The sequence below is a fragment of the Triticum urartu genome, chromosome 6 (assembly GCF_003073215.2).
Source record: "Triticum urartu cultivar G1812 chromosome 6, Tu2.1, whole genome shotgun sequence".
Classification (NCBI taxonomy): Eukaryota; Viridiplantae; Streptophyta; class Magnoliopsida; order Poales; family Poaceae; genus Triticum; species Triticum urartu.
The window spans coordinates 100,233,261-100,305,349 of record NC_053027.1 but is presented as its reverse complement, the minus strand read 5'-3'; the positions used below and the strand labels follow the sequence as shown (position 1 = coordinate 100,305,349).

At 45.4% G+C, this 72,089-nt stretch overlaps 2 protein-coding genes and 1 non-coding gene across 3 annotated transcripts; all 3 read left to right on the top strand.

Moving 5' to 3' along the window:
- The first annotated feature begins 24,649 nt into the window (after positions 1–24,649).
- On the top strand, positions 24,650–30,677 carry LOC125515884 (protein PECTIC ARABINOGALACTAN SYNTHESIS-RELATED-like). The gene is made up of 11 exons (XM_048681375.1): positions 24,650–25,053; positions 25,134–25,184; positions 25,276–25,366; positions 26,299–26,375; positions 26,798–26,886; positions 27,567–27,686; positions 28,695–28,811; positions 29,032–29,175; positions 29,272–29,395; positions 29,512–29,703; positions 29,992–30,677. The coding sequence occupies exons 1-11, from the start codon at positions 24,724–24,726 to the stop codon at positions 30,352–30,354; spliced, it is 1,698 nt and encodes a 565-aa protein (XP_048537332.1). The 5' UTR covers positions 24,650–24,723; the 3' UTR covers positions 30,355–30,677.
- Positions 30,678–31,048: 371 nt separating this feature from the next.
- On the top strand, positions 31,049–31,172 carry LOC125517798. Its single transcript, XR_007287806.1, has one exon. It is a non-coding gene; the product is annotated as a U6atac minor spliceosomal RNA (small nuclear RNA).
- Positions 31,173–34,282: 3,110 nt separating this feature from the next.
- On the top strand, positions 34,283–40,569 carry LOC125515883 (5'-nucleotidase SurE). Its single transcript, XM_048681374.1, has 10 exons — positions 34,283–34,532; positions 35,761–35,855; positions 37,041–37,108; positions 37,262–37,305; positions 37,542–37,619; positions 38,548–38,701; positions 39,000–39,170; positions 39,613–39,681; positions 39,752–39,862; positions 40,323–40,569. The coding sequence occupies exons 1-9, from the start codon at positions 34,381–34,383 to the stop codon at positions 39,833–39,835; spliced, it is 915 nt and encodes a 304-aa protein (XP_048537331.1). The 5' UTR covers positions 34,283–34,380; the 3' UTR covers positions 39,836–39,862; positions 40,323–40,569.
- Positions 40,570–72,089: the final 31,520 nt, after the last annotated feature.

The following is a 72,089-nucleotide window of genomic DNA, read 5'->3' as shown; positions in this document are numbered from 1 at the left end:
GTGTCATGCCGGTGATAAGATGATCATGGAGCCCCAAGATGGAGATCAAAGGAGCTATGTGATATTGGCCATATCATGTCACTATTATTATTTGATTGCATGTGATGTTTATCATGTTTTTGCATCTTGTTTACTTAGAATGACGGTAGTAAATAAGATGATCCCTCATAATAATTTCAAGAAAGTGTTCCCCCTAACTGTGCACCGTTGCGACAGTTCGTTGTTTTGAAGCACCGCGTGATGATCGGGTGTGATAGATTCCAACGTTCACATACAACGGGTGTAAGACAGATTTACACATGCAAACACTTAGGTTGACTTGACGAGCCTAGCATGTACAGACATGGCCTCGAAACACAGAAGACCGAAAGGTCGAGCATGAGTCGTATAGAAGATACGATCAACATGAAGATGTTCACCGATGTTGACTAGTCCGTCTCATGTGATGATCGGACACGGCCTAGTTAACTCGGATCATGTTATACTTAGGGGAGCCTATATAAAGGGGGGAGGGAGGGGTAGCCGCACCCTTGACTCTTGGCGCCTCCCTCTCCCCTGCTACACCTCTCCCTCTCGTAGTAGAACGGCGAAGCCCTGCTGCGGTGACTGTTGCATCCACCACCACGCCGTCGTGCTGCTGGATCTTCATCAACCTCTCCTCCCCCCTTGCTGGATCAAGAAGGAGGAGACGTCACGCTGACCGTACGTGTGTTGAACACGGAGGTGCCGTCCGTTCGGCGCTAGGATCTCCGGTGATTTGGATCACGTCGAGTACGACTTCCTCATCCCAGTTCTTTGAACGCTTCCGCGCGTGATCTACAAAGGTATGTAGATGCAATCCGATCACTCGTTGCTAGATGAACTCATAGATGGATCTTGGTGAAACCTAGGAAATTTTTTGTTTTCTGCAACGTTCCCCAACAAGCAGTCCTTCTCCTGGTGGCATATGGATCAGACTCTCTCCATAGCCTTAGACCTGAGTCCTTCCTTATCTTCATGTTCTCAGCTACTGGATGAGCATCATTGTGATCTGGAATTTTTGGCTTCAGCTTCCTCAATACATGTGACTCATCATCTTCTTCTTCCATTTCAGCTTCAGGCACTGGGGCCTTGTTCTTCTCCTCAGCAGGGATGTTCCTGGTGCTCCTCTTTGGTTTTGGCTTTAGAGCTGCAGCTGCAGCCTTTGGAGCAGTCTTAGGCTTAGATGGAACAGCCCCTGCCCTGATGGCATCACCCAAAGCTTCTGAGCTTTGGGTGCTAGTGCAGCATCTTCTTCCTCTTCCTCTTCAGAATCTCTCATAATTGAGGATCTCCCAAGCACTCTGGCAGTGGTCTTCTTGACCCTCTCTTTCCTCTTCTTCTCTGCCACAACCTGCTCTTTGGGTGCAGATCCCAAAGTCTCTTGAGTAGATGCTCTGGCCTTAGACATTGGAATTCTCTTGGCAGGAACCTTTTGCTTCATGCCTGGCTTGGTGGCAGCAGCTGTGCCATATTCCTTCTTTAGGACTTTTCTCTTTGAGGTGGTTTCTTCTTACTCAGCCACATAGTCCTCATCCTCTGACTCTGAAGTTCTTTTCTTGCTGGCCATGGTGGCAGCTTTGGGTAAGTTGCTTGGGGTGCTCCTGCTGCCATCATCTGAGCTACTAGAGGGACTAGTGCCCTCACTTAAGTGAACCTGCTCCTCTGACTTGTTCTGGCTGTCACTCTGATCAGACATATTGCAAACACTGACAGCAGACCCTGTGAATAGATATAGATGAGATAGAGTGGATAAGCATCACAAAATGCAGAGGTTTTTGCAAAAGAATGAGTCAAAAACTTAGTTTTAGTTTTCCATAGAAAGCATTTCGGATCAACCGATCTGTAAACTCGGTGATACCGAAGCAGCTGTTGGAACCTAAACTAGTGAACTCGGTCAGACCGAGTCACAGTTTGGTGGCACCGAGATTGCTAGGGTTTCACAAAGTCCTGAACTCGGTCACACCAATTTGCAATTCTCGGTCAGACCGAGAATCACATGTGCAATGGCCTGAGCCGAATCGGTGGTACCGAGTTCCACAACTCGGTGGGTCCGAGATGGTTTCGGCGGAAACCTAACCCTAAATTTTCAATTCACGACTAAACTACGGAGTGTTTTGACTGGATAAGAATGATCTCAATCGTGGCAAGATACATGGCGAACACAATGTGCTAGGAATCAGATAGGGATAGCACAGTGATCGAGTTCATACCCTAGTTCGGCGATGAACTCGCTACGGCGGCAACGGCGGGGATGATTCCCGTTGACGGCAGCGGAGACCAGCGACAGAAGGCGGCTGGCGACGAGGAGGACGATCCGGAGACCCTGGAGGCAGAGCGGGCTAAGCACGGATCAAGGAGGTTCAGAAAGTTTTCCAAAATTTGACCCATGGATATATATAGCCCGAGCCTGTCGGTGTGACCGAGTGGAACAACTCGGTGGCACCGAGATTCATAACTGCAAGCAGTTACTGAAACTCGGTGTGACCGAAAAGTTCGAATCGGTTGCACTAAGGTTGAAAACCTAGATCGACTTAGTGATCTCGGTATGACCGAAATGGGTGAATCGGTCAGACCGAAACGCACAAAGAAGTTTTGGAAGTTTAAGTCTATGACGAATCGGGGACTCCGAGTGCTCCTCACACAGAGTGGCTCGAATTTGACTTGATCAAATTTTGTGATGCGGCATGAATAGAGTTTGAGATGAGAAAAGCATAGATAGCTAGAGAAGGTTCTTAGGCATTCTTTTCCATCCACTTGGCCAAAAGAAAAGGAAACCAATCAATCAAAACAACAAGTGGATGTCCTCAAATGAGTAAATTATGCAACCAACATGCTCACACAATAAAATGGCAAATGAAATATGTGGCAAAGCATGCACAAACAATTCTAGCATCTATCAAGCAATTGGCGATGACAAGATCATCTATATATGAGTATATTGACTTAGGAGTCAAATGAGAACATTTGATCATAGGTCATACTCATTGTTTAAGCACAAGTGGGGTTACCACTTTTACATAAAGTGTTGTTGTGTTCACACCATCAGAGTTGCTTTAACTCAATTGTTAGAGTAAAGCTCCCCCTAGATGTGAGATCCCCCCTAAGAGGGATGAACTAACCTTGGGTTTTGTCGATGATGACTTCATGTAGGTGTTGAAGATGTGGATGCTCTATGTTGATGTAGATCATTTGGAGTTATCCTTTGGAGTGAGTTGCACTTTCAATACCTACACGGGTTAGTCCCACAAGGAACAAACAAGGGTATCCATAGACATAGAGTGATGCACACAAGATGATGTCTATGAAAGCTTTAGGTTACCTTGTCCCTTGTCTTACCAACAAGAGGGTTTGTGACTCCTTGAACTAGTGCAAGATGTGGAAGTTGATTGCACTTGTTCTTGCCAAAATGATAAGAGTGAAGTATATTGGCGGAGTCACCCTCAAGAACTCTCTAGTTCTTCTTCTTCGGGATCCACACCATCTTGATGGGAATCCTCAGAGTTGTAGTTGTACTTGATGAAGTGGAACTTGATGTAGTCTTGGGAACCCACTTGACCAAGGCCTTAGGAGCTTCTTCAAATGCATCAATTTCCTCTTGAAGCTTGTCCTTGCCTTTTTGCTTGTGGTCTTGTGGTGGAAGATCATCTTGAGCTTGTGTCCCTTTGGATGAAGTAGGATCATACTTCTCTTGTTGAGGAACAAACTTCGTCTTGGGGTATTGATCTTCTTCCCACTCAACTCCATTGGCATTGAACTTTCGTTCAAAACCAATACCTTGATTCTTCCGATGCCTTCCTTGCTTGCATACAATTTCCTCGAATTACTTACTCCCAGCAAGGCTCTTGTAAACACCTTTCTCTATAATTCCCTTCAATAAGCTATTTTATTGCTCAGGTGTAACTTGGCTAAGAGAATCATTAGTGGAATCAAGAGAACTACTAGAAGCAACAACATTGGATTTAGCATGATTATTGTTACTACTAGAGGAAGAATCTTTCTTGTTCTTGTTACTAGGCTTGACTTGAGGCATGTAAGTGGATAAGAGTAAACACTTGGCAATGTAAGAAGAACTTTTCTTGTGAAGATCATCATTGATTGCCTTTAAGAACTCATGCTCTTGCTCAAGGTTGAGCTTTTCAAAACGTAATTTCTCATGAGTCCTTAAAAGTTCTCGATGATCTCCTAAGATAGTTTCATGAGCTAACTTAAGAGTGTTTAGTTCTTTAGTTAGAGACTCAATCTTCTCCTTATCATTGTCATTCGTTTCATCATAGTATTCATCACTATAGTTGTCAACAAGTAACTCATCATCACCTAACAAGTCATCTTCATCACTATTGAAATCAACATACTCGGGGTGTGATACCTTTGGACCTTTGGCCATGAAGCATCTTCCAATTCCTTCATTTGGTGAATCAAATATGTCGTAGGAGTTGGTTGACACAAGTGCTAGTCCGGCAACACCTTCATCTTGAGTATATTCGGAGTCGGAGTGATAGCTTCTCTCGGAGTCATTGTCGGAGTCGGAGCCGGATACCCATTCACCAACATGAGCTTGATGTCTTCGTTTTGTGTAGCTCCTTGATGACTTGTCCTTCCTTTCTGAATCCTTGCTTCTCCGAGGGTGTCTTCGTTCATATCGATCATCCCTACTCCTTCTCTCCCTTGATGGTGATTCTTCTCTTCTACTTCTTCTTTTGGGAGAATCTTCTCTTCTCTTGTGGGGAGCCGTACACTCATTGGAGTAGTGTCCGGGTCTTCCACAATTGTAGTAGTTTCGCTCTCTACTAGAAGATCTTTTGTCATTGTAGGACCTTGACTTGGAACTTCTCTCCTTGCTTCTAATCTTGTAGAACTTGTTGAAGTTCTTCACCATTAGGCTCAATTCTTCATTGAAGGTTTGTTTCTCACTTGATGATGTGGGAGCTTCACATGAGGCTTTGTAAGCACCACTTGACTTGTTATGGAGCTCCTCCTTATCCTTGAGTGACATCTCATGAGCAACAATTCTTCCATTGACTTCCGTTGGCTTGAGATCTTTGTAATTTGGCATCATTTGGATCAATGTGCATACGGTATAGTATTTTCCATCCAAGGCTCTTAGGATCTTCTTGATGATGAATTTGTCGGTCATCTCTTCACTTCCTAAGCCGGCAATCTCATTTGTGATAAGAGCAAGACTAGAGTACATTTCAGCGACACCTTCACCATCCTTCATTTTGAACTTGTCAAGTTGACCTTGAAGCACATCCAACTTGGATTCCTTGACGGAGTCGGTACCTTCATGCATGTCAATCAAAGTATCCCAAATTTCCTTTGCATTCTCAAGACGGCTGATTTTGTTGAATTCTTTGGGGCACAATCCGTTGAAGAGGATATCACAAGCTTGAGCATTGTGCTGTAGCATCTTCAACTCATCTGCGGTAACTTCATGATTCGGTTCTCTCCCATCAAAGAATTCACCTTGCAATCCAACACACACAATAGCCCAAACAGCGGGGTTATGTCCAAGAATATGCATTTTCATCTTATGCTTCCAACTAGCAAAATTAGTACCATCAAAGTAAGCACCTCTACGGTGATAATTTCCCTCGCTAGACGTCATACTCTCCTAGGTTGTGAAACCAAGGCTATGACCACCAAAAGCTATGGAAATCAAAGCAAATGGAGACCAAAGCTCTGATACCACTTATAGGATCGAAAGTATGTCTAGAGGGGGGGTGATTAGACTACTTGACAGAATAAAAATCTATCCTTTTCCCAATTTTAGTCTTTGGCGGATTTTAGCTATCTTAGCACAAGTCAAGCAATCATAACACAATTCAAGCAAGCATGCAAAGAGTCTATGAGCAGTGGAAAATAAAGCATGCAACTTGCAAGAATGTCAAGGGAAGGGTTTGGAGAATTCAAACGCAATTGGAGACACGGATGTTTTTGTCGTGGTTCCGATAGGTGGTGCTATCGTACATCCATGTTGATGGAGACTTCAACCCACAAAGGGTAACGGTTGCGCGAGTCCACGGAGGGCTCCACCCACGAAGGGTCCACGAAGAAGCAACCTTGTCTATCCCATCATGGCCATCGCCCACGAAGGACTTGCCTCACTAGTGGTAGATCTTCACGAAGTAGGCGATCTCCTTGCCCTTACAAACTCCTTGGTTCAACTTCACAATCTTTGTCGGAGGCTCCCAAGTGACACCTAGCCAATCTAGGAGACACCACTCTCCAAGAAGTAACAAATGGTGTGTTGATGATGAACTCCTTGCTCTTGTGCTTCAAATGATAGTCTCCCCAATACTCAACTCTCTCTCACAGGATATGGATTTGGTGGAAAGAAGATTTGAGTGGAAAGCAACCTGGGGAAGGCTAGAGATCAAGATTCATATGGTGGGAATGGAATATCTTGGCCTCAACACATGAGTAGGTGGTTCTTTCTTAGAAAATGTGTATTGGAAGTGTAGGTATGTTCTGATGGCTCTCTTCACGAATGAAGAGTGGGTGGAGGGGTATATATAGCCTCCACACAAAAACTAACCGTTACACAAAATTTACCAATCTCGGTGAGACCGAATTAAGAAACTTGGTCAGACCAATTCAGCAAACCTAGTGACCGTTAGGATTTTCGGTGGGACTGAGATGCAACTCGGTAGGACCGATATGGTTAGGGTTAGGGCATAATGTAATCTCGATGTGACCAATAACACAAACTCGGTGGGACCGATTTTGGTAATAAGCTAACCAGAGAGTTGGTCAGGTAAACTCGGTGGGACCGATCACTCATTTCGGTGGGACCGAAATGTTACAAAAGAGAAACAGAGAGTTTACATTGCAATCTCGGTGGGACCGATCGCTCATCTCGGTAGGACCGAAACGTTACGAAGGGAAACAGAGAGATTACAACCCCATCTCGATGTGACCGAGATCCCTATCGGTGAGACGGATTTGCCTAGGGTTTGTGGTAGTGGCTATGACATTTGAAACTCGATGATGCCGGATAGAGAGAATCGGTGGGGCCGAGTTTGACTCTTGGTTTAGGTCATATGTGGATGTGGGAAGGTAGTTGAGGGTTTTGGAGCATATCACTAAGCACTATGAAGCAAGAACCTCATTAAACAACACCTCATCCCTCCTTGATAGTATTGGCTTTTCCTATAGACTCAATGTGATCTTGGATCACTAAAATATAAAATGTAGAGTCTTGAGCTTTGAGCTTGAGCCAATCTTTTTGTCCTTAATATTTTGAGGGGTCCACTTTCCTCATCCATGCCATGCCATTCATTGAGCTTTTCCTGAAATATTAATCTTGGAATAGCATTAGCTCAATGAGCTATATGTTGTTAGGAATTACCAAAACCACCTAGGGATAGTTGCACTTTCATTGTGTTATCCGGAAATCGTAATACATGTGTGAATACATAGACCACAACATGTCCCTAGTGAGCCTCTAGTTTACTAGCTCGTTGATCAATAGATGGTTACGGTTTCCTGACCATGGACATTGGATGTCATTGATAACGGGATCACATCATTAGGGGAATGATGTGATGGACAAGACCCAATCCTAAGCATAGCGCAAGATCGTGTAGTTCGTCTGCTAAAGCTTTTCTAAATGTCAAGTATCATTTCCTTAGACCATGAGATTGTGCAACTCCCGGATACCGTAGGAGTACTTTGGGTGTGCCAAACGTCACAACGTAACTGGGTGGCTATAAAGGTACACTACGGGTATCTCCGAAAGTGTCTGTTGGGTTGGCACGAATCGAGACTGGGATTTGTCACTCCGTATGACGGAGAGGTATCTCTGGGCCCACTCGGTAGGACATCATCATAATGTGCAGCAATGTGACCAAGGTTGATCACGGGATGATGTGTTACGGAACGAGTAAAGAGACTTGCCGGTAACGAGATTGAAAGGTATTGGGATACCGACGATCGAATCTCGGGCAAGTATAAGTACCGATTACAAAGGGAATTGTATACGGGATTGATTGAATCCTCGACATCGTGGTTCATCCGATGAGATCGTCGTGGAACATGTGGGAGCCAACATGGGTATCCAGATCCCGCTGTTGGTTATTGACCGGAGAGTTGTCGTCATGTCTGCATGGTTCCCGAACCCGTAGGGTCTACACACTTAAGGTTCGGTGACGCTAGGGTTATTAGGAAGACTTGTATGTGATTACCGAATGTTGTTCAGGAGTCCCGGATGAGATCCCGGACGTCACGAGGAGTTCCGGAATGGTCCGAGGTAAATTATATATGGGATATATCGGTCACCGGATTTATATATACTCCGGACCATTCCGGAACTCCTCGTGACGTCCGGGATCTCATCCGGGACTCCGAACAATATTCGGGTTACTGCATATACATATCTTCACAACCCTAGCGTCACCGAACCTTAAGTGTGTAGACCCTACGGGTTCGGGAGACAAGCAGACATGACCGAGACGACTCTCCGGTCAATAACCAACAGCGGGATCTGGATACCCATGTTGGCTCCCACATGCTCCACGATGATCTCATCGGATGAACCACGATGTCGAGGATTCAATCAACCCCGTATGCAATTCCCTTTGTCAATCGATATGTTACTTGCCCGAGACTTCGATCGTCGGTATCCCAATACCTCGTTCAATCTCGTTACCGGCAAGTCACTTTACTCGTACCGTAATGCATGATCCCGTGACCAGACACTTGGTCACTTTGAGCTCATTATGATGATGCATTACCGAGTGGGCCCAGTGATACCTCTCCGTCATACGGAGTGACAAATCCCAGTCTTGATCCATGTCAACCCAACAGACACTTTCTGAGATACCCGTAGTATACCTTTATAGTCACCCAGTTACGTTGTGACGTTTGGTACACCTAAAGCACTCCTACGGTATCCGGGAGTTACACGATCTCATGGTCTAAGGAAAAGATACTTGACATTGGAAAACTCTAGCAAACGAACTATACGATCTTGTGCTATGTTTAGGATTGGGTCTTGTCCATCACATCATTCTCCTAATGATGTGATCTCGTTATCAATGACATCCAATGTCCATAGTCAGGAAACCATGACTATCTGTTGATCAACGAGCTAGTCAACTAGAGGCTTACTAGGGACATGTTGGTGTCTATTATTCACACATGTATTACGATTTCCGGATAATACAATTATAGCATGAATAGAAGACAATTATCATGAACAAGGAAATATAATAATAATGCTTTTATTATTGCCTCTAGGGCATATTTCCAACAGTCTCCCACTTGCACTAGAGTCAATAATCTAGTTACATTGTGATGAATCGAACACCCATGGAATTCTGGTGTTGATCATGTTTTGCTCTAGGGAGAGGTTCAGTTAAAGGATCCGCTACATTCAGGTCCGTATGTACTTTACAAATCTCTATGTCTCCATCTTGAACATTTTCACGAATGGAGTTGAAGCGACGCTTGATGTGCCTTGTCTTCTTGTGAAACCTGGGCTCCTTGGCAAGAGCAATAGCTCCAGTGTTGTCACAGAATAGCTTGATCGGCCCCGACGCATTGGGTATGACTCCTAGGTCGGTGATGAACTCCTTCACCCATATTGCTTCATGTGTTGCCTCCGAGGCTGCCATGTACTCCGCTTCACATGTAGATCCCGCCACGACGCTTTGCTTGCAACTGCACCAGCTTACTGCCCCACCATTCAAAATATACACGTATCCGGTTTGTGATTTTGAGTCATCCAGATCTGTGTCGAAGCTAGCGTCGACGTAACCCTTTACGACGAGCTCTTCGTCACCTCCATAAGCGAGAAACATTTCCTTAGTCCTTTTCAGGTACTTAGGATATTCTTGACCGCTGTCCAGTGTTCCTTGCCGGGATTACTTTGGTACCTTCCTACCAAACTTACGGCAAGGTTTACATCAGGTCTGGTACACAGCATGGCATACATAATAGAACCTATGGCTGATGCATAGGGGAAATGCTACAGAGCTCCCACTCACTTTCTTGTAAACACAGGCTTCTCCATAAGTCTGCGTAAACCCAAACGCTTTGATCATCTCATCAAAGCGAATGTTCCAACTCCGAGATGCTTGCACCAGCCCATAAATCGAGCGTTGGAGCTTGCATACCTTGTCAGCATTCTTAGGATCGACAAAACCTTCCGGCTGTATCATATACAATTCTTCCTTAAGGAAACCATTAAGGAATGCCGTTTTGACGTCCATTTGCCATATCTCATAATCGTAGAATGCGGCAATTGCTAACATGATTCGGACGGACTTTAGCTTCGCTACCGGTGAGAAAGTCTCATCGTAGTCAACCCCTTGAACTTGTCGATAACCCTTAGCGATAAGTCGAGCTTTATAGATGGTCACATTACCATCCGCGTCTGTCTTCTTCTTAAAGATCCATTTATTTTCTATGGCTCGCCGCTCAACGGGCAAGTCAGTCAAAGTCCATACTTCGTTTTCATACATGGATCCTATCTCGGATTTCATGGCTTCTAGCCATTTGTCGAAATCCGGGCCCGCCATCGCTTCTTCATAGTTCGAAGGTTCACCGTTGTCTAACAACATGATTTCCAAGACAGGGTTGCCGTACCACTCTGGTGCGGAACGTGTCCTTGTGGACCTTCGAATTTCAGTAGGAGCTTGATCAGAAGTATCTTGATCATTATCATTAACTTCCTCTCTAGTCGGTGCAGGCACCTCAGGAACATTTTCTTGAGTTGTGCCAGTTTCCGGTTCAAGAGGTAATACTTCATCAAGCTCTACTTTCCTCCCACTTACTTCTTTCAAGAGAAACTCTTTCTCCAGAAAGAGTCCGTTCTTGGCAACAAAGATCTTGCCTTCGGATCTTAGGTAGAAGGTATACCCAATAGTTTCTTTAGGGTATCCTATGAAGACGCATTTTTCCGACTTGGGTTCGAGCTTCTCAGGTTGAAGTTTCTTGACATAAGCATCGCATCCCCAAACTTTTAGAAACGATAGCTTAGGTTTCTTCCCAAACCATAATTCATACGGTGTCGTCTCAACGGATTTCGACGGAGCCCTATTTAAAGTGAATGCAGCAGTCTCTAAAGCATAGCCCCAAAAGGATAGCGGTAAATCAGTAAGAGACATCATAGACCGCACCATATCCAATAGAGTGCGATTACGACGTTCGGACACACCGTTACGCTGAGGTGTTCCAGGCAGCGTGAGTTGTGAAACTATTCCACATTTTCTTAAGTGTGTGCCAAATTCGTGACTCAAGTATTCTCCTCCACGATCTGACCGTAGAAACTTGATTTTCCTGTCACGTTGATTCTCAACCTCACTCTGAAATTCCTTGAACTTTTCAAAGGTTTCAGACTTTTGTTTCATTAAGTAGACATACCCATATCTACTCAAGTCATCAGTGAGGGTGAGAACATAACGATAGCCACCGCGAGCCTCAACACTCATTGGACCGCACACATCAGTATGTATGATTTCCAATAAGTTGGTTGCTCGCTCCATTGTTCCTGAGAACGGAGTCTTGGTCATCTTACCCATGAGGCATGGTTCGCACGTGTCAAATGATTCATAATCAAGAGACTCTAAAAGTCCATCTGTATGGAGCTTCTTCATGCGTTTGACACCTATGTGACCAAGGCGGCAGTGCCACAAGTATGTGGGATTATCATTATCAACCTTACTTCTTTTGGTACTCACACTATGAATATGTGTAGCAATACGCTCGAGATTCATTAAGAATAAACCATTTACCATGGGAGCATGACCATAAAACATATCTCTCATATAAATGGAACAACCATTATTCTCAGATTTAAATGAGTAGCCATCTCGAATTAAACGAGATCTCGATACAATGTTCATGCTCAAAGCTGGCACTAAATAACAATTATTGAGGTTCAAAACTAATCCCGTAGGTAAATGTAGAGGCGGCGTGCCGACGGCGATCACATCGACCTTGGAACCATTCCCGACGCGCATCGTCACCTCGTCCTTCGCCAGTCTCCGTTTATTCCGCAGCTCCTGCTGTGAGTTACAAATATGAGCAACGGCACCGGTATCAAATACCCAGGAGTCACTACGAGTACTGGTAAGGTACACATCAATTACATGTATATCAAATATACCTTTTGTTTTGTCGGCCTTCTTATCTGCTAAGTATTTAGGGCAGTTCCGCTTCCAGTGACCGCTTCCCTTGCAATAAAAGCACTCAGTCTCGGGCTTGACCTAAACGAGATCCCTATCGGTGAGACGGATTTGCCTAGGGTTTGTGGCAGTGGCTATGACATTTGAAACTCGATGGTGTCGGATAGAGAGAATCGGTGGGGCCGAGTTTGACTCTTGGTTTAGGTCATATGTGGATGTGGGAAGGTAGTTGAGGGTTTTGGAGCATATCACTAAGCACTATGAAGCAAGAACCTCATTAAACAACACCTCATCCCTCCTTGATAGTATTGGCTTTTCCTATAGACTCAATGTGATCTTGGATCACTAAAATATAAAATGTAGAGTCTTGAGCTTTGAGCTTGAGCCAATCTTTTTGTCCTTAATATTTTGAGGGGTCCATTTTCCTCATCCATGCCATGCCATTCATTGAGCTTTTCCTGAAATATTAATCTTGGAATAGCATTAGCTCAATGAGCTATATGTTGTTAGGAATTACCAAAACCACCTAGGGATAGTTGCACTTTCATTGTGTTATCCGGAAATCGTAATACATGTGTGAATACATAGACCACAACATGTCCCTAGTGAGCCTCTAGTTTACTAGCTCGTTGATCAATAGATGGTTACGGTTTCCTGACCATGGACATTGGATGTCATTGATAACGGGATCACATCATTAGGGGAATGATGTGATGGACAAGACCCAATCCTAAGCATAGCGCAAGATCGTGTAGTTCGTCTGCTAAAGCTTTTCTAATGTCAAGTATCTTTTCCTTAGACCATGAGATTGTGCAACTCCCGGATACTGTTGGAATACTTTGGGTGTGCCAAACTTCACAACGTAACTGGGTGACTATAAAGGTGCACTACGGGTATCTCCGAAAGTGTCTGTTGGGTTGGCATGAATCGAGACTGGGATTTGTCACTCCGTATGACGGAGAGGTATCTCTGGGCCCACTCGGTAAGACATCATCGTAATGAGCTCAATGTGACTAAGGGTTGGTCATGGGATGATGTGTTACGGAACGAGTAAAGTGACTTGCCGGTAACGAGATTGAATGAGGTATTGGGATACCGACGATCGAATCTCGGGGAAGTAACGTACCGATTAACAAAGGGAATTGTATATGGGATTGCTTGAATCCTCGACATCGTGGTTCATCCGATGAGATCATCGTGGAACATGTGGGAGCCAACATGGGTATCCAGATCCCGCTGTTGGTTATTGGCCGGAGAGTTGTCTCGGTCATGTCTGCATGGTTCCCGAACCCGTAGGGTCTACACACTTAAGGTTCGGTGACGCTAGGGTTATTAGGAAGACTTGTATGTGATTACCGAATGTTGTTCAGAGTCCCAGATGAGATCCCGGACGTCACGAGGAGTTCTTGAATGGTCCGAAGGTGAAGATTTATATATATATCTCATCCGGGACTCCTCGTGACGTCCGGGATCTCATCTGGGACTCCGAACAATATTCGGGTTACTGCATATACATATCTTCACAACCCTAGCGTCACCGAACCTTAAGTGTGTAGACCCTACGGGTTCGGGAGACAAGCAGACATGACCGAGACGACTCTCCGGTCAATAACCAACAGCGGGATTTGGATACCCATGTAGGCTCCCACATGCTCCACGATGATCTCATCGGATGAACCATGATGTCGAGGATTCAATCAACCCCGTATGCAATTCCCTTTGTCAATCGATATGTTACTTGCCCGAGATTCGATCGTCGGTATCCCAATACCTCGTTCAATCTCGTTACCGGCAAGTCACTTTACTCGTACCGTAATGCATGATCCCGTGACCAGACACTTGGTCACTTTGAGCTCATTATGATGATGCATTACCGAGTGGGCCCAGTGATACCTCTCCTTGTCACTCCGTATGACGGAGAGGTATCTCTGGGCCCACTCGGTAAGACAATCATCGTAATGAGCTCAATGTGACTAAGGGTTGGTCACGGGATGATGTGTTACGGAACGAGTAAAGTGACTTGCCGGTAACGAGATTGAACGAGGTATTGGGATACCGACGATCGAATCTCGGGCAAGTAACGTACCGATTGACAAAGGGAATTGTATACGGGATTGCTTGAATCCTCGACATCGTGGTTCATCCGATGAGATCATCGTGGAACATGTGGGAGCCAACATGGGTATCCAGATCCCGCTGTTGGTTATTGGCCGGAGAGTTGTCTCAGTCATGTCTGCATGGTTCCCGAACCCGTAGGGTCTACACACTTAAGGTTCGATGACGCTAGGGTTATTAGGAAGACTTGTATGTGATTACCGAATGTTGTTCGGAGTCCCGGATGAGATCCGGATGTCACGAGGAGTTCCGGAATGGTCCGGAGGTGAAGATTTATATATAGAAGTTGTCATACGGTCACCGGAAAGGTTCGGGGGCATATCGGTATTGTACCGGGGCCACCGGAGGGGTTCCGGGGGTCCACCGGGAGGGGCCACCTCTCTCGGAGGGCCTCATGCGCCGTAGAGGAAAGGGAACCGGCCCCAAGTGGGCTGGGCGCATCCCCCCTTGGGCCCATGCGCCTAGGGTTGGGGGGGAAACCCTAGAGGGGGCGCCCCCCTTGCTTGGGGGGCAAGCCACCCCTTGGCCGCCGCCCCCTCTAGATCTCATCTAGAGGGGTCCGACCCCTTCCTCCTTCCCCTATAAATAGAGGGGCAAGGGGAGGGCTGCACACCACATCAAAGGCGCAGCCCCTCCCCTCCCCAACACCTCTCCTCCTCCGTTAAGAGCTTGGTGAAGCCCTGCCGGAGTACTGCCGCTCCACCACCACCACGCCGTCGTGCTACTGTTGGAGCTCTCTTCCTCAACCTCTCCCTCCTCCTTGCTGGATCAAGGCGCGTGAGACGGCTCCGCTCCGTATGTGTGTTGAACGCGGAGGTGCCATCCGTTCGGCGCTAGGATCATCGGTGATTTGGATCACGTCGAGTACGACTCCATCAACACCGTTCTCTTGAACGCTTCCGCTCGCGATCCAAAAGGGTATGTAGATGCACTCCTCTCCCTCTCGTTGCTAGATGACTCCATAGATTGATCTTGGTGATGCGTAGAAAATTTTAAATTTCTGTTACAATCCCCAACAAGCAAAACATGATCACTCTTTGGGTGTTAATCACATAGCGATGTGAACTAGATTATTGACTCTAGTAAACCCTTTGGGTGTTAGTCACATGGAGTGAACTAATCACATAAAGATGTGAACTATTGGTGTTAAATCACATGACGATGTGAACTAGATTATTGACTCTGGTGCAAGTGGGAGACTGAAGGAAATATGCCCTAGAGGCAATAATAAAGTTGTTATTTATATTTCCTTATATCATGATAAATGTTTATTATTCATGCTAGAATTGTATTAACTGAAAACTTAGTACATGTGTGAATACATAGACAAACAGAGTGTCCCTAGTATGCCTCTACTTAACTAGCTCATTAATCAAAGATGGTTAAGTTTCCTAGCCATGGACATGTGTTGTCATTTGATGAACGGGATCACATCATTAGAGAATGATGTGATGGACAAGACCCATCCGTTAGCTTAGCATAATGATCGTTCAGTTTTATTGCTACTGCTTTCTTCATAACTTATACATGTTGCTCTGACTATGAGATTATGCAACTCCCGAACACCGGAGGAACACCTTGTGTGTTATCAAATGTCACAACGTAACTGGGTGATTATAAAGATGCTCTATAGGTATATCTAATGGTGTTTGTTGAGTTGGCATAGATCGAGATTAGGATTTGTCACTCCGTATATCGAAGAGGTATCTCTGGGCCCTCTCGGTAATGCACATCACTATAAGCCTTGCAAGCAATGTTACTAATGAGTTAGTTATGGGATGTTGCATTACGGAACGAGTAAAGAGACTTGCCGGTAACGAGATTGAACTAGGTATTGAGATACCGACGATCGAATCTCGGGCAAGTAGCATACCGATGACAAAGGGAACAACGTATGTTGTTATGCGGTTTGACCGATAAATATCTTCGTAGAATATGTAGGAGCCAATATGAGCATCCAGGTTCCGCTATTGGTTATTGACCGGAGATGTGTCTCGGTCATGTCTACATAGTTCTCGAACCCGCGGGGTCCGCACGCTTAACGTTCTATGACGATTTGTATTATGAGTTATGTGATTTGATGACCGAAGTTTGTTCGGAGTCCCGGATGAGATCGGGGACATGACGAGGAGTCTCGAAATGGTCGAGACGTAAAGATCGATATATTGGAAGGCTATATTCAGACATCAGAAAGGTTCCGAGTAATTCGGGTATTTTTCGGAGTACCGGCGAGTTACGGGAATTCGTATTGGGCCTTAATAGGCCATACGGGAAAGGAGAGAAAAGCCTCAAGGGTGGTCGCGCCCCTTCCCCATGGACTGGTCCGAATTAGACTAGAGAAAGGGGGCGCCCCCTTCCTTCCTTCTCCTTCTCCCTTCCTTTTTTCCTATTCCATGAAGGAGGTGGAATCCTACTAGGACTCCACACTTTGGGCACGCCCTATGAAGGCCGGCCTCCTCCTCCCTCCATCCTTTATATACATGGCCAGGGGACACCCCATAGACACACAAGTTGATCATTGATCTCTTAGCTGTGTGCGGTGCCCCCCTCCACCATAATCTATCTCGGTCATATCGTAGCGGTGCTTAGGCGAAGCCTTGTTCCGGTAGCATCATCATCACCGTCATCACGCCGTCGTGCTGACGAAGCTCTCCCTCGACACTCTGCTGGATCATGAGTTCGTGGGACGTCACTGAGCCGAACGTGTGCAGATCGCGGAGGTGCCGTACTTTCGGTACTAGGATCGTCGATCGTGAAGACATACGACTAGATCAACCACGTTGTCATAACGCTTCCGCTTACGATCTACGAGGGTACGTAGACAATACTCTCCCCTCTCGTTGCTATGCATCACCATGATCTTGCGTGTGCATAGGAATTTTTTTGAAATTACCGCGTTCACCAACACTAGGCCCCATAGGTGTAAGCCTATCGGGGCTCTTGATGAATGCAACCTTTTTGACCTGGGTTTCGTAGGAGACATTTTCACTTGGGAGAGAGGGAGAATCAGAGAGATATTAGACCCGATAGTTTGTGATCAGAGATGGAGCAATTTGTTCTCGTTGGCGAGTGTCACAAATGAAATTTCTTCAAATCGGACCATAAAGCAATCATCATTGACACAGAATATTTGGCAGACCAATGTGTTGCTCAGTCGATATGAAAAAAATTGAAGCTCGTTGGCTGGTGGAGCAATCAGTTGATGATGTTGTTGGACAGGCTTGAGTGTGCCTTTGTTTGACCCAGGTACTCTGGCCCAACGCGTGAAGGAAGTCCATGCAGCCTTGCACGCATGGGACATGAACGTTCTAAAGGATCCACAACGCTAATTACGTGATGGAACTCTATAAGGTTATTGCGGGACCTTGATCGAATGGTGACTATAAAGCAGCAGGAGTCACAAGTCCGGATTGAGCGGATCAATGAGAAAGGGGAAATTAAATATATACCTCCAGAGGGTTCATGCATATGCTTTCTTCCAAAGCTTTGCATCAATGAGACGGAAAATTAATTTCATTAAGAAACTGTGAGATGGGAATGGTAACCGGATAGAAGATTCAAAGGTTCTCAAAACTTGTATTCATTCGTACTTTCAACACTTGTTCACCAGTGAGTCAATTGGAAGTAATAATGACGTAATTGGGAAAGTTAAACCGTGTGTTACTTAAGATATGAATGAGGCTTTATGTTCCCCATACACTAGAGAGGAGGTCAGAAGGTGCTCCTTAGCATCGGAGATTTAAAGGCTCACGACCCGAATGGCTTGCACGCCATTTTCTTACGGATGAGGTTCTGTTTGCACCGAATTCAAGGCATATTCTAGTAGAGTGGAATGACACCATCATCATATTGATCCCAAGGTGGACAACCCTGAGGAGGTAACCCAATTTCGCCCATTAGCTTGTGTAATGTCGTTTACAAAGTTATCTCTTAAGTGTTGGCAAGGATACTCAAGATCATCCTCCCTGAGATTATATCTTCGAACCAACGTGCCTTTGTCCTAGGACGTCTGATTACGGATAATATGCTTGTGGCGTACAAATCTTATCATACAATAAACAAGAGAAGGAGCGGGAGGAAGGGCCTTTGTGCCATTAAGTTTGATATGCATAAGGCATATGACAAAGTTGAGTGGAATTTCTTCATGACAGACTGGCTTTGATCCAAGTTGGGTCAGATTGATCATGGCTTGTGTAACCTCTGTTAGTTATCAAGTCCGGGTAAATGATGATGAAACTGAAAATTTTAGCCCTACAAGGGCTTGCCTCACAAAGATCCAATATCATCGTACTTGTTTTTGTTGTTTCTGTTAATCAAGCAGGTACAGAGGCCGTTGTCTGGACCAAAATCGCTTTGTTCCAGAAGGCAAGGTACTTCCCCTGAGGTGACCTTTTAAATGTAGAATTAAAAAGGTTCTTCGTACAAGTAACAGAGTATCCATGCGGCCATCAGTGCTTTAAGAAAGGTTATATTTGGAGAGTAGGTGACGTAAATGACATAAACATATGGAATTATTCATGGATCCCAAACAGTCCATCTAGAAAAGTGCTTACAACAAGGGGTAACATTTTCTTGACAACTGTATCGGAATTGATCAACCTAGATTCAAGGCAATGGGACCTGGAGCTTGTGAGGAGTTTGTTCCTGCCAATTGACGAAACTAGAAATTTAAATATTCCTTTTACAGTGGGGTACATGGATGATTTCATTGCTTTGAATTATTCAAAGACTAGCATGTTAGATTCGCTTATTATACTGACTGGGAGTACCAACATGGGAGGAAGTTGGTGAGAATGAATGCTCCCAGTTTGGCGGAAGTTAATCCTTTATGGGCGGAATTATGGAGCTTACATATTCCGGCGAAGGTCTAGATTTTTTGCTGGAGATTGCTTCATGGGACCCAATTTGCATCGATAAAATAAATCCAAATTCTAGTAGTAGATGAATAATTGTAAAATTGTGTGTGTACGAGATTAGAATAACTTTAAGATAACTGACATAATTTTGTTTTTTCCTGATCAGAAAAATACATGAAAAAGGAGGTAGAAAAATCTACCTTGCAAAGTGTCCTGCAAATCGCCATATCCAAACGAGTAGTCTTTGCTGTTTGCAAAATTCACTGCAAATATATCAAGCATGACATTTTCCTTTGCTCAAGAGTTGCTGGAATATGGGAACACTTAGGTATTTAGACTTCTATTGCTGCATCTTGCGGGTTGGAGAACACGGACTCTGGCGCTCTGGAATCGATCCTTAGAGGCCAAGTCGTCTGGTATTCATGCCTACTCGATGTTGGCTTCAAGAGACTGGTGGCCACGGCCTGCTGGTACATGTGGTGGGAACACCGATGGATTGCTCGCAACGAGCCTATTCAATTTCCGGTGTGATCAGCTAAGGGTATTGATGCGGTCTTACTTAACTATGAAAGAGGAGCGAAACCAACTAGCAAGATCGGAGGCATGGACGGGACTACCGCATGAAGGCTATGTGAAATTGAATATTGATGCAAAATTTTCCGTTGAAGCTGGGTCCAGTGCCTTGTGTGCGGCCATTCACGACGACCAAGGCAGGTTCACATATGCTAGTTCATGTGCTATAGAGTATGTAGCAGACGCCCCCATGTCCGAAACATGTGCCTTCCGGGACGGTTCAATTATGGTAGGGAACTCAACAAGGTTATTAGATGTGATTGAAGGAGCTATAGGCCTAGCAGCAACTATCTATGTGGAATGCACCTTTTTAGCCTGGAATTTTTCTAATATCCCGTTTTCATTGTCCTAAGTTCTAAAAAAAGTAACAATGCAGCTCATTTGCTAGCTAGCAATGCGAAAGGATCTTTGTCCATGATGTGGCTGATGAATCTGCCTAATTTCAGCGTAGAAGCTCTCGCGAATGATGTAAGCCTATTTGACGGTTAATAAATGAGTGTACCTAGGACACATCTAGATGTGACATAACTATGTCACATCTAAGTTTTGTTTGTGGCTTTCTTGTTTTTTTGTTTTTTGTCCGATGATGATTTTTCTTTCGCGCTGGTTTCTTTTTATGGGACAATCCTTCATGCCTGGTGCCCAGCTGTGTTTTTCTTCGTACAGGGTACCCTCAACTGGCCTAGCCCATTTTGCCCTTTGAACAGTAAAAATAATGAAATAGTAAAAAAAAAAACTAAGGTTAACATAGATCGAACTAGGGACCTGACAACTTACCTACGCTCCCCACTAACTAGTTGACATGAGTAGATTACGTGTCCCAAAAGGTACGACAACATTAATAAACCATCAACAGCGAGAAATTAGAGACCGGTTTTTGAAACTTCAAAATACATTTTTTTTTCTTTCAGAAAAGTGAGTATTTTTAAAACACGGACCTTTTTTATTTTAAATACTTTGTAAAACCTCAGACATTTCATGAAAATGCAAACCTATATTGTTATTATTATTATTATTATTATTATTAAATCGGAACATTTTTTTTAGAAGCATGAACATGAACATTTTTTAGAAGCATGAACATCTTTTAAAACTCCGAACAAAATTTTAAAAATGCGAACATTTTTTGAATTTGTGTAAAAAATAGAACCATGAACATGAACATGATTTTTTTTGAAACACAAGCATTTTCAATTTTTTTTTAAAAGAAACATTTTGTCATGGATGGGTGGCTGTTTGTTTTCGGTCCTCAATGAGAGAGCCATGCTAATCTCTATCATGGTTGCACAAAAAATCATTTTACTTTCCAATAATTTGTATCAATAATTGTCTTGGAGAGAAATAAAAAAGGTTAAATTTAACATGGAGATCAAAGAGTTAGTTGCGAGTCGATGGGTTGACTTGCAACTGGGACCCTACAAACATTTGCCCCCTAGTTGCGAGTCGATGATTGACTTGCAACTTGGCCCCTACAAAAATTTGACCCCTAGTTGCGAGTCGATGGTTGACTTGCAACCGGGCCCCTACAAAGATACGCCCCTCCCCCTAGTTGCGAGTCGATCATTGACTTACAACTGGGGTAACTCCAAAAAAGTGCGATGCATCCTAGTTGCAAGTTGATGGTTAACTTGCAACTGGGCCCCTACAAACATACGTCCCTCCTTAGTTGCGAGTCGATAGTTGACATGCAACTAAGGCCACTACAAAAAAATACAATACATCCTAGTTGCAAGTCGATCGTTGACTTGCAACTGGGGCAAATACAAAAAACTACTACGCGTGCCAATTGCAAGTCGATGATGAACTTGCAACTGGGCCCCTACAAACATACACCCCCTAGTTGTGTGTCGATGATTGACATGCAACTGGGGCTACTGCAAGAAAGTACAACACGTCCTAGTTGTGAATCGATGGTTGACTTACAACCAAGCCCCTACAAACATACAACCCCCGATAGTTGTGAGTCAATGGTTGGCATGCAGCTAGGGCCACTACAAAAAAGTACGAGGCGTCCTAGTTGCGACTCGATGGTTGACACTCATCTGAGTAAATACAGACATACGCCCCCTAGTTGCGAGTCAATGTTTGACATGCAACTGGGTCACTACAAAAAATTACGACACATCCTAGTTGCGAGTCGATGGTTGACTTGCAACTGGGCCCCTATAAACATACGCCCCTTCCCCTAGTTGCGAGTTGATAGTTGACTTGTAACTAGGGTGACTACAGAAAAGTATGACACGTCCGACTTGCGAGTCAATGGTTCACTTGCCACTGCCCCCCTACAAACATACACCCCTCCTAGTCGCGAGTCCATGGTTGACCTGCAACTAGGGTCACTACAAAAAAATACGATGCATCCTAGTTACGTGTCGATAGTTGACTTGCAACTAGGCCCCTATAAACATACGCCCCTAGTTGCGAGTCGATGGTTGACATGCAACTAGGGCCACTAAAAAAATATGACACATCCTAGTTGCAAGTCAATGGTTGACTTGCAACTGGGTTCCTACAGACATACGTCCGCCCTACTTGCGAGTCCATGCTTAACTTGCAACTAGGGGCCCTACAAACATATGCCCCCTCTAGTTGCGAATCGATGGTTGACTTATAACTAGGCCCCTACAAACATACGCCCCCTAGTTGCGAGTCAATGGTTGACATGCAACTGGGGCCACTACAAAAAAGTACGACGCATCCTAGTTGCGAGTTGGTGGTTGACTTGCAACTGGGGCAAGTAAAAAAAGTATGACGCGAGTCGATGGTTCACTGGCAACTGGCTCCCCACAAATATACGTCCCCCCTAGTTTCGAGTCGATGGTTGACTTCAACTAGGCCCCTACAAACATATGTCCCCTTAGTTATGAGTCAATGGTTGACTTTTAACCAGGGTAACTACAAAAAAGTTTGACATGTCCCAGTTGCGATTTGATGGTTGACTTGTAACTGGGCCCCTATAAACATACGCCCCTCCTAGTTGCGAGTCGATGGTTGACATGCAACTAGGGTCACTACAAAAAAGTACAGTGCGTCCTAGTTGCGATTCGATGGTTGACTTGCAACTTGGCCCCTACAAACATACGCCCCCTAGTTGCGAGTCAATGGTTGACATGCAACTGGGGCCACTACAAAAAAGTACGAAGCGTCCTAATTGTGTGTTGATGGTTGACTTGCAACTAGGCCCCTACAAACATACGCCCCCTAGTAGCAAGTCCGATGGTTGACATGCAACTGGGGCAACTACAGAAAAAGTAGGACACGTCCTAGTTGTGAGTTGATGGTTGACTTGCAACTAGGATCCTACACACATACGTCCGCCCTAGTTGCGAGTCGATGGTTGACTTACAACTAGGGGCCCTACAAACATACGCCCTCCTCTAGTTGCGAGTTGATGGTTGACTTACAATTGGGCCTGTACAAACATATGGCCCCGTAGTTGCGAGTCGACGATTGACTTGCAACTTAGGCAACTATAAAAAAAAATCAATTTTTGTGATGACTACTTCCAAATAAGGTGACTACAAAAACTACAAATAGCTCTATTCTGGAGTCGAGGGGTTTACATACAAACTAAAATCAGGATATATTGTGTGTGAAAAAACAACTAGGCAAACACTTGCTTACGCAGTATATAAAAAGATGACATGGAAAAAAGAGTGCATGAAACAAATAGGGGAAAACCAAGAAACAACATTCCCTGCCATCTCGGAGCCTCAGATCCGCCAGGTCAGGTCGTCTCCTTTGGATTCGAAACAAAACAATAGAAATGGAAGAACATAAGAGGGGAGTGACGACTCGAGGGAGGCTGCCGTATCGATGTAATATTCTCTCGGCTACACTCTTTGTATTCTAAAAAACACAAACAAAGGCAACGTGGCCTAACACAAAAGAAAAAAAGGCAAAACAGTCCTGCTCCGCTGTAGGCCTCCCGGCCCGACAGACTCTACAACGCGGCCCCGATCGTTCATGACACGGGTGATCACTCTAGCGCGAAAACAAAGACACATTGGATCGGATGGCTGGACATCTAGATGTGCGATCACTAAATTTTGTCTAGATGTATTTTAGCAATCCCGCTCAAAAAACTAAGAAAAAAGAAACACAAATACGGAAACGACCGAAAAACAAATGGACAAGGATGCGTAGATCGCTCGTGCTGGGACAACAAACTACACGTGAGCCGTGCTAAAAATATGAATATTGAAAATTGCATATATATAAAGACAGAAAACAGCAAAAAACTTGAGCATCACAGCCTAAAAAAACAAAAAGGAAAAAAGCCAAGTCTAAAACACACAAGAGAGGGCAAAAAAACACGCCAGCAGCCCACGTAGAGATGCCAAAGAGCAGCAGCATACAGCAGGTCAACAGGGGCAACAACGGAGAAAAATGAAGAAGAAGAAAAATATAAGAAGAACTAACAAACGAAATTTCCGCAGTGAGTGGACACACCAAAAAAAATAGACAAGAAAATGAAGCTCGAAAAGAAAAAAAAATGGTCCAGCTATATGACGCGAACATGCACACCATGCAGTTTTTTTTTCAACGAAACAAAAAGAGTGGCCCGCCCCTCCCTGGCGTAACGACCATAACGGGCCAACAAACAAGAATGGGCCGGAAAAAAAAGGCGGGGTGCAATGAGCGACAGCGACGAGGCAAACAAAAGATCAAGATTTTTGCACGAGATTACAACAAACAGATCCAATGGCTAGAGACTTAGATGTGACATCCTTAAATTTCATCTAGATGTGAGTTAGCAATTCCGTTAATAAAATGCCACGAAGGATTTTTCATAAAAAAAGACATTGGCTATGAAACTTCCATAGCCAAATGGAAGGGACGGTTTCTTTGCACGACTTGCTGTGCCCAAATCAGGGATGACTGGCCACTCACAACCGTCGGATCGAGAATCGAAGCACGAGATCGACCCAGGTGCGCTCCCACGCACCGAAAGCGAAGTCCTGAGACTGCACGCTGAAACAGGCACTACACTCCCACTCTCGTCTCGCACCGCGCCGCCGGCGGAAGAGATGGCGGAGCTTCGGCACTCGACGGCGGCGGCGGCCGCCCGCGCATCCAACTCTCCGGCAAAGCGCGACTCCGACGCGTCCTCCGCCTCCTCCCCATTCGCTTCCACCTCCGCCGCCCGCGGCCGCGACGACGACGGCAAGGACGCCCACCGCTCCTCACCTCTCCTCCCGCACCACAAGCAGCTCCTTCCGTCCCCCCTCCGCTCCCTCCTCGCCCTCGACGACCCCAGGCCCCCCACCGCCTCCCTCTCCTACCGGATCTTGCTCGCCGTCCTCGCGCTCCTCCTGCTCGCGGCCCTCTTCTCCGCGCCCTCCCTCTGGTCCCGCTTCGTGAGTTCCCGTTCCTCCCTCTGCGCTCGGTTTCATCAGAATCCTAACCTAGCACTTACATTTTTGTTTGTGTATCGTAGAACGTGCCCTACTTGTGCCAGAAGGAGGGGATCACGCTGCATTGCCCTCAGGTGAAGTGCTCCTGATCTCGGCAGCCGTTCTGGCGATTCGTGTTCACGTGAGAAACTTCTGTTCTGATGAATTCAATTGTATTGGGCGCAGACGAAGGAGCCTCTCTCACTGTGGGAGAACCCGCGTGCTGCCACCGCATCCTGGAAGCCCTGCGCAGAGCGTCGAAGTGATGAGCCCTCAGGCAAGTCCAGCATTGACATTGCTTGAAAGACAAAAAATGTAGTAGCATATGCTGCACCATGTACTTTTAGCCTTGCTGTACCAGTCACTGTGAGGTCACTTGTTGCTTATCACACAACCTAGATTTATGGCAATTCATTTAACTCTTGGCATGTTTAGTGATGACTTTGATGTATGGAATTTGTAAGGGTGGCTAAACCTGAACTACAGTGTTCTTTGAGAGTTGAATTGTGAACCATAGTTCCATACTTTCATTTCCATGTAAGGTTGCAGATTTATGACGCAGCATATGGGAACTGAATTTGTTTTATTGCTATGAAATGATAAAATATTGCCAACATTAATGTGGAGTTAAAATTGTAATGCACTTCTCATTCATATACTTCTGTCAGCAATGTGAGTCAGAGCACAGAATACTTTCTATGTAAACCGCACAATGAAAATAAGATATTGTTCCTTCGGAAGTGCTCTATGGATTTAATGTATTTTCTTTTACATGATAAGGAATAAATTTTGGTTTAAGTCTGCATAGTAAGTGGGTGATTTTTTCAGAGATCATATTTTGATTTTGTAATGGAACATAAATTTGAGTTCCCGAGGAATCCCATTTAAATCGTGTAATAGTTAGATACATCTTTTTTTGGACTAGAAAAATGTTTTTTCTTAATTGACTTAGTAGCAAATGAACGCAATGCCAGTTCTTATGGAAACATCTTCTAGCCATGAGTTTGTGATATTTCCCCGTAGAACCATAGTGCTTCCCTGCAAGAAAGGATACCTCAGTCAGTGGAGAGACATGCACCCTCTGTCATTTACATAAACTTCTCGGTCAAAACGAAAACATCAACTTCTGCCTTTTACATGAAACATTTGTGTCCTTTCATGATTGGGCCCTGATAAGTGATAATAATTATATCATTGTATATAATGCAGATGTTCCACCTGAGAAGGAAACCTCTGGGTATATTTTTATTCATGCCGAGGGTGGACTGAACCAGCAACGAATAGCTGTATGTATGCACTTCTGTGGTTCTCAGCCTTCCTCACCTTATTTTGTGTGATTGTTAAATACTTGTTTGAGTGGTGCAATGTTTTTTCTGCTTAAGCATAGTTCTGAGTCTCTGAATCTCGCTGTTACATGGAAATTGTTTTTCCTATGCTGGTGGTTGCTGCTTAAGCATAATCAGCCAATATCTTCAACATATTCATGATAATTCCTTTTTATAGCATGTTTTTGCATGATCTTCTGTTGCTTATTTAAGAAATAAAATAAAATTCTCCTGTCGTTTAATACTTATTTGTGTACCTGCCTAAGAAGATCATGCCAATTTCTTAAGCAGTGGACAGTGGTAACGAGTTTCCTAAGCTGACATTGAGTTTCAGTTACAACATAGGCCCATCTGTTACTTTTTAATCTTTAGTGTTTCTGCAGATATGTAATGCTGTTGCAATTGCTAAGATAATGGAAGCAACACTTATTTTGCCAGTTCTGAAGCAGGACCAAATATGGAAAGACCAGACGTAAGTGCTACTTTCTCTTGTTACTTCTACTTGTTGTTACTTCTTCTACTTGTATATTGTTCTTTAATTGATGGTCCTATTATACAAGATTCGCTTCACAGATATGCTAATGAAATTTTCAATTAACCGAGGATAGTTTCCTACTAGAATGTTTCAAAAATGAACTATAGTTATTCTAGCAGAATCAGTCAGTTTTTCTGCAGGCATGTGGCGCCAATATGCTTCTGGTCTGAGTATCGGGTTCATCTTAAGGATAATTTTCTTCTTGTACTACTCCTGGAATGATCAAAATACCTGCTCGCGAAAGTCACTCTTCTTCTTCATGCTTAACTATTATCGTATTGTTGTTATAGGATATCCTAATCAGAGGCAAATCCTCCTTGATGCTGCACTGGTGAATTAGTGACTACTGAAAAAGAACTACGTAGTATATAGAATATAACACTTGGAGCTTCAATATGAATTTTATAAAGTGGAAAATTTACAAAATCATGTTTTGTAGGTCTAAAGTTTTCTTACTCCAATGCAGGGTTTTGAATAAAGAACTAGGAGTAATTGATATTGAATATAATGCAGAGTTATAATTCTCTTAGTTGCAGCATCACATAATTCGACTATGCTAAATACATGGTGTTTGCCATTGGTATTTAAATTGTTAACAACATTTATTTTCTCTGCAGTAAATTTGAAGATATCTTCGATGTGGATCATTTTATAAACTATCTGAAGGACGACGTACGCATTGTCCGAGACATCCCTGACTGGTTCACAGAAAAAGATGAACTCTTCACCAGTATAAAGTAGGTTATGTCTTATGTACTATTTTTTCCCCCTGCCTTAAGTCTTGGGGCATATTTGATTCGAAGGATTTTTGTATGAATTTTGGAGATTGCAATCTTTTAGATTTTTCCTATGTGGTTTGTTTGATTTTAGGATTGTAATCCATATGAATTTTAGGACTCTATTTCGTGGGAATATTTCCTTGATTAGTACTTCTTAAAAAAAAACATATGGTTTCCTTTGGTGCAATCAATCCTAGATGATTCAAGGTGTGACATTGCAATCCTACAATATTCCTATCCGTGTGTGTTCTGGAACCTTGTGAGTCAAAGTGGACACTACCACTACCTTTCTGAAATTGGCGTCAGAGCAACCCGCAAACACAAGTGGCATTGAACTTTTTGGTATTTTCTGTCAGCAGTGGCATTTTTTCAATAATTCTGTTGAATTTATCTCAATGGGTATGGGGAAGTCCAAAATTACATCCATCTTGATGTACTGTAAATCTTGTGTGTTGTCTATCATATGCTCATAGCTATACTTTTTTGTTGGAAAGTAGGCTGACGCCCGGCCTTAGAGTGAGGTCCATCATCATAGGTGTAGACTGCTGATCTGAAGCAGTTTATCCTGAAGGCCATCCTCGTTTCTGTCTCAAAATACAACTGGACTGAAAGATAAAATGCTCAAATTAACCAGTATCCACATAGAATGGGAGTTTTGAAGCATAGTAAATCGAACCAGGTGTACTCTTATTTTTGCTTTTCGCGGAGAGATATTTGAAATACACTGTTTTCTGAGTTTCCTTCTTATGAAGTTAAATGTAGTTCAGGAATTGCTGGAACTGTTACTTCTTTTCACTACGTGCAGTTTCACCTTGTCTTATGTTCACCATGGTAAACCTGTCTTTTTGTTTTCTTACTTGTCTCAGTGTAATATCTGTTCTGCTTATAGCGGGTTTTAGGGATCAAATGACTATGTTGTGTTGATATGTTCTGCATATAACAGTATTGCAATGTGGTCTATGACAGGCGTACCGTGAAGAACATCCCAAAGTATGCATCTGCACAGTTTTACATTGATAATGTACTTCCAAGGATCAAAGAGAAAACAATAATGTCTATTAAGCCATTTGTCGACAGGTTGGGGTAAGTCAACAGTTGAATGCAACTATATTGTGGCAATTATTCATACATTTGTTGTCTTAACCCAAAATGCCCAATCTGCTTCCATGCTACAGTAATGAGAACATTGTTGTTTCTTTCTTTATTTTTTTTGTCTAGTTTGTGCTGTAAAAGTTGCATTGTACGAAATCTCTAATGTGCATGTAGCAGTAGAAATAAATATAATGCAAATCTTCAATTTCAGGTATGACAATGTTCCGATGGAGATTAACCGACTAAGATGCAGAGTTAATTATCACGCCTTAAAGTTCTTACCCCATATTGAAGAAATGGCCGATAAGCTGGCAACACAGATGAGGAACCGAACTAGCAGCGGGAATCCATACATGTAAGCTACAGTGAATATCTTCTGTTCAATCTCTTTGGAGTTCATTGTTTAGGGAATGCTTATTTGATGATCAAGTAATTGCCACTTCTTCTAAAGGGCCCTTCATCTGAGATATGAGAAAGGAATGGTGGGCCTGTCCTTTTGTGATTTTGCTGGAACACGTGAGGAGAAAGTGATGATGGCAGCTTATAGACAGAAAGAATGGCCACGGCGCTTTAAGGTCATCTCAAATTTCGTTTTTTAACAGTTCTGGAATAGCAGTTATCTCATCGAACTTCAAAGTGATGCCCACAACATAGCTTTCTAATGGTTTTTTATGTTGTTATCCGCATGCAGAATGGATCTCACCTGTGGCCATTAGCATTACAAAAGAGAAAAGAAGGGCGTTGCCCCCTTGAGCCTGGTGAGATAGCTGTGATCCTGCGAGCACTGGGATACACAAGGGAAACACAGATATATGTTGCATCAGGGCAAGTGTACGGTGGCAAAAACAGGATGGCTCCCCTCAGAAACATGTTCCCCAACTTGGTGAGTATTTCCACAGCTCAGCTGAAGTGCTTCTTCACTGCCCTTGCAGACACATTACCACATTCCATCAAGTTTTTTTTCTGGAATAAGTCCATTAAACCCCACAACTATTGCCCAAGTCTAAAATCACGAGCCGAGGAGCGTTAAATGCCCGGTTTCGAAGCAGGGATTGACTTGCGGACTTGGAAAATAGTCGAGGAGGGACGAAACAGTATATTCATTTCCTGCTCTTCTCCCTGAATGCATTCGCTACGACAGACATAAACTTTGCATATACACGGTATGCAGGTGACCAAGGAAGAGTTGGCGAGCACGGCGGAGATGGAGCACTTCCGGAAGCACGTGACGAGCCTGGCGGCGCTGGACTTCCTGGTGTGCCTCAAGTCGGACGTGTTCGTGATGACGCACGGCGGCAACTTCGCCAAGCTCATCATGGGGGCGCGGCGCTACAGCGGGCGCCACCGGCTCAAGTCCATCAAGCCCGACAAGGGGCTCATGTCCAAGTCCCTCGGCGACCCGTACCTGGCCTGGGCCTCCTTCACCGAGGACGTCGTCATCTCGCACCAGGCCCGCGCCGGCCTCCCCGAGCCCACCTTCCCCGGCTACGACCTCTGGGAGAACCCCCTCACCCCCTGCATGTGCAGAGCATGAGACAGACCAGAGTAGCGGCAGACGAATGACAAGCCACTGCTAAGCTAGCTATAGCGCTTTCGTTGATGTCCTCCTGATTTTGTTCATACGACACTACTACTAGCAATAGGTGCTCCTGCGGCCTTGGCTATCTAAGTTTTTGTGTTGTGTAGATTATCAGAATTCAGTAGTGGTTCACCGGATAGATTGGTGCTTTCACGCACGGCGCAGAGGCGCGGTTTATCGAAACAGATATTGCGTTCTTGGCTGATTAATCGTGCGATAAAACCCCACGAGAAACAAAAGGGAAATGCTGATTATTCAGATATCGTATTCTTGAGCTAGCCAGTTCTCAGTTTCTTTTAATCCTTTCTGATTCTGTTCAGATATTGTACTCTTGTGCTCCTGGCTATCTTAGGCTACTGCCTCGCCAAGATCGGTATGCTTCTGTGTACACTTTGCAAAGCACGGTCTCTTGATCCAGATATTGTATTATTCTTGGCACGGGCTAGTCACGAAGAAAGCTATTGTATTTTGATCGACGAGTGTGAGCCAGCGGTATTTTAAAATTCAGGTTCGGTCGTCCGCTTCAGTCTCGAGGGGAGGGAACCGCAGCGCAGGGGAAGACGCGCAGCCTGGGCTGCCGTTTAGTCCCACCTCGCTACCCGAGCGGTGTGCTGCGTGGTTTATAAGGGGAAGCGCTGCCTCACGTATCGTGTTCGTAAAAAGGAGAGACGGTTGGCATCTCCCCTGACAGGGACGGGAACGGTCTTCGGACTTTCCTCTAGCACACTGCGGTTAAGGCTACCCGCTTCGGCGGATCTTACCCAAATTTTTTTACCATTTCCTGCGCTTTTGCACTCATACTTGTCACGCATTAAAAAAAATCACATGTGCTACCTTTTTCACTGTACTCGTCAAATGTTAAGCTGTTTGATTGTTTTGTATCTGCAGCGCCTTATACTAAATCACATTTTAAATTACTTTTCATATTTGCTGCGTTTTGCAAACAAATTCAGTCTATTGCACCTATACTTGCCATGCTTTTTTAAAAAAAATCCATGCTTTTGTTACACTATTTTTTTGGAAGTTCGATGACATGTGCTTATATTACAAATCTGGGACGCATTGGAAGTTTGATAACATGTTTTTTTTTTGTTACAAACCTTGGACGCATGGTCTCATTGCTCTGGCACACGGTCATTTGCAAATCGTGATTGGGTGGTGGTGGTAAGGGGGTCACTTGCAAATCGTGATTGGGTGGTGGTGGAGATCCGGGAGACCGGGACGGAATTGGACAACAAGGTGATTTACCTACGTTCGGGCTCCTCATGTGGAGGCAAGACCCATACTCTTGCATGTCTGATGTATATGAAGTGTATATGGTGGTATATGGTTGTTCTTTGAGCTGTTTGGGTAGAGGAAGAAGAAGGAGCTCTAGCCCTCTTCTCTACCTCTCGCGCGCGTGTGTGTGAGCATGAGGGAGAGAGTGGATCCATGCCCTGGGAGGGCTCCCTGGGTCACCTTATAAACTGGTGCCCAAGGGACAAGGGATGGCCCACACCGCCTAACAATCACTCTAAGAAATCACTATTTGAAATGACACATGACGCGTGCACAATGTCTGCCATTCATCATTAGTGCTTTACTGTAGAGCATGGCCGTCTTGTCCGCGCAGGTCCGATGAGACGTTGTAATTGACTTTGCCGGGGTCCAGCCAGCCAGGCCACAGTCAGATGGGCTCTAGTCGGACGGGTTCCAACCGGACGGCTCCAGCCAGCCGGATGGGCTTGAAAGAGCGTCTCCAGCCGGATGGACTTGAGCCAGCCGGACTGTTCTAGTCGAACGAGTTCCAGCCAGGCGCCAGCCACCCAGACGGGCTTGAGCTAGCCGGACGACTCTAGGCAGCCGGATGGGCTTGAACCAATCGAACATCTCCAGCGGGTGGACTTGAGCCAGCCGGACTGTTCCAGTCGGACGGGTTCCAGCCAGGCGCCAGCCACCTAGACGGGCTTGAGCTAGCCGGACGGCTCCAGCCGAACAGACTTGAGCCGGCCGAACGAGCTTGGCACACCGGGGCTTGCCCCCGACATTGTTTTGAAAATGTTGTCTTGTCTCTTTGAGCCTACCCGGGGGTCATCGACCCGTCACTTTCCTCTCCCTGCAAATGGTGTAGACGACCACTCAGCCAGGTGCCCATGGCATCTAGAAGTGTGCCAATTAATGGCAGTCACCGTGTGCCAACTCCCGGGATTATTCCCGCCAAGTTTCTCATCGCTCGTCACGTTTCCCCTGCTGCCCACGGGGCACGGCTATGAAATAACCGTCATCGTGTCCGAATAGGTCAGACCACAGTTGCCCACAACCTCCACTTTCCTCATCGCCGTCCACATCCTTCATTTCCCTCCCGTTGCCATGTCGCTTCCCCTGTGCCCAAACTGGGTGCCGCTCTAGGGGAGGAGGAGGAGGAGGAGGAGAAGAGGACCATGGATGAGGAGAAGGCCGCCCTCATTGGCAATGAGGAAATGATATCACCGTGATGCACTGGACACTGTGTAGGAGGATCCTGCCCCATGATGAGTGGCCGGATTGGGATCTCAAAACACACTCCATTGAGTGGGATATCCAGTATGGCTACGTGCAAATCCCGTATGGACAGGAAAGAGCTCCCCATACACATCTCATATAGGCCATCACATGCTTCTCATTGCCTCACTGTTAAGAAGGTATGGAATGAGAGCTATGTTGCTTACACCTCGCCCGTCCGCCCCGGCAAAATCTTCAAGGAGATTGTCGCTGCGCATGCGTTGGTGTGGAGAGGGACCGTGTCGTGGGGCTCCATTTCAAAGAGTAAAGAAGCGGATTTAAAGGCGGGGAGGGAGCACATCGGATAATACAAAGAGGCTCTGGTACGGTCCTTCGAGACAGCTTGGGAGGCATCATCTTCACGTCTTGTTGACATTCATTCACATGCGATAATGCTCTTGCAGCGGAACTTGAAGCTTGTAGAGAGGGAATCACATTAGCCTTGGATTGAAGCTCGATTCTGTTTATTCTTGAGACGGATAGTATCGAAGAGGCTGCAATTATTTCCAACTCATTGAGGAACAGATCACAACATGCCGCTATCATCCAGGAGATCGCCGCCATGATGAGAAGAGGTACAAATATAGTGGTAAAAGCTACTAAGGAAGAGTGTAATCAAGTGACCCACCTCGACCTCGACGACACGGGTGGGAATGGGATGAAGACGAGATCACCGGACCGTCACACCGCCATTCCTAGACAAGAAGTTGACTCGTCACATATACATGTGCCCCATCCATATCATTCATTATTGATGTGGCGGGGCTCAAAAACATGCTATAGTAGCTAAAAAGCGACAAATTTTGTCTCTATGGTATGAAAATGTCGTCCTCATATGTAAGAACTTTGTAATGCAATGTTTAGCTTAAATTAGTGTTTTCAACCCACCTTTAATTGAGTGGGTAACTATTGAATTGATAAAGAAAGAAATAAAGACAATCAATATAACAACTTTGAGTTTGCGTGTTCGTCTGACAAACCTACATGCAAAGGCGTTCCATGATTGACCCGATGACCAATGAGGCGGCTGATCCGCCGGTGTGATCACCCGATTGGCTGGCGGCTACTTTGGCAAATCATAGTAAATGACACAAATATCTAGCGAACTTTCGTGGGGAGCAAAATTGTCAGTGAACGCCCTGCCAAAACAAGTAAAAATATCATGCGTTTGTTAGGGACTTGTCTACTTGTCCTATACGGAAGGAAAACTTGTCATGTATAGAGAAGAATTGCCAGTGTATTTTTTTTCTTCTTAAATGCCATTCGTTTGATTCCGATCACAGGGCTGTGTGGGAGTTTGCTGGGGCCTCCTCCAGCGAACATTCGCCGGTCAACATTTTTCCCATTCCCAATAGTAAAACAGGAAAACAGGGGCAGCCAAGTAGCCAACAACCAAAAACCCCAGCCGCGGAACGGGAACGGAAACTTCTCTGCCCGCGCCCGTACACGGCTCTTGCCTCCATGGCCTCCACGGCGGCGGCGGCGGCGGCGGCGGCGGCGCCGGTGGTGATGGTGACGAACGACGACGGCATCGACGCGCCGGGGCTCCGCTTCCTCGTCGACCAGCTCGTCGCCCAGGGGCGCTACCGCGTCCTCGTCTGCGCGCCCGACACGTCAGTCCTCTCCCCTCCCCCCACACCCCCTCACCCCCTCACCCTCGTGATCCCCCCTTTCCTCGATCCGTACTGTTTCTCGGTTACTTGTTGCCTTGCGACGATTCTGCTGTGGGAGCACACGGCGATTGACGATGCGCTGGTTCTGAATGGGGATTTCTTGGGTCGAAGGATTAGGAGAGACACAAAAATATATGGAAGATTTCTGGATGGGAAGTGTTATTTCCCTTTTCTTATTTGGCATCGCACCTGAAAAAGCATCAAAGCATGGGAACGGGATTTTTTTTGTTATATGCATTTTTTTTCTTTCGTTTATGTTCTTCCTATTGATCATTGATGTCAAACTACAGAAAGAAATGTCACCTTCAAAGAAACATGTGAATTTCGATGCTGTAAAAGTAAAAGTCGCGATTGAACATTTGAACATTTTTTTCCACTATTCCAGGTAATAAGTACTGTTTTTTCGCATGGGTAAGTTCTGGATAAAATTCCATGTACTTGTTAAAAGAACATAGGTTAATTAAGATTTAAAAGCATCAGCATGTCCCATCTCGTTTAGCAACCAAAAATCCCTCAAAGTGAAAGGTTGAACCATATTCAAATAAGGATTTCGGCTGTAAAATCTGGTGCAATGCGGTGGAAGTTTTTGAAGTCTGGTTCAACCTGAATATCGGTTGCAACAACTAGATTTTGTGCAGCGGAATTTACTCTTAAATTTACAAGAAAAAATAATTTATGAAGAAAGGAACCCGTAACTGAACCTGTTTCGCCACTTGATTAGAGCACTGAGTATAGCTTTAAGCATTATATATACCAGTACCGGGGCATCAGCTTCTGCAAGCTGCTGTGTGGAGAACATGGAATCTGTCCTGGTGCAGAATGTAACTGACTTTAGCTTCGAATACACCATTCATCATTGAAGTTGCCACGTTGTGTTCAATAAAATATGATGTTGGGCAACTCTGATTTGGAATGTGTCTTATTGGTGCATAACAATATGTCAGATAATAAGATGCACTTATGGTTCATTTAGGGAATGGTTTTCTTTGCAAAGTACTGATGTTATCATCGATCTGAAACCTTGTTGCTGTGGAGAATAAAACTGATTTAGTGCGATGTGAAGCAAAGGAAGGCGTGAGTATAAGATTTAACTGATTGCAATCGATCACGCCCACCTTATGGCACCAATTTTGTAATGCTGTTTATTTATTTTTCTCGTAAAATGCAGAGACAGGTCGGGCGTTAGCCACTGCATTACATGGCGTTCTGCACTTCGCTGTAAACGTGTCAATATCAATGGTGCTACAGCATTTGGAGTTTCAGGTTTGTCTGGTTTAGTTTTATGAGTTTCATCTTTTTATATTACATACATGCCAGGTTTTTTGCCACCCGTGGGCTATACCATTGCATGGGTTGCCGTCCCGTCGCTGCCTCGAGATTTGCTCCGCAGTTGTAGAGCCAACTCACACAGCCGTTTAATAAGAAGTTACCATTAATTAATTAAGACGATTGCACCGACAACTATAGTGCAGCATGTCAGCTAGTGGCAGAATGATATTTGGTTACTACTGCGTGTAATTTTTGTTTGTTTATTTATTTTATTTTATTCTGGCATGGTTAAATGAGGACACATGCCAGTGCTAGGTCCAGCTTATTCGCACAGACCATTTGTTTTTATCATTACCTGCAACCGATTCCAGACTAGGAGAAGACTAGAATTATATACGGTGCCATGATTTCCTAAGAAGCTTTGTCGATACTATTTTTGCCAAATTTGATAGTGTCAATGTGGGGCTGTGGTCTTTATAGACATAAAACAGAACTGTTTATACTTTATTTTACATGAGAAACTTGGAGTCAATGTGATATTAAGATTTATTCAATACTGTCAGCTATCTTCTTCATTGCTCCTCTGCTACTGCTAGTTTTCCTTTTAATATTTCCAGTTAAGTTATGCAGTAGTAACAGCGGAAGCACTAGACAATCGCATCCGTCCGTAGTAACAGGGGTTTATCCAAACTCAAGATAAGGTGGTTTTGATAGGTTAGTTGAAACAAGGAGGAGATAAAGAGGGTGATTTGATTCATCCAATGTAGCCAAGACATGTGGCGTCTTCGATTCATACGTGCAAAGATCGTCCCATTGAATGATAGATGTTATATGCTCGTCTGACGTGTAACTGCTATGTTTCACTGTACATGTCAGACCTAATTGCTATAGTTAATTTTTTTAGGGGATAATTGCTATAGTTAATGACCATATGGCTATCACAATACTCTAAACATATAGCTACATTCAACAACCGAATATTGCCCGTGCATCAAGTGAATCAAACGGTGGATGGATGCGGGGGTATAGCCTGGGGGGGTGGGGGTGGATAGAGGCTATTTTCCTTATTACATGATGAATGAAGAATTTCTCTTCATAAATATAACAGTAATTCTTAATTGTATTTGGATTTCAATGAGATTATATGTTAGATGCTCATTTGTTCTTATTGATTTTAAGGAACTCCCGCTGACTGTGCCTCTTTAGGCATCTCTGGGAAGCTCTTTGATGGTTTGGTTCCTGATTTGGTAAGTTTTGGAGTTTCTTCATGGATTATTATGCTCTTTTATGGTTTTACGCAAGTGTGTAAGAAGTGGCTCTCTGTGTACATAACTACCTACCGATAATCTTGTCTGAAATAATTTCGGATTCCATGTTTCTTCATTTTATTTTTAATGCAGGTGCTTAGCGGAATCAACATTGGCAATAATTGTGGATTACATGTGTAAGTATCTTCGCATGTGCATGCCAAAATGACATGTTTGTATTTTTCATCAACATTACTTGATGTTAACCGATGCCAGAGTATCAATAGAAACCATTAAAGGTCAAAAGCAACAAGTAGAACCACATGCGGTGCTTTGGGCAGTCTAACTGTTTATTGGAATTATTACCATCAACTTAATTGTATTGCTTTGATCTTATCAATGAATTGTGAGCACTTGTGTTTTTTGTGTGTAGTGTATATTCTGGAACAGTTGCTGGTGCTAGGGAGGCATTTATATATGGGATTCCTGCATTAGCTATGTCATACAATTGGTATGTGATGTTTCTTGTAATATAATTCTCTGTATTTACTATCATTTTAATGTGCAAATAGTACATTCATATTTTAACCAAACGTTTCAGGCATCTGTACATTCTGGAACGTGATAACAAATTTGTTATATGTTCATATTATGTTATTTATTCAATGTCTTTTTTCTTCATATTTGTGATATTGTCATCATGTATCATTTGAAATACTGTTATCTGCAAAGTAACAACGAACTGGCAGCTTGCTGTACTTCTGATGTGTTCAAAACCTTCAAAAAGCGCAACAAATAAATGATTTTGTCCAACATGTGAAACAAAGAAGCAGCAGAGTTTGCTCACCTGAAACTCTGAAACCTCATAATTATCTTTCAGCATCTGAAATGGCTGTGGCTGATATAAGAAAGCAGGAGTCACCAGTGATTTGCGTAAGCAATAGTTTTTTTGAAATATTCCTCATTTCCTCTTTGGGAAATTTAGGTAATTCCAGACTTCCAAACCAAATCTCAGATCATTGGAACATGGATTGTTTTGCATAAGTTTCGTGGCAGGATCCCCGTGTACTCTTAGTGCTCCACATAAATCCACCGGTGTTCGTCTATAAAAGCTTTATCGCCAGTTTTGGCTATTTCAGTTTTATCCCAAGCTTGCCCTACCAAATCTCTGGCTAGCCAAAAATTTGTCCACGCAAGAAAAATGAACTAGAGTGGGCAAATAGGCATGCAATGCCAAAATTGGCAACCATCCAAACATAGACCAATATTTTGCCAATGACCAGAAAATTGGTATGGTGAGTTGGCCACCATCCAAACATACCCTTGATTTATATGCTCAAATTTCGTTCACACCTTCCATGCCTCAAATTTATTCAAGTGATTGACTAAGTTAAGTTATAGTAGGGTCTACTAGATGATCTCTTAATTGTAACTTTCAGGGTTGCTGGTCAGAGCAGTGTTAATGACCTCAAAGTGGCTGCAGAGGTTTGTATCCCTCTGATAAATGCTGTCATGGTCGAGATCAAGAGTGGAACCTACCCTAAAGGATCATTCCTGAATATAGATGTGCCATCTGATGCTGCACACCACAAGGTATATCTACTGACATTGATTTTGTAGTAAATTATGTACTTCTCTATTTACAGTTTGTTATCACATGAAAATTGTTGGCATTCAAGATGAAGCAATTTGGTTATTGGTAGACCTTGCCTTACCAGTATGAATTATCTATCTTGAATCGTAACTGCCAAGATTGATATATCTCCTAATTTTCATTGAATGTTAAAACATCATGATTCCTTACTGCACACAGGCCCAAATAAAATATGTGTGGTCCTGATATTCATTGAGTAGACATCTAGGTATATTTACATTATGTTCTTGTCAGTAGGGATACAAAATTACAAAGCAAGGAAAATATATGGCCAGAATTGGATGGGAGCAAACAGTCTACCAGAAGCCTTCTGTAGAAAGTTACCAGACGGCAAGCATGGATATTGACGGTGAAAAGGACAGAGATATAGACACTTCATCGGCGAATGACCTACTGTTTAAAAGAGTGGTAATTTTCACATATGTTGGATGTTTTATTCTGATTTTCTCTAACCACGTTAATCTGAATTTGATAGTTAGCCTTCTAATAAAAATAGTTCAATAAGATATGCAGCACAATTGTTTTCAGACATTAAATTGTATTTTCATGTCCTGAAGTCCTACTTATTCTGCTTTCCTGGTGTTTGATATTGGTCTACTGTCATACTGTGGACTGCTTATAGCAAATTTCAGTAAGACTACTTGGTAGTCCATATAAAGATGGAGCACACTTGGTAGTCCTTGTTTAGACAATGATAATTTCTGTTCATGTTATTGAGGATGTCTGGAGATTTTATCGATATCAAATGTGATGTTGTTATTCTTATGCTAACTTAAATTAAACAGATTGTGTTTGGAATTAAAATGAGTTCATATTTGTACATTAATTTCGTTGATCGTGTTTTAAACAGATAGTAAAGAGAAGTTATGATGAAGAGGAAGGGGAGGACATGGACTACAAATCCCTTGCAGATGGATATGTAAGAATGACCTAACTACCATACAGTGTCTTTGATGGAATCCGTTGATAAGTATCTTGTTTTCCTCCAGATTACTGTTACTCCTTTGGTTGCTCTCTCCCGCGCAGAAGCAGATGTCATACCCTACTACAAGGCTTGCTTGTCTCGCATTTGAAGATGTTCATCTTCCTCATCCCTCTATGTTAGTATTTTTATTCTTTATTGTTATTTCTGTATGGCATTACTTCATATTGCATGAAGCAGAAACGTCAATTTGCATTTCAGGAATATAATTGTCCCGCTTGAAAATATTTTCTTCTTCTCATTTTAATCCATGAATTATCTTATTACAAGTTCAGATGCAAGAAACGGAATGCACATTGACAGCGTTGTACTCCCACCATCCCAACACTCTTTATATTATGGGATGGAGGGAGTACATTTCAATTAGGAATGCTGCCAAACTGATTTTCTAGACTCTATTTACCAAACATACCCAAATTGCATTTTGCTTTTCCTAATCAATTTCACCTCTTTGCCTTGTTCGTTTTCTGTTACATAATGTGAAGAATAGCATCTATGTTTATTTTTCTCAAGCTTTTGAAACCACAAAACCCACACTTCACTATGCGACTGACTCATTTTCACGTGATGGTTTTCAGGCAAGAGCATGCTATTTGGGAGGCTGGCCAAACTGAACCTACGGATGTCATGGCCTGTAAATTGTGAATAAATCTATCTGTGACATTCTTGTTGACTTGACGCCTGTGCTGCATTTGCCATGTTATGCATTGCGTGATTATCTTGCCAGTCTCGGGCAACTCTGGCTATTCGTAACCGTGGTTTTCAGTAATTAGTGGGAGACCGCTTTTGGCTTATGCCAAAAGGTGGGGGGCTGGTTTTGGCTAAGACGGTGCTTCGCAATCTTTGTGTTACGTGATGGCAATGCCCAAGTGGCTTCTCAACGGCATGATTGGTATGTAAATTTGGAATGTTTGATTGCCTGTGCTGCATCGATTTTGTGGCACTAACATTAAAGCACCCCTGGACCCGGTTGAGGAGAACGGCCGAATCAGCCATTTTCGTCGAGTCAGAATCGAGCGGGCGTAGCATGGCATGCGGGAAGCATGAAAGACATGACATATTGGCCATAACTCCCCACCTCACTCCCTTGGGGCATCTCCAGCCGTTGGCCCCCTAGGAGAGGCAAAAAATCGCCCAATCGGGGCGCACCGGCGCTAAACCGCGCATTGGAGGCGTGATGCCCCCCCCCGTCGCGGCCCTTCACGGGTTTTTAAAATGTTTAAATTCGGCGCAAACACAATGCAAACATGTTCGAGTTCGTTCAAATTTAAACATATTTTACAAAAAAAAGGAAAAACTACTGCGGGCTACCCCCGCCGTCTCCCTCGCCGCCCGCCTTGCCGCCCGCCCACGCGGTTCTACATGCCGAGGAGGTTGTAGAACCGCGTGTAGTCACCGCCGTCGTTGTCGTCGTCGCCTCCGCCGACGCCTCCGCTGTCCCTGCTGCATCCCTCCCCCGGTTGACGCGGCGGGTTGGACGGTCCGGGGGCGTTGTCGTTGTCGTCGCTGTCGAGGACCACGACGCCGTGCTCGTCCTCACGCCCACGCTTGCGGGCGGCGATCTCCTCCAGGGCCCGGCGCTGCCGGACCATCTCGTCACGGAGGTAGTCGTCCCGCGCCCATCGCAGGGCGTCCTCGTCGGAGAAGCCATGCCGGGCTATCTCCTCGTACTGCACGGGGAGGCCGGGCTCCGCCTTGGGCTCCGGCTTGGGCTCGACGAGGACGAAGCGGCCGGTGGGGGAGGCGTTGTCGCCGATGCGGATGCTGGAGCTGCGGGTGCACGCGCTGACAGGCGTGCCCTGGGGCTCCGGCTTGACGGGGCGGATGTGGAGGCAGGGGGAGCCGCCGGACGAGGAGGAGGACCCCCCGGTCTCCATGCGCCTCGGGGTCCAGGAGCTTCCCCGGCGGCGTGGGAAGGACGGGGGAGCGGGGTACTCGAGGCGCGGCGTGTTGCCGCCCTCGATGTACTTGAGGACGGCCTCCAACGTGCGCCCGGGCACGCCCCACCACCGACGCCGGCCGACGGCGTTGAGCCTGCCGGAGGGCTCGACGCCGTTGGTGGCCTCGAGCTGCTCGGCGTGACGGCGACGGAAATAAGGCTCCCAGAGCGGGCTGTCGGGGACGTACCGTGGCCCCTCCCTCGCCGCACACGGCAGGGACGAGCGGATGCGTGCGATCTCTGCACGGCGCGCCGCGCCGGTGGGTATCGGGGGCACCGGCACGCCGCCGGCGCTGATCCTCCACGCCCCGGGTACTCGGCCTCGAAAAGGAGGCGAGCCTCGTTCTCGTGAAGATGACGGCGGCCGAAGCCGCTCGCCGCCGCGCCGTCGCCTGGGAAGCGCTCGGCCATGGGTGTGATGAACTAGAGACGGCGAGAGAGAGGAGAGGGAGGAACGACGACGGCGAGAGAGTGCGAGTCGCCGAGTGCGCTGGGGCGTGTCTTATATAGGCCGAGGCGCCGCCCGTGCGCGAGCCGCCGTGAGTACGCGTGGCGAGCGAGGGAGGGCGAGGGACGCGCGTCATCCGGTCTTCACTGCGCCGCCCGTGAGGCATCAATGGCGCAGGCTGACCGGCGCGGCAGCTTTGGCATTGATTCGCCGCGGGAAACGAGGCGATGAGGACGACGAAGGGGCGAGAAGAGGGTAGAGTCGCTGACGCGGCGGGCCCGTCGCTGTTTCGCACCAAAACAGTTCGCCCCGGCGCCCCTGGGCGCCCCCCAGCGCGCCGGGTTCGGCCTGGGTCCGCCGGCGCTATTTTCGGCCCAAGCCGGCGAAAATCGGGCTCCTGAGGGCGCGACTGGGTCGATTTTTCGGCGCCGGTGCAAAAAAAATGCCTGGGGAGGCCTTCCTGGGGGCGCGGCTGGAGATGCCCTTAATTAAGGAAATATGCCCTAGAGGCAATAATAAAGTTATTATTTATTTCCTTATATCATGATAAATGTTTATTATTCATGCTAGAATTGTATTAACCGAAAATATAATACATGTGTGAATACATAGACAAACAGAGTGTCACTAGTATGCCTCTACTTGACTAGCTCGTTAATCGAAGATGGTTATGTTTCCTAACCATGAACAAAAGAGTTGTTATTTGATTAACGGGATCACATCATTAAAAGAATGATGTGATTGACATGACCCATTCCATTAGCTTAGCACCCGATCGTTTAGTATGTTGCTATTGCTTTCTTCATGACTTATACATGTTCCTATGACTATGAGATTATGCAACTCCCGTTTGCCGGAGGAACACTTTGTGTGCTACCAAACGTCACAACGTAAATAGTGACATGATATGGCCAATATCATATAGCTCCTTTGATCTCCATCTTGGCGCTCCATGATCATCTTGTCACCGGCATGACACCATGATCTCCATCATCATGATCTCCATCATCGTGTCTTCTTGAAGTTGTCACGTCATCTATTACTTCTACTACTATGGCTAACGTTTTAGCAATAAAGTAAAGTAATTACATGACGTTTATATTGACTCGCAGGTCATAAATAAATAAAGACAACTCCTATGGCTCCTGCCGGTTGTCATACTCATCGACATGCAAGTCGTGATTCCTATTACAAGAACATGATCAATCTCATACATCACATATATCATTCATCACATCCTTTGGCCATATCACATCACATAGCATACCCTGCAAAAACAAGTTAGACGTCCTCTAATTGTTGTTTGCATGTTTTACGTGGCTGCTATGGGTTTCTAGCAAGAACGTTTCTTACCTACGCAAAGACCACAACGTGATATGCCAATTGCTATTTACCCTTCATAAGGACCCTGTTCATCGAATCCGATCCGACTAAAGTGGGAGAGACAGACACCCGCCAGCCACCTTATGCAACTAGTGCATGTTTGTCGGTGGAACCGATCTCACGTAAGAGTACGTGTAAGGTTGGTCCGGGCCGCTTCATCCCACGATGCCGCCGAATCAAGATAAGACTAGTAACGGTAAGCATATTGAACAAAATCAACGCCCACAACTACTTTGTGTTCTACTCGTGCATAGAATCTACGCAATAGACCTAGCTCATGATGCCACTGTTGGAGAACGTAGCAGAAATTCAAAATTTTCCTACGTGTCACCAAGATCTATCTATGGAGAGACTAGCAACGAGGGGAAGGAGAGTGCATCTACATACCCTTGTAGATCGCTAAGCGGAAGCGTTCAAGTGAACGGGGTTGATGGAGTCGTACTCGTCGTGATTCAAATCACCGATGATCCTAGTGCCGAACGGACAGCACCTCCGCGTTCAACACAAGTACAACCCGGTGACGTCTCCCATGCCTTGATCCAGCAAGGAGAGAGGGAGAGGTTGAGGAAGACTCCATCCAGCAGCAGCACAACGGTGTGGTGGTGATGGAGGAGCGTGGCAATCCTGCAGGGCTTCGCCAAGCACCGCAGAAGAGGAGAAGAACTTGGGAGAGAAGGAGGGCTGCACCAAAGGCAAAAGGTGTGTTTGAGAGGCCCTCCTACCCCACTATATATAGGGATCCCAAGGGGGGGTGCGCCAGCCCCTAGGAGATCCAATCTCCAAGGGGGCGGCGGCCAGGGGAGGAGTCCTCCCCCCCAAGGCACCTAGGAGGTGCCTTCCCTTGCTGGGACTCTTCCTTTAGGGTTTCCCCAGGCGCATGGGCCTCTTGGGGCTGGTGCCCTTGGCCCATGTAGGCCAAGGCGCACCCCCCTACAGCCCATGTGGCCCCCGGGGTAGGTGGCCCCACCCGGTGGGCCCCCGGGACCCTTCCGGTGGTCCCGGTACAATACCGATGACCCCGAAACTTGTCCCGATGGCCGAAACAGGACTTTCTATATATAAATCTTTACCTCCGGACCATTCCGGAACTCCTCGTGACGTCCGGGATCTCATCCGGGACTCCGAACAACATTCGGTAACCACATATAAACTTCCTTTACAACCCTAGCGTCATCGAACCTTAAGTGTGTAGACCCTACGGGTTCGGGAGACATGCAGACATGACCGAGACGTTCTCCGGTCAATAACCAACAGCGGGATCTGGATACCCATGATGGCTCCCACAACAACAGCGGGATCTGGATACCCATGATGGCTCCCACATGTTCCACGATGATCTCATCGGATGAACCACGATGTCAAGGACTTAATCAATCCCGTATACAATTCCCTTTGTCTAGCGGTATTGTACTTGCCCGAGATTCGATCGTCGGTATCCCTATACCTTGTTCAATCTCGTTACCGGCAAGTCTCTTTACTCGTTCCGTAACACATCATCCCGTGATCAACTCCTTGGTCACATTGCGCATATGATGATGTCCTACCGAGTGGGCCCAGAGATACCTCTCCGTTTACACGGAGTGACAAATCCCAGTCTCGATTCGTGCCAACCCAACAGACACTTTCGGAGATACCTGTAATGCACCTTTATAGTCACCCAGTTACGTTGTGACGTTTGATACACCCAAAGCATTCCTACGGTATCCGGGAGTTGCACAATCTCATGGTCTAAGGAAATGATACTTGACATTAGAAAAGCTTTAGCATACGAACTACACGACCTTGTGCTAGGCTCAGGATTGGGTCTTGTCCATCACATCATTCTCCTAATGATGTGATCCCGTTATCAATGACATCCAATGTCCATGGTCAGGAAACAGTAACCATCTATTGATCAACGAGCTGGTCAACTAGAGGCTCACTAGGGACATGGTGTTGTCTATGTATCCACACATGTATCTGAGTTTCCTGTCAATACAATTATAGCATGGATAATAAACGATTATCATGAACAAGGAAATATAATAATAATCAATTTATTATTGCCTCTAGGGCATATTTCCAACAGTCTCCAAAGGTAAATGTTGGGTTGGCATATTTCGAGATTAGGATTTGTCACTCCGATTGTCGGAGAGGTATCTCTGGGCCCTCTCGGTAATGCACATCACATAAGCCTTGCAAGCATTGCAACTAATGAGTTAGTTGCGAGATGATGTATTACGAAATGAGTAAAGAGACTTGTCGGTAACGAGAGTGAACTAGGTATTGAGATACCGACGATCGAATCTCGGGCAAGTAACATACCGATGACAAAGGGAACAAAGTATGTTGTTATGCGGTCTGACCGATAAAGATCTTCGTAGAATATGTGGGAGCCAATATGAGCATCCAGGTTCCGCTATTGGTTATTGACCGGAGACGTGTCTCGGTCATGTCTACATTGTTCTCGAACCCGTAGGTTCCACACGCTTAAGGTTTCGATGACAGTTATATTATGAGTTTATGAGTTTTGATGTACCGAAGGAGTTCGGAGTCCCGGATGAGATCGGGGACATGACGAGGAGTCTCGAAATGGTCAAGACGTAAAGATCGATATATTGAACGACTATATTCGGACATCGGAAAGGTTCCGAGTGATTCGGGTATTTTCGGAGGTACCGGGGAGTTACGGGAATACGAGTAAGAAGCAATGGGCCTTAATGGGCCTTAGTGGAAAGGACTAGGAGGTGGCGCGCGCCCCTCCCAAGCCCAGTCCGAATTGGAAAAGGGGTTTGGGGCGCGGCCCCTCTCTCCCTTCCTTCCCCTCTTCCCCCCTTTTCCCCCTTCTCCTAGTTGGACTAGGAAAGGTGGAAACCTACTCCAACTAGGAGTAGGAATCCTACTCCTCCTTGGCGCGCCCACAAGGGCCGGCCAGCCTCCCCCTTGCTCCTTTATATACGGGGGCAGGGGGCACCCCATAGACACACAAGTTGATCCACGTGATCATATTCTTAGCCGTGTGCGGTGCCCCCTTCCACCATAATCCTCGATAATATTGTAGCGGTGCTTAGGCAAAGCCCTGCGACGGTAGTACATCAAGATCGTCACCACGCCGTCGTGCTGATGGAACTCTTCCCCGACACTTTGCTGGATCGGAGTCCGGGGATCGTCATCGAGCTGAACGTGTGCTAGAACTCGGAGGTGCCGTAGTTTCGGTGCTTGATCGGTCGGGCCATGAAGACGTACGACTACATCAACCGCGTTGTGCTAACGCTTCCGCTGTCGGTCTACAAGGGTACGTAGATCACACTCTTCCCTCGTTGCTATGCATCACCATGATCTTGCATGTGCATAGGAATTTTTTTGAAATTACTACGTTCCCCAACAGTGGTATCAGAGCCTAGGTTTTATGTGTTGATGTTATATGCATGAGTAGAACACAAGTGAGTTGTGGGCGATATAAGTCATACTGCTTACCAGCATGTCATACTTTGGTTCGGCGGTATTGTTGGACGAAGCGGCCCGGACCGACATTACGCGTACGCTTACGCGAGACCGGTTCTCCCGACGTGCTTTGCACAAAGGTGGCTAGCAGGTGACAGTTTCTCCAACTTTAGTTGAACCGAGTGTGGCTACGCCCGGTCCTTGCGAAGGTTAAAACAGCACCAACTTGACAAACTATCGTTGTGGTTTTGATGCGTAGGTAAGATTGGTTCTTGCTTAAGCCCGTAGCAGCCACGTAAAACTTGCAACAACAAAGTAGAGGACGTCTAATCTGTTTTTGCAGGGCATGTTGTGATGTGATATGGTCAAGACATGACGCTAAATTTTATTGTATGAGATGATCATGTTTTGTAACCAAGTTATCGGCAACTGGCAGGAGCCATATGGTTGTCGCTTTATTGTATGCAATGCAATTGCGCTGTAATGCTTTACTTTATCACTAAGCGGTAGCGATAGTCGTGGAAGCATAAGATTGGCGAGACGACAACGATGCTACGATGGTGATCAAGGTGTCGCGCCGGTGACGATGGTGATCACGATGGTGCTTCGAAGATGGAGATCACAAGCATAAGATGATGATGGCCATATCATATCACTTATATTGATTGCATGTGATGTTTATCTTTTATGCATCTTATCTTGCTTTGATTGACGGTAGCATTTTAAGATGATCTCTCACTAATTATCAAGAAGTGTTCTCCCTGAGTATGCACCGTTGCGAAAGTTCTTCGTGCTGAGACACCACGTGATGATAGGGTGTGATAGGCTCTACGTTCAAATACAACGGGTGCAAAACAGTTGCACACGCAGAATACTCAGGTTATACTTGACGAGCCAAGCATATACAGATATGGCCTCGGAACACGGAGACCGAAAGGTCGAGCGTGAATCATATAGTAGGTATGATCAACATAATGATGTTCACCAATGAAACTACTCCATCTCACGTGATGATCGGACATGGTTTAGTTGATTTGGATCACGTGATCACTTAGAGGATTAGAGGGATGTCTATCTAAGTGGGAGTTCTTAAGTAATATGATAAAATTGAACTTAGATTTATTATGAACTTAGTCCTGGTAGTATTTTGCAAATTGTGTTGTAGATCAATAGCTCGCGTTGTTGCTTCCCTGTGTTTATTTTGATATGTTCCTAGAGAAAATTGTGTTGAAAGATGTTAGTAGCAATGATGCGGATTGGATCCGTGATCTGAGGTTTATCCTCATTGCTGCACAGAAGAATTATGTTCTTGATGCACCGCTAGGTGACAGACCTATTGCAGGAGCAGATGCAGACGTTATGAACGTTTGGCTAGCTCAATATGATGACTACTTGATAGTTTAGTGCACCATGCTTAATGGCTTAGAATCGGGACTTCAAAGACGTTTTGAACGTCATGGACCATATGAGATGTTCCAGGAGTTGAAGTTAATATTTCAAGCAAATACCCGAGTTGAGAGATATGAAGCCTCCAACAAGTTCTATAGCTAAAAGATGGAGGAGAATCGCTCAACTAGTGAGCATGTGCTCAGATTGTCTGGGTACTACAATCGCTTGAATCAAGTGGGAGTTAATCTTCCAGATAATATAGTGATTGACAGAATTCTCTAGTCACCATCACCAAGTTAGTAGAACTTCGTGATGAACTATAATATGCAAGGGATAACGGAAACAACTCCCAAGCTCTTCGTGATGCTGAAATCAACGAAGGTAGAAATCAAGAAAAACATCAAGTGTTGATGGTTGACAAGATCACTAATTTCAAGAAAAGGGCAAAGGAAAGAAGGGGAACTTCAAGAAGAATGGAAAGCAAGTTGCTGCTCAAGTGAAGAAGCCCAAGTCTGATCCTAAGCCTGAGACTAAGTGCTTCTACTGCAAAGGGACTGGTCACTGGAAGCAGAACTACCCCAAGTGATTGGCGGATAAAAAGGATGGCAAAGTGAACATAAGTATATTTGATATACATGTTATTGATGTGTACTTTACTAGTGTTTATAGCAACCCCTCAGTATTTGATACTAGTTCAGTTGCTAAGATTAGTAACTCGAAACGGGAGTTGCAGAATAAACAGAGACTAGTTAAGGGTGAAGTAACGATGTGTGTTGGAAGTGGTTCCAAAATTGATATGATCATCATCGCACACTCCCTATACTTTCGGGATTAATATTGAACCTAAATAAGTGTTATTTGGTGTTTGCATTGAGCATGAATATGATTTGATCATGTTTATTGTAATACGGTTATTCATTTAAGTAAGAGAATAAATTGTTGTTCTGTTTACATGAATAAAACCTTATATGGTTACACACCCAATGAAAATAGTTTGTTGGATCTCGATTGTAGTGATACACATAAACATAATATTGAAACCAAAAGATGCAAAGTTAATAATGATAGTGCAAACTTATTTGTGGCACTGCCGTTTAGGTCATATTGGTGTAAAGCGCATGAAGAAACTCCATGCTAATGGGCTTTTGGAATCACTTGATTATGAATCAGTTGATACTTGCGAACCATGCCTCATGGGCAAGATGACTAAGACTCCGTTCTTCGGAACAATGGAGCGAGCAACAGATTTGTTGGAAATCATACATACTGATGTATGTGGTCCGATGAATATTGAGGCTCGCGACAGGTATCATTATTTTCTGTTCTTCACAGATAATTTGAGCAGATGTGAGTATATCTACTTGATGAAACATAAGTCTGAAACATTTGAAAAGTTCAAAGAATTTCAGAGTGAAGTGGAAAATCATCGTAACAAGAAAATAAAGTTTCTACGATCTGATCGTGGAGAAGAGTATTTGAATTATGAGTTTGGTCTTCAGTTAAAAGAATGTGAAATAGTTTCACTACTCACGCCACCTGGAACACCACAGTGTAATGGTGTGTTCGAATGTCGTAATCGTACTTTATTTGATATGGTGCGATCTATGATGTCTCTTACAGATTTGCCGCTATTGTTTTGGGGTTATGCATTAGAGACAGCTACATTCACGTTAAATAGGGCACCATCTAAATCCGTTTGAGATGACACCGTATGAATTATGGTTTAGCAAGAAACCTAAGCTGTCGTTTCTCAAAGTTTTAGGTTGCAATGCTTATGTGAAAAAGTTTCAACTTGATAAGCTCAAACCTAAATTGGAGAAGTGCGTCTTCATAGGATATCCAAAGGAAACTATTGGATACACCTTCTATCACAGATCCGAAGGCAAGACTTTTGTTACTAAATTCGGAAACTTTCTAGAGAAGGAGTTTCTCTCGAAAGAAGTAAGTAGGAGGAAAGTAGAAAACTTGATAAGGTAATTGTACCTTCTCCCTTATTGGAAAGTAGTTCATCACAGAAATCTATTCTTGTGACTACTACACCAATTAGTGAGGAAGCTAATGATGATGATCATGTAACGTCAGATCAAGTTACTACCGAATCTCGTAGGTAAACCAGAGTGAGATCCGCACCAGAGTGGTACGGTAATCCTGTTCTGTGTAACACCCCGGATGTAACTTTCCCAATTTGTACTCCAACTCTTGCCATTTCCGGCGTTAAGTTATTCATTTTTCTCGGGTTCGGGTTTTTGTCTCCGTGGGTTGTTGTCGTTGTCATGCATCTCATATCATGTCATCATGCGCATTGCATTTGCATACGTGTTCATCTCATGCATTCGAGCATTTTTCCCGTTGTCCGTTTTGCATTCCGGCGCTTCGTTCTCCTCCCGGTGGTCATTTCTAGCTTTCTTTCGTGTGTGGGGATTAAACATTTCCGGATTGGACCGAGACTTGCCAAGCGGCCTTGGTTTACTACCGGTAGACCGCCTGTCAAGTTTCGTATCATTTGGACTTCGTTTGATACTCCAACGGTAAACCGAGGGACCGAAAAGGCCTCGTGTGTGTTGCAGCCCAACACCCCTCCAATTTGGCCCAAAACCCACCTAACTTCTCCATCATCTAGAGCGTTCGATCACGATCGCGTGGCCGAAAACCGCACCTCATTTGGACTCTCCTAGCTCCCTCTACCTATAAAGCCCCCTCCCGAAATTCGGATCCCCCTCTCAAACCCTAGAAATCGCCCCCGCACCGGCCGGACACGTCCGAATCCGGCCGGACGCGTCCGCTCCGCCGCCCGCAGCCACCCGAGCCGCCACGTGGCCTCCGCCGCACCGCCGCCGGCCCGGGAGCCCGCAGCCGGCCCCCGAGGCCCAGTCCCCGCGCCGCGCCCGCCTTCGTCCTCCTCCGCCGGCCGACGAGCCGCCTCGCGCCGGCGCCTGCGCCGTGCTCCGCCGCCGCCGCCTCGCCCGGCCGCCGTCGCCTCCGCCCGCGCCCGTCTCCGCCGCGCCGCCTCGGGCCCGCAGCCCCTCTCTCGCCAACTCCAGGTCCGGCCGCCGGCGGCCTCGCGCCGGGAGCTGCAATCGCCGCCGTGAAAACAGTGATCGCGTGGGTGGAAAAGTAATAGAGTGTTCGGCGTTGATTTGTTGGGGAACGTTGCAGAAAACAAAAATTTTCCTACGGTTTCACCAAGATCCATCTAGGAGTTCATCTAGCAACGAGTGATTAGATGCATCTACGTACCTTGTAGATCGCGAGCGGAAGCGTTCAAAGAACGGGGATGATGTAGTCGAACACGACGTGATTCAAATCACCGATGATCTTAGCACCGAACGGACGGTGCCTCCGCGTTCAACACACGTACAGAACGGATGACGTCTCCTCCTTTCTTGATCCAGCAAGGGGGGAAGAGAGGTTGATGAAGATCCAGCAACACGACGGCGTGGTGGTGGATGCAGGGCGTCACAGTAGCAGGGCTTCGCCTATACTACGAGAGAGAGACGTAACGGGGAGAGAGGAAGCACCAAAGGCTGAGGTCTGAAATCCCTCCTCTCCCCCACTATATATAGGAGGCCAAGGGGGGGTGGTGCGCAGCCTAGGAGATCAATCTTGGTGCGGCGGCCAGGGGAGGTTTCCCTCCCCCCCAAGGCACTCAGGGGTGCCTTCCACTAGTGGGACTCCTCCCATATGGAAACCCTAGGCGCATGGGCCTATAGGGGCTGGTGCCCTTGGCCCATACAGGCCAAGGCGCACCCCCTACAGCCCATGTGGCCCCCCGGGACAGGTGGCCCCACCCGGACCCGGGACCCCTCCGGTGGTCCCGGTACAATACCGATAACCCCGAAACTTGTCCCGATGGCCGAAACAACATTTCCTATATATAATTATTTACCTCCGGACCATTCCGGAACTCCTCGTGACGTCCGGGATCTCATCCGGGACTCCGAACAACATTCGGGTTACTGCATACACATATCTTCATAACCCTAGCGGTCACCGAAACCTTAAGTGTGTAGACCCTACGGGTTCGGGAGACAAGCAGACATGACCGAGACGACTCTCCGGTCAATAACCAACAGCGGGATCTGGATACCCATGATGGCTCCCACATGCTCCACGATGATCTCATCGGATGAACCACGATGTCGAGGATTAATCAACCCCGTATACAATTCCCTTTGTCAATCGGTATGTTACTTGCCCGAGACTCGATCGTCGGTATCCCAATACCTTGTTCAATCTCGTTACCGGCAAGTCACTTTACTCGTACCGTAATGCATGATCCCGTGATCAACCACTTGGTCACCTTGAGCTCATAATGATGATGCATTACCGAGTGGGCCCAGTGATACCTCTCCGTTATCCAGAGTGACAAATCCCAGTCTCGATCCGTGTCAACCCAACAGACACTTTCGGAGATACCTGTAATGCACCTTTATAGTCACCCAGTTACGTTGTGACGTTTGATACACCCAAAGCACTCCTACGGTATCCGGGAGTTACACGATCTCATGGTCAAAGGAAAAGATACTTGACATTGGAAAAGCTCTAGCAAACGAACTACACGATCTTTGTACTATGCTTAGGATTGGGTCTTGTCCATCACATCATTCTCCTAATGATGTGATCCCGTTATCAATGACATCCAATGTCCATAGCCAGGAAATCATGACTATCTGTTGATCAACGAGCTAGTCAACTAGAGGCTTACTAGGGACATATTATGGTCTATGTATTCACACGTGTATTACGATTTCCGGATAATACAGTTATAGCATGAATAAAGACAATTATCATGAACAAAGAAATATAATAATAATGCTTTTATTATTGCCTCTAGGGCATATTTCCAACAGTCTCCCACTTGCACTAGAGTCAATAATCTAGTTACATTGTGATGAATCGAACACCCATGGAATTCTGGTGTTGATCATGTTTTGCCCTAGGGAGAGGTTTAGTCAACGGATCTGCTATATTCAGGTCCGTATGTACTTTACAAATCTCTATGTCTCCATCTTGAACATTTTCACGAATGGAGTTGAAGCGACGCTTGATGTGCCTTGTCTTCTTGTGAAACCTGGGCTCCTTGGCAAGTGCAATAGCTCCAGTGTTGTCACAAAGAGTTTGATGGCCCCGACGCATTGGGTATGACTCCTAGGTCGGTGATGAACTCCTTCACCCATATGCTTCATGTGCTGCCTCCGAGGCTGCCATGTACTCCGCTTCACATGTAGATCCCGCCACGACGCTCTGCTTGCAACTGCACCAGCTTACTGCCCCACCATTCAAAATATACACGTATCCGGTTTGTGACTTAGAGTCATCCAGATCTGTGTCGAAGCTAGCATCGACGTAACCCTTTACGACGAGCTCTTCGTCACCTCCATAAACGAGAAACATTTCCTTAGTCCTTTTCAGGTACTTCAGGATATTCTTGACCGCTGTCCAGTGTTCCTTGCCGGGATTACTTTGATACCTACCTACCAAACTTACGGCAAGGTTTACATCAGGTCTGGTACACAGCATGGCATACATAATAGACCCTATGGCTGAGGCATAGGGGATGACACTCATCTTTTCTATATCTTCTGCCGTGGTCGGACATTGAGCTGAGCTCAATTTCACACCTTGCAACACAGGCAAGAACCCCTTCTTAGACTGATCCATATTGAACTTCTTCAATATCTTATCAAGGTATGTGCTTTGTGAAAGACCTATGAGGCGTCTTGATCTATCTCTATAGATCTTGATGCCTAATATATAAGCAGCTTCTCCAAGGTCCTTCATTGAAAAACTCTTATTCAAGTAGGCCTTAATGCTGTCCAAAAGTTCTATATCATTTCCCATCAAAAGTATGTCATCTACATATAATATGAGAAATGCTACAGAGCTCCCACTCACTTTCTTGTAAACGCAGGCTTCTCCATAAGTCTGCATAAACCCAAACGCTTTGATCATCTCATCAAAGCGAATGTTCCAACTCCGAGACGCTTGCACCAGCCCATAAATCGAGCGTTGGAGCTTGCACACCTTGTTAGCATTCTTAGGATCGACAAAACCTTCCGGCTCCATCATATACAATTATTCCTGAAGGAAACCATTAAGGAATGCCGTTTTGACGTCCATTTGCCATATCTCATAATCATAGAATGCGGCAATTGCTAACATTATTCGGACGGACTTCAGCTTTGCTACGGGAGAGAAAGTCTCATCGTAGTCAACCCCTTGAACTTGCCGATAACCCTTAGCGACAAGTCGAGCTTTATAGATGGTAACATTACCATCCGCGTCCGTCTTCTTCTTAAAGATCCATTTGTTTTCTATCGCTCGCCGATCATCGGGCAAGTCTGTCAAAGTCCATACTTTGTTTTCATACATGGATCCTATCTCGGATTGCATGGCTTCAAGCCATTTGTTGGAATCTGGGCCCGCCATCGCTTCTTCATAGTTCGAAGGTTCACCGTTGACTAACAACATGATTTCCAAGACAGGGTTGCGGTACCACTCTGGTGCGGAACGTGTCCTTGTGGACCTACGAAGTTCAGTAGCAACTTGATCTGAAGTTTCATGATCATCATCATTAACTTCCTCTCTAGTCGGTGCAGGCACCTCAGGAACATTTTCTTGAGTTGCACCACTTTCCGGTTCAAGAGGTAATACTTCATCAAGTTCTACTTTCCTCCCACTTACTTCTTTCGAGAGAAACTCTTTCTCTAGAAAGGATCCATTCTTGGCAACAAAGATCTTGCCTTCGGATCTGAGGTAGAAGGTATACCCAATAGTTTCTTTAGGGTATCCTATGAAGACGCATTTTTCCGACTTGGGTTCGAGCTTTTCAGGTTGAAGTTTCTTGACATAAGCATCGCATCCCCAAACTTTTAGAAACGACAGCTTAGGTTTCTTCCCAAACCATAATTCATATGGTGTCGTCACAACGGATTTCGTCGGAGCCCTATTTAAAGTGAATGCGGTAGTCTCTAAAGCATAGCCCCAAAATGATAGCGGTAAATCGGTAAGAGACATCATAGATCGCACCATATCTAATAGAGTGCGATTACGACGTTCGGACACACCATTACACTGAGGTGTTCCAGGCGGCGTGAGTTGTGAAACTATTCCACATTTTCTTAAGTGTGTGCCAAATTCGTGACTCAAGTATTCTCCTCCACGATCTGATCGCAGGAACTTGATTTTCCTGTCATGTTGATTTTCAACCTCACTCTGAAATTCCTTGAACCTTTCAAAGGTCTCAGACTTGTTTTTCATTAAGTAGACATACCCAAATCTACTCAAGTCATCAGTGAGGGTGAGAACATAATGATAACCACCGCGAGCCTCAACACTCATTGGACCGCACACATCAGTATGTATGATTTCCAATAAGTTGGTTTCTCGCTCCATTGTTCCTGAGAACGGAGTCTTGGTCATTTTACCCATGAGGCATGGTTCGCACGTGTCAAATGATTCGTAATCAAGAGACTCTAAAAGTCCATCTGCATGGAGCTTCTTCATGCGTTTGACACCTATGTGACCAAGGCGGCAGTGCCACAAGTATGTGGGACTATCATTATCAACCTTACATCTTTTGGTACTCACACTATGAATATGTGTAGCATTACGCTCGAGATTCATTAAGAATAAACCATTCACCATCGGAGCATGAACATAAAACATATCTCTCTTATAAATAGAACAACCATTATTCTCGGATTTAAATGAGTAGCCATCTCGTGTTAAACGAGATCCTGATACAATGTTCATGCTCAAACTTGGCACTTAATAACAATTATTGAGGTTCAAAACTAATCCCGTAGGTAAATGTAGAGGTAGCGTGCCGACGGCGATCACATCGACCTTGGAACCATTCCCGACGCGCATCGTCACCTCGTCCTTCGCCAGTCTTCGCTTATTCCATAGCTCCTGCTTTGAGTTACAAATGTGAGCAACTGCACCGGTATCAAATACCCAGGAGCTACTACGAGTACTGGTAAGGTACACATCAATTACATGTATATCACATATACCTTTCGTTTTGCCGGCCTTCTTGTCCGCTAAGTATTTGGGGCAGTTCCGCTTCCAGTGACCACTTTCCTTGCAATAAAAGCACTCAGTCTCGGGCTTGGGTCCATTCTTTGGCTTCTTCCCGACAACTTGCTTGCCGGGCGCGGCAACTCCTTTGCCGTCCTTCTTGAAGTTCTTCTTACCCTTGCCTTTCTTGAACTTAGTGGTTTTATTCACCATCAGCACTTGATGTTCCTTTTTGACTTCTACCTCTGCTGATTTCAGCATTGCAAATACTTCAGGAATGGTCTTTTCCATCCCCTGCATATTGAAGTTCATCACAAAGCTCTTGCAGCTCGGTGGAAGCGACTAAAGGATTCTTTCAATGACCGCGTCATCCGGGAGATTAACTCCTAGCTGAGTCAAGCGGTTATGTAACCCAGACATAGTGAGTATGTGCTCACTGACAGAACTGTTTTCCTCCATCTTACAACTGAAGAACTTGTCGGAGACTTCATATCTCCCGACCCGGGCATGAGCTTGAAAAACCATTTTCAGCTCTTCGAACATCTCATATGCTCCGTGTCTCTCGAAACGCTTTTGGAGCCCCGGCTCTAAGCTGTAAAGCATGCCGCACTGAACGAGGGAGTAATCATCGGTACGTGTCTGCCAAGCGTTCATAACGTCTTGTTCTGCAGGGAGAACAGGTGCTTCACCTAGCGGTGCTTGTAGGACATAATCTTTCTTGGCAGCTATGAGGATGATCCTCAGGTTCCGGACCCAGTCCGTATAGTTGCTGCCATCGTCTTTCAGCATGGTTTTCTCTAGGAACACGTTGAAGTTGAGGACAACGTTGGCCATTTGATCTACAATACATGTTGTAAAGATTTTAGACTAAGTTCATGATAATTAAGTTCATCTAATCAAATTATTCAATGAACTCCCACTTAGATAGACATCCCTCCAGTCATCTAAGTATAACATGATCTGAGTTAACTAGGCCATGTCCGATCATCACGTGAGACGGACTAGTCAACATCGGTGAACATCTTCATGTTGATCGTATCTTCTATACGACTCATGCTCGACCTTTTGGTCTTCTGTGTTTCGAGGCCATGTCTGTACATGCTAGGCTCGTCAAGTCAACCTAAGTGTTTGCATGTGTAAATCTGTCTTACACCCGTTGTATGTGAACGTTGGAATCTATCACACCCGATCATCACGCGGTGCTTCGAAACAACGAACTGCCGCAACGGTGCATAGTTAGGGGGAACACTTTCTTGAAATTATTATGAGGGATCATCTTATTTACTACCGTCGTTCTAAGTAAACAAGATGCAAAAACATGATAAACATCACATGAAATCAAATAATAATAGTGACATGATATGGCCAATATCACATAGCTCCTTTGATCTCCATCTTGGGGCTCCATGATCATCTTATCACCGGCATGACACCATGATCTCCATCATCGTGTCTCCATGAAGTTGCTCACCAACTATTACTTCTACTACTATGGCTAACATGTTTAGCAATAAAGTAAAGTAATTTACATGGCGTTTCTCAATGACATGCAGGCCATACAAAAAATAAAGACAACTCCTATGGCTCCTGCCGGTTGTCATACTCATCGACATGCAAGTCGTGATTCATATTACAAGAACATGATCTCATACATCACATATATATAATTCATCATTCATCACAACTTTGGCCATATCACATCACAGAACACTTGCTGCAAAAACAAGTTAGACGTCCTCTAATTGTTGTTGCAAGTTTTACGTGGCTGCAAGAGGGTTCTAGCAAGAACGTTTTTCTTACCTATGTTAAAGCCACACAACGTGATTTGTCAACTTCTATTTACCCTTCATAAGGACCCTTTTCATCAAATCCGCTCCAACTAAAGTGGGAGAGACAGACACCCGCCAGCCACCTTATGCAACTAGTGCATGTCAGTCGGTGGAACCGGTCTCACGTAAGCGTACGTGTAAGGTTGGTCCGGGCCGCTTCATCCCACAATACCGTTGAAGCAAAATAAGACTAGTAGCGGCAAGAAAGTTGACAACATCTACGCCCACAACAAATTGTGTTCTACTCGTGCAAAAGGAACTACACATAGACCTAGCTCATGATGCCACTGTTGGGGAACGTTGCAGAAAACAAAAAATTTCCTACAGTTTCACCAAGATCCATCTATGAGTTCATCTAGCAATGAGTGATCGGATTGCATCTACATACCTTTGTAGATCACGCGCGGAAGCGTTCAAAGAACGGGGATGAGGAAGTCGTACTCGACGTGATCCAAATCACCGGAGATCCTAGCGCCGAACGGACGGCACCTCCGTGTTCAACACACGTACGGTCAGCGTGACGTCTCCTCCTTCTTGATCCAGCAAGGGGGAAGGAGAGGTTGATGAAGATCCAGCAGCACGACGGCGTGGTGGTGGATGCAGCAGTCACCGCAGCAGGGCTTCGCCGTTCTACTACTGAGAGGGAGAGGTGTAGCAGGGGAGAGGGAGGCGCCAAGAGTCAAGGGTGCGGCTGCCCCTCCCTCCCCCCTTTATATAGGCTCCCCAAGGGGGCGCCGGCCCTAGGAGATGGGATCTCCTAGGGGGGCGGCGGCCAAGGGTGGAGTGGCCCCCAAGGCAAGTGGGGCGCCCCCACCCCTAGGGTTTCCAACCCTAGGCGCAGGGGGTGGGCCAAGGGGGGCGCACCAGCCCACTATGGGCTGGTTCCCCTCCCCACTTCAGCCCATGGGGCCCTCCGGGATGGGTGGTCCCACCCGGTGGACCCCGGGACCCATCCGGTGGTCCCGGTACAATACCGGTGACCCCCGAAACTCTCCCGATGGCCGAAACTGCACTTCCTATATATAATTCTTCACCTCCGGACATTCCGAACTCCTCGTGACGTCCGGGATCTCATCCGGGACTCCGAACAACTTTCGGGTTACTGCATATTCATATCTCTACAACCCTAGCGTCACCGAACCTTAAGTGTGTAGACCCTACGGGTTCGGGAGACATGTAGACATGACCGAGATGGCTCTCCGGTCAATAACCAACAGCGGGATCTGGATACCCATGTTGGCTCCCACATGCTCCTCGATGATCTCATCGGATGAACCACGATGTCGAGGATTCAAGCAACCCCGTATACAATTCCCTTTGTCAATCGGTACGTTACTTGCCCGAGATTCGATCGTCGGTATCCCAATACCTCGTTCAATCTCGTTACCGGCAAGTCACTTTACTCGTACCGTAATGCATGATCCCGTGACCAGACACTTGGTCACTTTGAGCTCATTATGATGATGCATTACCGAGTGGGCCCAGAGATACCTCTCCGTCATACGGAGTGACAAATCCCAGTCTTGATCCGCGTCAACCCAACAGACACTTTCGGAGATACCCGTAGTATAACTTTATAGTCACCCAGTTACGTTGTGACGTTTGGTATACCCAAAGCACTCCTACGGTATCCGGGAGTTACACGATCTCATGGTCTAAGGAAAAGATACTTGACATTGGAAAAACTCTAGCAAACGAACTATACAATCTTGTGCTATGTTTAGGATTGGGTCTTTTCCATCACATCATTCTCCTAATGATGTGATCTTGTTATCAATGACATCCAATGTCCATAGTCAGGAAACCATGACTATCTATTGATCAACGAGCTAGTCAACTAGAGGCTTACTAGGGACATGTTGGTGTCTATGTATTCACACATGTATTACGATTTCCGGATAACACAATTATAGCATGAATAAAAGACAATTATCAAGAACAAGGAAATATAATAATAATCCTTTTATTATTGCCTCTAGGGCATATTTCCAACACTGCTGTGGACTACAGGTTCCATACAAAGGAACAACAGGACTTCTATGAGACAGTCTTGCTTGACAAGAAGCCCATAGTGTGTGACATGAGATGGGTCGACTGGGAGTACATCAGGGGGAATGATGAACATTATCCAGGTGTGTATGACAGTTTCAAGGCGTGTGGAGTCGATGAGTTTGTGGCTCAGAAGCTCACAAAATGGAATGATGAGCTTATCATGCAGTCCTACTCCATCAGCTCCATCTACTTCGACCGAAGCCTTCGTTCTTGGAGTTATCCGAACACCACCACCTGAAGACCAAGCCCGAGAGATGATTTAGTGCTATGCATTTTCTAGGAACTTTTTGGTAACTTGTTGCCAAAGGGGGAGAAAATGTATATATCATAGGCTTCGAGAGAGAGCGTTGCTTTTTATCCTCTCTTGCTTTGGTGGTTGAAATTTATTTGCTTTGCTTGTTTGAGATACCTTTTGTCTATGTGATACTTGGATGATCATGTGTTTGATCATATGCTACTTTAATGCTTATTGGATGACATTATCATTTTATCCCTATATGATCATTCACTTTGCTTGGTGATGAGTGCATGTATTTAATTATTATCATTTTGAGCGCTCCACCAAAATGTATGTGACATGGAATAGTAACCCATGAGCCTAATTCTCTGTGCATTTGCTGTCCAAAGCAAATCATAAACTATGCACAAATTTAGGGGGAGTTCTTGCTTTTCACATACTTCTCAAAGCGACAATGTTTTTCACTCTTATTATCATTTGTCGAAGCTTTGATCTATATGTTGTCATCAATTACCAAAAAGGGGAGATTGAAAGTGAAACTATCGGTTTTGGTAATTCCTAACAACATATAGCTCATTGAGCTAATGCTATTCCAAGATTAATATTTCAGGAAAAGCTCAATGAATGGCATGGCATGGATGAGGAAAGTGGACCCCTCAAAATATTAAGGACAAAAAGATTGGCTCAAGCTCAAAGCTCAAGACTCTACATTTTATATTTTAGTGATCCAAGATCACATTGAGTCTATAGGAAAACCCAATACTATCAAGGAGGGATGAGGTGTTGTTTAATGAGATTCTTGCTTCATAGTGCTTAGTGATATGCTCCAAAACCCTCAACTACCTTCCCACATCCACATATGACCTAAACCACGAGTCAAACTCGGCCCCACCGATTCTCTCTATCCGGCGCCACCGAGTTTCAAATGTCATAGCCACTGCCACAAACCCTAGGCAAATCGGTTCATCGATAGGGATCTCGGTCACACCGAGACGGGGTTGTAATCTCTTTGTTTCCCTTCGTAACGTTTCGGTCCTACCGAGATGAGCGATTGGTCCCACCGAGATTGCAATGTAAACTCTCTGTTTCTCTTTTGTAACATTTCGGTCCCACTGAAATGAGCGATCGGTCCCACCGAGTTTACCTGACCAACTCTCTGGCTAGCTTATTACCAAAATCGGTCCCACCGAGTTTGTGTAATTTGTCATACCGAGATTACGTTATGCCCTAACCCTAACCATATCGGTCCTACCGAGTTGCATCTCAGTCCCACCGAAAATCCTAATGGTCACTAGGTTTGCTGAATCGATCTGATTGAGTTTCTTAATTCGGTCTCACCGAGATTGGTAAATTGTGTGTAACGGTTAGTTTTTGTGTGGAGGCTATATATACCCCTCCACCCACTCTTCATTCGTGGAGAGAGCCATCAGAACATACCTACACTCCCAATACACATTTTCTGAGAAAGAACCACCTACTCATGTGTTGAGGCCAAGATATTCCATTCCCACCATATGAATCTTGATCTCTAGCCTTCCCCAGGTTGCTTTCCACTCAAATCTTCTTTCCACCAAATCCATATCCTGTGAGAGAGAGTTGAGTATTGGGGAGACTATCATTTGAAGCACAAGAGCAAGGAGTTCATCATCAACACACCATTTGTTACTTCTTGGAGAGTGGTGTCTCCTAGATTGGCTAGGTGTCACTTGGGAGCCTCCGACAAAGATTGTGGAGTTGAACCAAGGAGTTTGTAAGGGCAAGGAGATCGCCTACTTCGTGAAGATCTACCGCTAGTGAGGCAAGTCCTTCGTGGGCGATGGTCATGATGGGATAGATGTAACGCCCTCGATGCGGCTATATCTCCCACGTGTCGAAGCACGGCTTAGAGGCATAACCGCATTGAAAGCAATGTCGCAAGTGAGGTAATCTTCACACAACCCATGGAATACATAAGGGAAAAGATACATAGTTGGCTTACAATCGCCACTTCACACAATTACATGAATAAAGCATTACAACATCCAAATACAATCAAGGTACGACTACGGAACCAAAATAAAAGAAGAACCCCAAAAGCGACAAGGTCCCCGATCGACCCCAACTGGGCTCCACTACTGATCAACTAGAACGAAACAACACAAAGGACAAGATCTTCAATGAGCTCCTCCTTGAGCTTGTTTGCGTCATCTGCACGGACTCATCGGCACCTGCAAGCTGGTTTTGGAAGTATATGTGAGTCACGGGGACTCAGCAATCTCGCACCCTCGCGATCAAGACTATTTAAGCTTATGGGTAAGGTAAAGGTAAGAGGTGGAGCTGCAGCAAGCGACTAGCATATATGGTGGCTAACATACGCAAACGAGAGCGAGAAGAGAAGGCAAAGCACGGTCGATAAAAGTATGATCAAGAAGTGATCCTAAAACAACCTACGTCAAGCATAACTCCAACACCGTGTTCACTTCCTGGACTCCGCCGGAAAGAGACCATCACGGCAACACACGCGGTTGATGCATTTTAATTAAGGTCAACTTCAGGTTTTCTACAACCGGACGTTAACAAATTCCCATCTGCCCATAACCGCAGGCACGGCTTTCGAAAGTTCAAATCCCTGCAGGGGTGTCCCAACTTAGCCCATGACAAGCTCTCATGGTCAATGAAGGAATAGACCTCCTCCCGAGACATTCCGATCAGAATCGGTATCCCGGTTCTACAAGACATCCTCGACAATGGTAAAACAAGTCCAGCAAGACCACCCGCTGTGCCGACAAATCCCAATAGGAGCTGCACATATCTCGTTCTCAGGGCACACCGGATAAGCTAAGCATACAGGAGCCGACGTAACCCAAGTTGCCAAGGGATGGCCCTGCATGGTGCTCTGGGTTGGACCAACACTCAGAGGAGCACTGGCCCGGGGGTTTAAATAAAGATGACCCTTGAGTCTGCAGAACCCAAGGGAAAGAAAAGGCTAGGTGGCAAATGGTAAAACCAATGTTGGGCCTTGCTGGAAGAGTTTTATTCAAGGCGAACTGTCAAGGGGTTCCCATTATCACCCAACCGCGTAAGGAACGCAAAATCCGGGAACATAACACCGATATGACGGAAACTAGGGCGGCAAGAGTGGAACAAAACACCAGGCATAAGGCCGAGCCTTCCACCCTTTACCAAGTATATAGATGCATTAATTAAATAAGAGATATTGTGATATCCCAACAAAATATCCATGTTCCAACATGGAACAAGCTCCAATCTTCACCTGCAACTAATAACGCTATAAGAGGGGCTGAGCAAAGCAGTAACATAGCCAAACAACGGTTTGCTAGGACAAGGTGGGTTAGAGGCTTGGTTCAACAATATGGGAGGCATGATAAGCAAGTGGTAGGTATCGCAGCATAGGCATAGCAAAAGAGCGAGCAACTAGCAAGCAAAGATAGAAGTGATTTCGAGGGTATGGTCATCTTGCCTGAAATCCCGCAAGGAAGAAGAACGAGTCCATGAAGAAGACAAACGGACGTAGTCGAACGGGTCCTCACAAACACGACGTTATCGGATTACCGAGAAGAAATACACCGGAAAGAAAGCAAACAACATAGTAAACAACCACCCCATCAACATGGCATGATGCACAATCGAGTATGATGCATGTCCGGTTTAAATATGCATGGCATGGCAAAGTGCACAAACAAAACTACAAATTAAATGGAGCTCAATATGCAACGGGTTGCATATTGACGAAACACCACATCAATTATTTAGTTCTCTCCCGGTTAGGTACTCAACAATATTAAATGTTGTTAAACATGGCAAGAGGGTGAAGCAAATGAAAACTACCAATCTAGTCAAGTTTAAATGAGGCCGGAAACAACGACCAACAATTCCGGGAACTCCTCATATGCATGTTTTTGGTTATGGTACTGTTCTGCCCTAAACACAATTTTAAAGTTGTTAAACATGCAAAGTAAGGTCACCATGATAAACTAGGCATTTTTCTACCCCATTTACATATAAAGTTTGTTAGGTTTGGAGCTACGGTTAAATAGTTATGAATTAAAGCATTTTAACATGACATAGAGAAAAAATTAATCAAACAACATTTTAAACATGTTAAACATGGATGAAAATGGCACAATATGAAACTAGATGAAATTCTAGTCATGTTTCATATATATAGCTTATTTTAAACCGATGCACGGTTAATTAGATATTAAATGCATGAAATCTAGGGACTTTTCTGCAAAACAACCGTCTCAGGAATAATAGCTAAATTCGTAGCAGCAGGAAAAAAATAGGACGGGCTGCATTGGGTTGAACTGAGCTGCTCACCACGGCACTTGGGCCGGCTCGGTGATGGACTAGGACGGGAGAAGGCGCAGCTGGGCCGGCAGGCGCGCGGCCCACGACAAGCAGCGAGGGGAGAAGGCGGCCCAGGCAAAGCAGCATAGGTGGGGGGGGGTCTTCGCGCGGGCGAGCTGGGCCTGGCGCTCTCGTGGCCCACGCGCGGTCGGTGACGAAGTCAACGGACATAGCGAGTGGGACTTGGAGCTGCGCGCGTTCCAGGAAGTCAAGGGGCGGCGGCGCTGGTGCTTCCGGCGACAAAAAATGACGGGACGACCACCGGATGCGAGGCGAGGTCGTCAGGGACCGATTCCCGGCAGTGGGCGACGGATCCGGCGAGGCAAGGTCTTGGCAGCGACGAACTTGCCTGTGTCGGAGACGAGGTGCAGGAAAGCAGAGGCCTGCGAGCGGCGGCGCAGCGTAGCAGGCCCCAGCGCGGGTCTTCAGCGGCAGAAAGGCGAGGCCGGAGGGCGTGTCTGTCCAGGAACAGGGCGGAGGCAAGCTGCTGGGCATCGAGCCTCCTGGATCCGCGCGATGAGGAGGAAGACGGGGTGCGGGGGAGGTTCTCGTCGAGGCACTGGCCCGATGCAGAGAAAGCATGCGGGAAGGAGAAACAGCAAGCGGGGCAAGGCTGTGACCGGAATTGGAGACGAGGTGGGGCGTCGCTGGGGAGGTGGATTTGGATCGGGGCAAGGTGGAAGCTGCTGATTGGGGTGGTGCTGAAAACGAAGGAGGAAGACTGGGCTACAGATTGGACCGACGGGGATCTGGGAGGATCCCAAGGGAGAGGGTGGCGGCGGTGGGTGAGGAGATGGATGGGACAGATCCCTAGGTTTTAGGTTTTGGTCTAATATATAAGGCAAAAGGATTTCCAGATAGGGGCATTAGGTCCCTTCGATCTTAATTGGACGGACGGGAAAAATAGGTTAGGTAGCCCAAAGAGAAAAACGGAGACGTTTTATAGATGTTTGGGGATGATCCGGACACAACGGTGATGACTGTCCGGGTCGGGTCCGGGACAACTTTTCGGGCGCGCGCGCGAGGAGGACCGCGGGCTGACGAGAGAGGTTAGGTTGGACCCGGCGGTAGTTAGTGGGCTGTGTAGATGGTCTCAGCTGAGAGAAGAGAAGAGAGGGAGGCCCGGCGACTATTTCCGGAGACCGAAAACGTCCGACGTTAGACCGGCTATATTGCCGCTATAGTTTAACGGTTAGGCTATCAAACGAACTCCGAATGCGACGAAAATTGACAGGCGGTCTACCTACACTATAATAAGACCGCACACCAACTTTCAACCCATTCCAAAAACATTTTCCGGCCACTTATAAAATACTATTTCGGACATGCCGCGGGCGCGTGCAAGTGTGTCTGGGCTCAGAACGGACAACAGAGGGAACTGGGGGAACCCAGACGGATGCAGGTTTTGAAAACATGATGATGCGATGCACATGATGACATGATGAAATGCAACACGCAAGCAAATGACCTGGCAACAACAGCGAATAACTGGAAGACACCTGGCACATCGGTCTCGGGGCGTCACAATAGACAAGGTTGCTTCTTCGTGGAACCTTCGTGGGTGGAGCCCTCCGTGGACTCGCGCAACCGTTATCCTTTGTGGGTTGAAGTCTCCATCAACGTGGATGTACGATAGCACCACCTATCGGAACCACGACATAAACATCTGTGTCTCCAGTTGCATTTGAATTCTCCAAACCCTTCCCTTTACATTCTTGCAAGTTGCATGCTTTATTTTCCGCTGCTCATAGACACTTTGCATGCTTGCTTGAATTGTGTTAAGCTTGCTTGACTTGTGCTAAGATAGCTAAAATCTGCCAAAGACTAAAATTGGGAAAAGGATACATTTTTATTTGGTCAAGTAGTCTAATCACCCCCCCTCTAGACATACTTTCGATCCTATACACAATTATAGCATGAACAAGATACAATTATCATGAACAAGGAAATATAATAATAACCATTTTATTATTGCCTCTAGGGCATATTTCCAACAGTCTCCCACTTGCACTAGAGTCAATAATCTAGTTACATTGTGATGAATCGAACACCCATAGAGTTCTGGTGTTGATCATGTTTTGCTCGAGGAAGAGGTTTAGTCAACGGATCTGTGACATTCAGGTCCGTATGCACTTTACAAATATCTATGTCTCCATTTTGAACATTTTCACAAATGGAGTTGAAGCGACGCTTGATATGCCTGGTCTTCCTGTGAAACCTGGGCTCCTTGGCAAGGGCAATAGCTCCAGTGTTGTCACAGAAGAGAGTCATCGGGCCCGACGCATTGGGAATAACTCCTAGGTCAGTAATGAACTCCTTTATCCAGATTGCTTCTTGTGCTGCCTCCGAGGCTGCCATGTACTCCGCTTCACATGTAGATCCTGCCACGACGCTTTGCTTGCAACTGCACCAGCTGACTGCCCCACCATTCAAAATATACATGTATCCGGTTTGTGACTTAGAGTCATCCAGATCTATGTCGAAGCTAGCATTGACGTAACCCTTTACGACGAGCTCTTCGTCACCTCCATAAACGAGAAACATATCCTTAGTCCTCTTCAGGTACTTCAGGATATTCTTGACCGCTGTCCAGTGTTCCATGCCGGGATTACTTTGGTACCTTCCTACCAAACTTACGGCAAGGTTTACATCAGGTCTAGTACACAGCATGCCATACATGATAGACCCTATGGCCGAGGCATAGGGGACGACACTCATCTTTTCTCTATCTTCTGCCGTGGTCGGGCATTGAGCCGTGCTCAATCTCATACCATGCAATAAAGGCAAGAACCCCTTCTTGGACTGATCCATATTGAACTTCTTCAATATCTTGTCAAGGTACGTACTTTGTGAAAGACCAATGAGGCGTATCGATCTATCTCTATAGATCTTGATGCCTAATATATAAGCAGCTTCTCCAAGGTCCTTCATTGAAAAACACTTGTTCAAGTAGGCCTTTATGCTTTCCAAGAATTCTATATCATTTCCCATCAATAGTATGTCATCCACATATAATATGAGAAATGCTACAGAGCTCCCACTCACTTTCTTGTAAACACATGCTTCTCTATAAGTCTGCGTAAACCCAAACGCTTTGATCATCTCATCAGATCGAATGTTCCAACTCCGAGATGCTTGCACCAGCCCGTAGATTGAGCGTTGGAGCTTGCACACCTTGTCAGCATTCTTAGGATCGACAAAACCTTCTGGCTGCATCATATACAATTCTTCCTTAAGGAAACCATTAAGGAATGCCGTTTTGACGTCCATTTGCCATATCTCGTAATCATAGAATGTGGCAATTGCTAACATGATTCAGTCGGACTTCAGCTTCGCTACGGGTGAGAAAGTCTCATCGTAGTCAACCCCTTGAACTTGTCGATAACCCTTAGCGACAAACCGAGCCTTATAGATGGTCACATTACAATCCGCGTCTGTCTTCTTCTTAAAGATCCATTTATTTTCTATGGCTCGTCGATCATCAGGCAAGTCAGTCAAAGTCCATACTTCGTTTTCATACATGGATCCTATCTCGGATTTCATGGCCTCCAGCCATTTTTCGGAATCTGGGCCCGCCATTGCTTCTTCATAGTTCGAAGGTTCACCATTGTCTAACAACATGATTTCCAGGACAGGGTTGCCGTACCACTCTGGTGCGAAACATGTCCTTGTGGACCTACGAAGTTCAGTAGCAACTTGATCTGAAGTTTCATGATCATCATCAACTTCCTCTCTAGTTGGTGCAGGTACTCAGAAACATTTTCTTGAGCTGCGCCACTCTCCGGTTCAAGAGGAAATACTTCATCAAGTTCTACTTTCCTCCCACTTACTTCTTTCGAGAGAAACTCTTTCTCTAGAAAGGATCCATTCTTGGCAACAAAGATCTTGTCTTCGGATCTGAGGTAGAAGGTATAAACAATAGTTTCTTTAGGGTATCCTATGAAGACGCATTTTTACGATTTGGGTTCGAGCTTTTCAGGTTGAAGTTTCTTGACATAAGCATTGCATCCCCAAACTTTCAGAAACGACAGCTTAGGTTTCTTACCAAACCACAATTCATACGGTGTCGTCTCAACGGATTTCGACGGAGCCCTATTTAAAGTGAATGCGGCAGTCTCTATAGCATAACCCCAAAATGATAGCGGTAGATCGGTAAGAGACATCATAGATCGCACCAGATCCAATAGGGTGCGATTACGACGTTCAGACACACCATTACGCTGAGGTGTTCCAGGCGGCATGAGTTGTGAAACTATTCCACATTTCCTTAAGTGCGTGCCAAACTTGTGACTCAAATATTCTCCCCCACGATCTGATCGTAAGAACTTGATTTTCCTGTCACGTTGATTCTCAACCTCACTCTGAAATTCCTTGAACTTTTCAAAGGTCTCAGACTTGTGTTTCATTAAGTAGACATACCCATATCTACTCAAGTCATCAGTGAGGGTGAGAACATAACGATAGCCACCGCGAGCCTCAACACTCATTGGACCACACACATCAGTATGTATGATTTCCAATAAGTTGGTTGCTCGCTCTATTGTTCTGGAGAACGGAGTCTTGGTCATTTTGCCCATGAGGCATGGTTCGCACGTGTCAAATGATTCATAATCAAGAGACTCCAAAAGTCCATCTGCATGGAGTTTCTTCATGCGTTTGACACCAATGTGACCAAGGTGGCAGTGCCACAAGTATGTGGGACTATCATTATCAACCTTACAACTTTTGGCATTCACACTATGAATATGTGTAACATCACGTTCGATATTAAATAAGAATAAACCATTGACCAGCAGGGCATGACCATAAAACATGTCTCTCATATAAATAGAACAACCATTATTCTCAGATTTAAATGAGTAGCCATCTCGCATTAAACGAGATCCAGATACAATGTTCATGCTCAAAGCTGGTACTAAATAACAATTATTGATGTTTAAAACTAATCCCGTAGGTAAATGTAGAGGTAGCGTGCCGACGGCGATCACATCAACCTTGGAACCATTCCCGACGTGCATCGTCACCTCGTCCTTCGCCAGTCTCTGTTTATTCCGTAGTTCCTTTGGTATTGCCGGCCTTCTTATCCGCTAAGTACTTGGGGCAGTTCCGCTTCAAGTGACCGTTTCCCTTGCAATAAAAGCACTCAGTCTCAGGCTTGGGTCCATTCTTTGGCTTCTTCCCAGCAGCTTGCTTACCGGGCGCGGCAACTCCCTTGCCGTCCTTCTTGAAGTTCTTTTTACCCTTGCCTTTCTTGAACTTAGTGGTTTTATTCACCATCAACACTTGATGTTCCTTTTTGATTTCCACCCCCGCTGATTTCAGCATTGAATGTACCTCGGGAATGGTCTTTTCCATCCCCTGCATATTGAAGTTCATCACAAAGCTCTTGTAGCTAGATGGGAGCAACTGAAGTATTCTATCAACGACCGCATCATCTGGGAGATTAACTCCCAGCTGAGACAAGTGGTTGTGCAACCCAGACATTTTGAGTATGTGCTTGCTGAGAGAACTATTCTCCTCCATCTTACAACTGTAGAACTTGTCAGAGAGTTCATATCTCTCGACCCGGGCATGAGCTTGGAAAACCATTTTCAGCTCTTGGAACATCTCATATGCTCCGTGTTGCTCAAAACGCTTTTGGTTCTAAGCTGTAAAGCATGCCGCACTGAACCAGGGAGTAATCATCACTACGCATCTGCCAAGCGTTCATAACGTCTTGTTCTGCAGGGAAAACAGGTGCTTCACCTAGCGGTGCATCAAGGACATATGCTTTCCTGGCAGCTATGAGGATAATCCTCAGGTTATGGACCCAGTCCGTGTAGTTGCTGCCATCGTCTTTCAGCTTGGTTTTCTCTAGGAACGCGTTGAAGTTGAGGGCAACATTAGCGTGGGCCATTTGATCTACAAGACATATTGCAAAGATTTTTAGACTATGTTAATGATAATTAAGTTCATCTAATCAAATTATTTAATGAATTCCCACTCAGATAGACATCCCTCTAGTCATCTGAGTGATACATGATCCGAGTCAACTAGGCCGTGTACGATAATCACATGAGATGGACTAGTCATCATCGGTGAACATTTTCATGTTGATCGTATCTTCTATACGACTCATGTTCGACCTTTCGGTCTTCCGTGTTTCGAGGCCATGTCTGTACATTCTAGGCTCGTCAAGTCAACCTAAGTGTATTGCGAGTGTAAATCTGGCTTACACCCGTTGTATGCGAACGTTAGAACCTATCACACCCGATCATCACATGGTGCTTCGGAACAACGGACCTTAGCAACGGTGCACAATTAGGGGGAACACTTTCTTGAAATTATTGCGAGGGATCATCTTATTTATGCCACCATCGTTCTAAGCAAATAAGATGTAAAACATGATAAACATCACATGCAATCAAATAGTGACATGATATGGCCAATATCATTTTGCTCCTTTTGATCTCCATCTTCGGGGCGCCATGATCATCATCGTCACCGGCATGACACCATGACCTCCTTCATCATGATCTCCATCATCGTGTCTTCATGAAGTTGTCTCGCCAACTATTACTTCTACTACTATGGCTAACAGTTAGCGATAAAGTAAAGTAATTACATGACGTTTATGTTGACACGCAGGTCATAAATAAATTAAGACAACTCCTATGGCTCCTGCCGGTTGTCATACTCATCGACATGCAAGTCGTAATTCCTATTGCAAGAACATGATCAATCTTTTGGCCATATCACATCACACGACACATGCTGCAAAAACAAGTTAGACGTCCTCTAATTGTTCTTGCAAGTTTTACGTGGCTACTATAGGTTTCTAGCAAGAACGTTTCTTACCTACGCCAAAACCACAACGTGATATGCCAATTTCTATTTACCCTTCATAAGGACCCTTTTCATCAAATCCAATCCGACTAAAGTGGGAGAGACAGACACCCGCTAGCCACCTTATGCAACTAGTGAATGTCAGTCGGTGGAACCAGTCTCACGTAAGTGTACGTGTAAGGTCGGTCCAGGCCACTTCATCCCACGATGCCACCGAATCAAGATAAGACTAGTAACGGCAAGTAAATTGACAAAATCGACGCCCACAACAACTTGTGTTCTACTCGTGCATAGAAACTACGCATAGACCTAGCTCATGATGCCACTGTTGGGGATCGTAGCAGAAATTTAAAATTTTCTATGCATCACCAAGATCAATCTATGGAGTCATCTAGCAACAAGAGGGAGAGGAGTGCATCTACATACCCTTGTAGATCGCGAGCGGAA

Bases quoted from the DNA above. Each gene is read 5' to 3' on its own strand.
- LOC125515883 (XM_048681374.1), top strand. From the start codon at position 34,381: ATGGCCTCCACGGCGGCGGCGGCGGCGGCGGCGGCGGCGCCGGTGGTG. The intron at 37,306-37,541 runs GTAAGTATCTTC...TTTTGTGTGTAG, and splicing joins AATAATTGTGGATTACATGT to TGTATATTCTGGAACAGTTG. The intron at 39,682-39,751 runs GTAAGAATGACC...GTTTTCCTCCAG, and splicing joins AATCCCTTGCAGATGGATAT to ATTACTGTTACTCCTTTGGT.
- LOC125515884 (XM_048681375.1), top strand. From the start codon at position 24,724: ATGGCGGAGCTTCGGCACTCGACGGCGGCGGCGGCCGCCCGCGCATCC. The intron at 25,185-25,275 runs GTGAAGTGCTCC...TATTGGGCGCAG, and splicing joins TCACGCTGCATTGCCCTCAG to ACGAAGGAGCCTCTCTCACT. The intron at 27,687-28,694 runs GTAGGTTATGTC...GGTCTATGACAG, and splicing joins GAACTCTTCACCAGTATAAA to GCGTACCGTGAAGAACATCC.